The following is a 71,668-nucleotide window of genomic DNA, read 5'->3' on the forward strand; positions in this document are numbered from 1 at the left end:
TCTTTTTTGGTGGAAGTTTATAGCTCAAATGAGTTTTTCACTTAAAAATTTTATACACAAATTGTTTTGTGACATTAGTTACCATCCAAGGTTATTTTTTAAAGGAGATTCTTATATGTTGTTCTATATCATGTTGCAAGAGCCCAACAATTACAGCTAAATTATCTACCACATCTTTCAGGATACAGAGAATGATAAGATATAAAAAACAATGTAACATGCTTTATGCCATTCTGACTTCTTAACTCTTATTCTGTCTAATTTTCTTCCAATTAACAGACAATTATGAATCTCCTACCATGTGTTTAGCACTAGATGTGGCTCTGGAGAAAACACACATAGTTCCTGCCCTCAAGCGGTCAGGGTTTGAAGGAAGAGACAAACTGGTAAGACATGCAATTTCACTTCAGTTAGTACAGTGACAGAAGCATTTCAAGAAACTAAGGAAGATCAAAAACATAGAGTTTTTGACATTTATTGGATAGTTTAAAATAATCATACCACCTTTTCATGTACAAAACCCACGTTGGAAGCTCAGAGGTTTTGTTTTTGTTGTTGTTGGTTAGTTTTTTGTTCAGATATGTAAAAAGAAGCAAATAAGCAAAATTGTATCCACCTAAGTTATAATTTCTTCTCTGTCTTCCTATCTCTTTTTTCCCTCATATATAACATCTATTTATGGTTCAGAATTCTGCTCCGTTATCCCTGCTCTCTGAATTCCTTCGTATCTGAGGGTGGATTCTCTAGAGAAGCAAAACCAGTAAAGCATATAAAAATTATTATAGAGACTGAAACATTTCTATCAAGGAAATGGCTCACACAATTGTAGAGGCTGTATCGTCTCAATTCTGTGGGTCAGGAAAGAGTATTCTCCTGATTCACGAAGCCTCAGGTGCTGGAGAGCCCAAGATCAGCAGGCCAGAAGCAGATTTGTTGCTGACAGACTGTGAAGATCAATGAATCCCAAGATCAGCATGCAAGACAGCAGGTAAGCTGCTAACTCAAGCCCCAAGAACTGAAGGTCAAATGAACAGCAGCCAGCTGCATGATCCACAAGGAGAAAAAGCCCCCCAGCCTTGCCAGAATGTCCACCCGCACTCAGTGTAGCTGACATGCCCAAGGAAGCTCCCCTTAAACTGACTGGTTACTCACAGCAGATCCCATCATGGGGGTGATCATCCATTAAATCTCAACAAGGAAGTGATCGCAACATTATACGACTACAAAAACATGAGACTCATGGCCCAGCCAAATTGACAAACAATCTTAACCATCACAGTCTGCCACTTGTCACCTTGGCACCTGTACACATCTTCTTAAACCATACATAATTTCTGAATAAAGACAATTATCAACTCATACTTGGGCCTAAAATGATGGAATGAACATACATACAACTGAAAATGCAATAACCCTCTTTATATCTTATAGTCTGCACCTGGTCATGTGGCTGTAACTGGTATTTACAGCTACATTCTTCCATCATCCATTCCCTATTCCCTTTTCCTTCAGCAAGCACCTCAGCTGACTGTGGTTCTTTGTCCGATGGGGTGACCTAAACCTTCATTCTTGAAGGGTCGGGGCCATTATTAGTCATGTTGGAATTGGGTTGCTGTAATTTTCCATTGACTTTAATCACAAGGCATGGTAGTACTAAGAGATGCCCCCAAGGGACCTCCTGCATTCCAGACAAACTCTTCTTTACCTCCATAATGTAATATCAATTCGACTTCCTCTTGGTAATCAGAATCAGTCACACCACCCAATATGCCTGTTGATCTAGAGGCATAAGGAATCCAAAGTGGCCAGGTGGCATTCTTAGCTTCCAGTTCAGTGGAATCAGTCAGGTGTCTCCTGGTGGGAGTATTTCTCCCTTTGGAACTAAGACTTCTAGACCTACAGAGCGTAAAGTCACGGGCACAGGAAACAAAAATCTTGTGAGTAGTTCACTAGGGGTAATAGTGAGTGGTGCCACTCCCATTTACACCCCTGGATTCCTGGAACCATGAATCCTGGCTATGAGAAATATACCACAATATATTGGACCCTGGTTTAGAGCATACACAGCCTCCTGGGGAACATTGCCCCAACCCTGCAAAGTATTGCCACCTAGTTGGCACCATAATTGTGTCTTTAGGAGCCCGTTACATCATTCTATCAAGACAGCTGTTCAGGATGATGAGGAACATGGTAAGACCAGTGAATTTCATGAGCATAGTCCCGTTGATACAATCCATTTGCTGTGAAGTGAGTCCCTTGATCCGAACTAATGCTGAGTGTGATGCCATGACGGTAGATAACGCATTCTGTAGGTACACATATGGTAGTTTTGACAGAAAGATTTCACACAGGGAAGGCAAATCAATATCCAGAGTAAGAACAAAATGTTGCACTTTCCATGATGGAAGTGGTCCAATGTAATCAACTTGCCACCAGGTTGCTAGGTAATCACTTTGAGGGATGTTGCCGTATCGAGGATTCAATGTGGTCTCTGCTGCTGGCAGATTAGGCATTCAGCAGTGCTTATAGCCAAGTCGGCTTTGGTGAGTGGAAGTCCACATTGCTGGACCCATGTATACCCTCCATCTCTGCCACAATGGCCACTTTGTTTACGAGCCCAACGAACAATGATTGAAGTCCCTGGGGAAAGAGGATGAGTAGTTTCCACAGAACGCATCATCCTGTTCACTTGGTTAAAATCCTTCTCTGCAAAGGCCACTGTTTGGTAAGAATTCACATAAGACACAAATATCTTCACTTCTTTGGCCCACTCAGACAGGTCTGTCAACATACTTCTTCCCCAGAAATCCTTGTCTCCAATTTTCCAATCATGTTCCTTCCAAATTCCTGACCATCGAGCCAAAACATTGGCCACAGCCCATGAATCAGTACACAATTGCACATTGGGCCATTTCTCCTTCCAAGCAAAGTGAACAACCAGGTGCACTGTTCCAAGTTCTGCCCGTTGGGAGGATTTTCCTTCACTACTGCCCTTCAGGGAGGTCCCAGAAAAGGGCTATAGTGCTGCCACTGTCCACTTCCGAGTGGTGCATGCATATCACCCAGAACCATCTATAAACCAGGCAGGAGTTTTCTCTTCCTGAGTCAACTGATCATAAGGAACTCCCCATGAGGCCATGGGTACAGATGGGGGTATGGAAGATAAGGTGATAGAAGTGGAGACCACGGACACTTGGGCCACTTCCTCATGCAGGTTACTTGTCCATTCAGGTCCTACTCAGACCAAATCTCGTATATACCACTTCCATTTAATGATGGACTGCTACTGTGCACATCCCAATTTATGATTCTGTGGGTCAGACAACACCCAGTTCATGAGGGGCAGCTCAGGCCGCATGGCGATTTGGTGTCCCATGGTTAAGTATTCAGTCTCTACTAAGGCACAGTAATAACCTAAAAGCTGTTTCTCAAAAGGAAAGTAGTTATCTGCACAGGATGGCAGGACTTTGCTCCAAAGTTCTAGGGGTCTGCACTGTGGTTCATCAATAGGGGCCTGCCAAAGACTCCAAACGGCATCTCTATCTGCCACGGACACCTAAACCATCATTGGATCAGCTGAATCATATGGCCCAAGTGGCAGAGTGGCTTGCACAGCAGGCTGAACCTGTTTCAGAGCCTTCTCTTGTTCTGGGTCTGTCATGGATTGAATTATGTCCCCCCAAAAATATGTGTAATAGTTGGTCTGGGCCATGCTTCCCAGTATTGTGTGATTTTCCTATATGTTGTAAATCCTGCCTCTATGATGTTAATGACAGAGGATGAGCAGCTGTTTTGTTAGTGAAGCAGGACTCAACCTACAGGATTGGATTATATCTTGAGGTAATCTCTTTTGATATAAAAGGTAGAAGCAAGCAGAGAGAGAGGGGACTTCATACCACCAAGAAGGCAGTTCCAGGAGCAGAGTGTGTCCTTTGGATCTGGGGTTCCTACGCAAAGAAGCTCCTAGTCCAGGGGAAGATTGATGAGAAAGTTGACAGAGAGAGAAAGCCTTCCCCTGGGGTTCCTATGCAAAGAAGCTCCTAGTCCAGGGGAAGATTGATGAGAAGGTTGACAGAGAGAGAAAGCCTTCCCCTGGAGCTGATACCCTGAATTTGGACTTTTACTCTACTTTACCGTGAAGAAATAAATTTCTCTTTATTAAAGCCATCCACTTGCGGTATTTCTGTAATACCAGGACTAGATAACTAAGACAGGGTTCCACTCAAAACTAGCAGCTTTATGAGTCACCTAATAAATAGGCCACAGTAGCACACTCAGATGCTGCCGCCAAAATGCAAAGAGGCCAACTAGGCATTGTGCCTTCTTTTTAATTCTGGGAGGAGCCAGGCACAATAATTTTTCCTTCACATTAGGGGCAATATCTTCACATTCACCACACCACTGGACCCCTAGAAATTTCACTGAGGCGGAAGGTTCCTGAATTTTTGTGGGATTGATTTCCCCACACTCCAGCACACAAATGATTTAACAACAAGTCCAGAGTCATTGACTTTTCTTCCTTACTAGGTCCAACTGGCATAATGTCATCAAGGTAGTAGACCAGCGTGATGTCTTGTTGAAGGGAAATGTGGTCAAGGTCCCTGTGGACTAAATTATGACATAGGGCTGGAGAGTTGACGTAGCCCTGTAAAACTGAAGGTGTATTGCTGGCCTTTCCAGCTAAAGGCAAACTGCTTCTGACCATCCTTCAAAACAAGAATGGAGAAAAAGTCATTAGCCAGATCAATAGTTGCATACTAGGTACCAGGAGATGTATTAATTTCTTCAAGCAGTGGGACTACATCTGGAAAAGCAGTTGCAATTGGAGTCATTACGTGGTTAAGTTTTTGAAAATCCACTGTTACCCTCCAAGTCCATCTGTTTTTATTACAGGCCAAATAGGCGAGTTGAATGGGGAGGTTGTGGGAATCACCACCCCTGCATCCTTCAAATCAGTGGTGATGGCAGCAATCTCTGCAATCCCACCAGAATTGTGGTATTGATTTTCGTTTACCATTTTCTTAGGTAGGGGCAGTTCTAATGGCTTCCACTTGGCTTTTCTTACCATATAGATCTTACTCTATTTGTCAGAGACCCAATGTGGATGTTCTCCCTGTTGCTGAGTATACCTATTTGAATTATGCATTCTGGAACTGGGGAAATCACTACAGGATGGGTTCAGGGACCCACTGGACCTACTGTGAGACTGACATGAGTTACAACTCCATTAATAACCTGATCTCCATATGTCCCCACTCTGACAGGTGGGCCACAGTAACATTTTGCATCTCTTGGAATTAGTGTCAGTTCAGAGCCAGTATTCAGTAATCCCAGAAAAGCCTGATTATTTCCTTTTCCCCAATGAACAGTCACTCTCTTAAAAGGCCATAGATGCCTTGGGGAAAGGCTGGTAGAAAGACTAACTATATAAGTTTTGGGCAGTGTATTGGAGTCCTTCCTCAAGGGGACACAGACTCCCCACCTTTATTCAAGGAGTGGTGGATCTGTAAGCTAGCTCAAGTCTGGGTGTTGATTTAGGGGCCGTGACTCTCTATTCTTGTGATTTGAGTTAGACTGCTGTTTATTTGACTGAGAATTCATCTGCTTGTACAGATCAAGTAAATATTTAGTAGATTTCCTATCTATTTCACTTCTAGGGACACCATGACTAGCTAGCCAATGCCATAAATCCATTGTACTCAGACTATACTGATTACTTCTTTGACTCTGCTGTCCATTACGGTAACCATGCCCACTTTGTCTTTGTCGATTGAGTGCTGCCACTTGGCCCCATCACCATGGTCTCCAGGTGTCTTCATTGTAGTTAGGTGTCTTAACTGAGTTAGGGCAATACCACTGTCAAATCTGACTCATACAAAATAACAATCACAGATTCAAGGATGCTGGAACTCCCTTCACAAATTTCTTCCTCACAGTTGTAGTAAAAGGAACATCTTCTGGGCACTCCATGTGTGGGTCTGTGGGTCTAACCTGATAAATGTACTCTAGAATGCCAACTTCTGTAAGCCTTAGGATACCTTCTTCTACAGTATATCAAGGGAGGTCTGGCACTTCAACTTCATTTAGTGTAGGCCACTGTGTAATCCATGCTTCAGCAACCCAACCAAATAAACTATTAGATCCTTTCCTAACTTCTCGAGCTGAAACATTGAATGAAGAACCTGTGCTTAGTAAGCCCATGTCAATAAACTCAGGCAGATCCATTCTTACATTCCTTGCACCATTATCTCACACTCTTAATAGCCATTCCCACACATATTCCCCAGGTTTCTACTTGTGCATATTAGAAAAGTCAAGCAATTCTTTCAGAGTGTAGCATACATCCTCCTGGGTTACATTTTCTATTTCATCTTTTGGGGCTCGCTGAGACTGAAGTCTACTTATAGGTCTAGAAGCCAAAATCTACACGGAGATTTTTTGAGTACATTCAGCATTGTCTTGTAAAGCATCTGCCTCAGGCAATGTCGCAGGCAAAGACTCAGACAAAGGCACTTAAGATGCAGTTAGGTTAACCTCATTAGATGGAAGTGGAGAGGCTAATAGTTCTACTGGTAGCAGTGATTCAATGGGATTTAGGGGCTCAGTGTCTCCAGCTTCCTGATTGTCTACCCACATGTTCCCATCTCAGGATTCAGGATCCCAATTCTTCTTAATAAATGCCCTCACTTTAACTTCAGATACCTCTTGAGGTTGGCAGTTGAGTTGGAGTTATTAATTCAGTGCTCTTATAATAAGAGTCTAGGCTGGGATTTTGGCAATATTAGCTCTGTTACTACCAGAAATAAGGCTTTCTCACACCTACGTTTATTGCAGCACTGTTTACAATAGCAAAAAGATGGAAGCAACCAAGGTGCCCATCAACGGATGAATGGATAAATAAATTATGGTATATGCACACAATGGAATACTACACATCGACAAAGAACAGTGAGGAATCTGTGAAACTTTTCCTAACATGGAGGAACCTGGAAGGCATTACGATGAGTGAAATTAGTCAGTTGCAAAAAGACAAATGTTGCATAAGACCACTATTATAAGAACTTGAGAAATAGTTTAAACTGAGGAGAAAACATTCTTTTGTGGTTACGAGGGGGGGAGGGAGGGGTGGTGGGAGAGGGACATTCACTAATTAGATAGTAAATAAGAACTACTTTAGGTGAAGGACAAGACAGCACACAATACAGGGGAGGTCAGCACTATTGGACTAAACCAAAAGCAAAGAAGTTTCCTGAATAAACTGAATGCTTCGAAGGCCAGCATAGCAGGGGCAGGGGTCTGGGGACCATGGTTTCAGGGGACATTTAAGTCAATTGGCATAATAAAATCTATTAGGAAAACATTCTGCGTCCCACTTTGAAGAGTGGCGTCTGGGGTCTTAGACGCTGACGGGCAGCCATCTGGAATGCATCCGTTGGTCTCAGCCCACCTGAATGGGGGGGTGCAGAGCACCGAGGACACTGGGCGATTATGGGCCTGGGAGACAGAGGGGGCGGCTTGAACCAGGGACTACATCATCCTGGGACTGGTGGAACTGGACGGTGCCTGGCAGCAGCTGATGGCTGCCCTGACAGGGAACCCAGCAGGGAACCCCTGAGGGAGTGGGAGGGCAGTGGGATGCAGATCCCAAATTCTCATAAGACCAGACGTGGTGGCCTGACCGAGACTGGAGGGATCCTGGTGGTCAAGGCCCCCGGGCTTTCTGTTGCCCCAGGACAGGAGCCATTCCCGAAGCCAACTCTTCGGACATGGATTGTACTGGACAATGGGTTGGAGAGGGATGCTGGTGAGGAGTGAGCCTCTTGGATCAGGTGGACGCTTGAGACTACGTTGGCATCTCCTGCCTGGAGGGGAGATGGGAGGGTGGAGGGTGTTAGAGGCTGGTGAAATGGAAAGGAAAAGAGAGAGTGGAGGGAGAGAGTGGGCTGTCTCATTGGGGGGAGAGTAATTGGGAGTAGCAAGGTGTGTGTGGGTTTTTGTGTGAGAGACTGACTTGACTTGTGAACGTTCACTTGGAGCACAATAAAAATTATATATAAAAAAGAAATGTCTTTCTTTCAAGGCACAAATGGAAAATTTGAGGTCATTTATGCAGTGCTCAAGCTTTGACTCTGAAGCCCTGAGTGCATCTCTTTCTTTCTCTACCTTGTCTAGAGAAAGGACCATCCAGTTTCCTTATACTTCTCATTATAAAAAATTGTTGAAAGGTATACACGAAATCACCCAGAACCTCATCTTTCACTAGTACCTGATCTATTGGTGGTGATATTTTTTGTCTTTGTATTGGCACCTCACGCCATGAATTAACAGTGGCCTGTTTACTACTTGAAGCAGAGTCATCAACATCTTTGAGACTAATCAGACTTGAGAACCAATTTAGAAAATTCATCCTTGCAATTCTGTTTGTCTAGAACCACTCAGTATCAAATGCCTTAGGCTAGGTTCTCTAGAGAAGCAAAGCCAGCAAAGCATATAAATATACATATAAAGAGAGAAATTTATATCAAGGAAAGGGCTCACACGGTTGTAGAGACTGTAACTTCCCTAGTCTGTGGGTCAGAAAAAAGGCTTCTCCTGATTCACGTAGCCACAGGGGCTGGTGAACCCAAGATCTGCAGGCCAGAGACCAGGGCTGCTGCTCAAGTGTTGTGAAGACAAATCCCAAGATTGACAAGCAAGATCACAGTTAAGCTGCTAACTCAAGTCCCAAGAACCAGAGGTCAGAAAAACAAGAGCCAGCTGATGGATTTAGAATGAGCAAAAGCCCCATCATTGCCAGAATATTTGCCCACACTTGATGCAGGTGATTTGCCCAAGGGAACTCCCCTTCAACTGATTGGCTACTCATAGCAGATGCCATCATGGGGGTGATCACTTACCAAATCTCAACGGTGAAGTGATCAAAACATTATATGACTGCCAATACCCTGAGAATCATGGCCCAGCCAAGTTGACACACAATCTTAACCATCACACTCCCTAAGTCCCACACTCTGTACACCTGACACTAACACTGTCCATCAGAGGCAATCACTTTTAAATCTCTTCTAAATCTGGGTCAAATATGTGCTTGTCCTTTTATATTTCATAGTTTACCTTAATTATGAGTTGGTACTGCTGCTCCTTCCACTGGACTCCTATTTCTTCCAGGGCAGAAGCTCCTATGTATGTTTGCTCTTTCTATAGAGCTGGCAGAACATATGCTCAGTAATTTTTAAAAATAGTTTCTATATTTTCCTCTTTTTAAATAAAACCATGTCATTATGAAACATTTGAAAAATACAAGTCAGCAAAAAAGAAACAAATTAAATTAGTGTCTAATCCCATGCCCAGAGATAATCACTGTTAGTATTGTAGTGTTGGCATTAGCTAGTTAGACTTATGAATCATATGGCTGTAAATCTAACTGGTGATATACTACCAGTAAATAGTTGCCGAATGCATCTTTTGTCCACTTCCAATGTCTTAAACATCTTTCTGTATCATGAGTTATTTTTCTTGGATATGATTTCAATGGCTGCTATAACTTTACTCTGTGATAAATGATACATTTCTTTAACCTGTACTCCCCTCTTAGTGTTTTGTTTTGGTTGGCCATTAAAAGACGTGTGTCTGAATCATGCAGCAAAGGACATAGAACTTCCCTTACAGAAGAAATGGCATGGGCAAAGGCCCTGTGGTGAGAAGGAGCATAATGCATTGAGGAACTGAAAGAAGGCCCCTGTGATATGGAGTTAGTAATCACAGTTAATTGTCCTCTTTTGTGTTAAGCAAGAGAAGTTCAAGATAAGATGTGCACTTACAAACCAGCATAATCAGGAAACTGCTTTAACAGAGCAAGAGGAGATTTGGAGAGAGGAGTTAGGAGGTTCTGTCAAAATCCCTGGCAAGGAATAATTGGTGGAAGAAAGAGGTCATTGTGTTAATGAAAAGAAGTGGACAGATGACATATAACATATTAGGAGGTAAAACTTCACATAACTGGCTGCTCAGATTGGGAAGTAAAGAAGAGAAAGTGTAGCCCAGGACAGCTCCAGGGTCTTGGCTCATGGGGTCTGGGGATGAAACTGTGGGCCGGATGAGAAGAACGCAGGAAATGCTGGAGGCCTGTCAGAAAAGAAAGAGTCCGGAAGCAAAGAGAGCCAAGGAAGAGCCTGAGGATCGGCCAGTACTTAGGTGGATGGGAGGGTCCTGAGTAGCTAAGGAACGCGAGAAGTGATAAGAAAGGAGGGAACTAGGAGACTATGTAGTCCCTCGTGTCAAAGAGGAAACTTCAATATCCTTTTAAAGTAAGGCGTCAAAAGATGGACGACCTATGTGGGGATTCTGTCTCCCATCTTAGAATCCCAAAAGCAAGCCAAAGGCAGAAGAGGAGATACAGTCGCATCTCACTGAAGCTCTAAAAAGGGAGATCATCTGTTCTCTTTGTGTGGATTCAGTCTCAGGCAGCCCTAACAGGTGTCACACCGGGGATCAACTTCAGGCAACTATGCCTCGAAGGAAAGTAGACTGTCAAATGGATTTTTGTTCTCTTTTTTTTTTTCTCCAAAACGTAGTCACAGGGACCCCGGCGTGATTTGAACACGCAACCTTCTGATCTGGAGTTAGACGCGCTACCATTGCGCCACGAGGTCACGGGCAAGGTCTCTCCGCCTTCCTTCCACAGAATACTGAATCATTCCCGTCCCCTACCTCCAGATCCAAAATATTATCGTTAATTTTGATTATTTTTCTCTCCACCTTTCATAGTTTTGCTAATGGTTCCTCGACAAAAAATAAGGGATTGACCATATTAAGCATTAATCCCAAATGCTCCATGGCGGTGGGGGGGGGGGGGGAGGAACAGGAAAAAACTTTCAAACTTTCCACTGGTCGAAATTTCTCTATTTTGAGAATAATCGTGCACGTGTTCGATTTAGACCCTCAGTGAAACAGGAATAAAAACGGCTACCAAGTTTCCGTTATTGCTTTCCCTATAAATTCCCTAGACACCGCCCTCTTCCGTTACAAACTTCCAGCCTTGCGGAGGCCCGGCTTCGCATCTTCTACCTTGCTCCTCCCTATCCGCGCACCAGCCCCATCTTCCACCTGGAGAAAAGCTGCTTCTCCTCAAGGCATAGCTCCTGTGGTATCTGTTCCCAAAATTCTCATTTCCTCAGTAAGAATCCGTGGGCTATGAGGTCTCTATTGTATGCACTTGACATTCACTTTTCAGAGTGAACCCCAGACAAACCGCTGAGCGCTTGCACCGAATACTATTCCTGTGTTAACAAGCTTTTTAATTCGTATTATCTTACGTATGTGGTAGAAAACGATTCCATTTTCTGCCTGGATGGTGACGATATGAAAGCCAGGCCTTTGACAATAGTAACTTGTTAGATATACACATTCTCGGCCACACCCCAGACATACTGAATTTGACACTCTGGGCTTGAGGCCCAGAAATCTGTGTTTTCACAAACTTTCCAGGTGATCTTGCTGCACGGATAAGTTTGAGAATCTCTGACCCAACCTAGAGACCCTATACTTTATGCTCTCGAGAAAGTAAACTTCCAGTCTTCTTCCAGAACTGAGGAAGCTTCCAGAACTGAGGAAATTCCTGAGACAATGAGGTTATTTCATGGGGGCCGGAAATGGGGGTTCTGTGGTGAAAATCTGGTTGCCTCTTTGCTTTTCCCACTATTTGCTTAGGATTCAGCTTTCAAAGGTCTGACAATTCAGCTATCACTTCTCAATAGCCTTTCCAGATTACAAAACTTTGTTGCTGTTATCTCCTCTCTGGAGATTTTTGTCCTATGTGAATGTGTATTTTAGAATTATTTGAGTGTGATTTCTGGGTAGGAAAAAGTAAATTTTTGTGTTTAACCCACAATGTTTACCTGGAAGGCAAGGGAGTGGAGGTTCCCGGGATCTGTAGAGCAACTCGGTTCTGTCTTGGCTTAGTTTAACCCTCTATTCCTTCAGCTCTCAGCTCAAGAATTTCCTTCCTGGCGCGGCCTTTCTCCCTAATTCCCATACAAAGATAAAGCACACTATCAATTAAAGCATTTTTTAAATCTCTTAATAGCACCATATTTCGATTATTTTAGCATTTTATATTTCTTTCCTTCGCGGTTATCCAGTTGGGACTTTACAATATTTTTGATCATTAGGTTAAATTTTTTCCCTAATACATACATTACATTTATCGCACAGATGAAGAGGAGATTATTTTTCTTTTAAAACATGTGTCAGCATTGTTTATCAGGGGACCACGTGGCCTAATGGATAAGGCGTCTGACTTCGGATCAGAAGATTGAGGGTTCGAATCCCTTCGTGGTTGTTCCGTAGCTTTTGTATTAATCCCAAAACGTTTTGTTCGTAGTGGCATTTCTGCTCACTTTTAATACTTTTCTTTTCTTGCTTAAAGCCAGAAATAAAAAATGTACTCATTTTTTCACCGTAACAGTTAATTCTCCATGTATTTCCCCTCCACATCCTTTGCCTTTCTTTTTGTTTCTTTTTCTCCCTCCATGTGTCTTTTGTTTATATCTCATTACCACTATACAGCCTGTCCATTCTCTCAGTCGGAGCTACTCAAAATTTCCTCTTTGAACCCTCAGCAGCCCCTGGGAGCTGCTTAAAAATGCAAATTTTAGTTGTACAATCCGCAGCTCCGCGCCACCCTTGATTTACTGCATTAGCATTTCTGGAGGTGGGGCCCAGGAATCCGGGTTTTAACAAGTTATCCAAGTGATTCCTGTAGGCACTCAAGCTTGGGAACCACTGGAGACTTTACAATCTGCATAATGTCGCGTCTTTCCCGTCCGCTTGACCAGAAAGTGCAAACCTTCTGAGCCTTTTAGCGCCAATCAACCTGAGTTGGGAGGCGCGGGGGGAGGGAGAGCGAGGCAAGAAAAAGGGCAACAACCTTAACAAGAATGACTCTCACAGATGTAGAAAGAATGGTTGAATTAAAACAATCACTATCTCTAACTCCCAGAGAAATAGTAGACCTAGGCAAACCGCATTAGCCATCTTAAACCATTAGGCAAAGGCTAAACTTACCACCTCACCAGTTACTTGCCAATTGGAAAGGGAAAACTTAGAGAACCCTAAGAACATTATTTTCATTATCATTGTGATATCCTGACAAGTGCCTCTTGACGTGAAGTAAGTACTGTATAAAGTACACAGTATCAGGCCAAAATTGTTTAACATGAATCTAGTCAGTTAAACAAAAGGATAGAATCGATCCTTTAGACTTCCACTGTACAGAAAATGTTGTTGTTAGGTGCAGTGGAGTCGGTTTCCACTCACAGCGACCCTATGCACAACAGAAGGAAACACTGCCCAGTCCTGCACCATCCTTACAATCCTTGCTGTGCTTGAGCTCATTGTTGCAGCCACTGTGTCAATCCACCTCGTTGAAGGTCTTCCTCTTTTCCGCTGACGGTGTACTTTGCCAAGCATGATCTCCATCTCCAGAGACTGAACCCTCCAGACAACATGTCCAAAGTATGTAAGACACAGTCTCCCCATCCTTGCTTCTAAGAGGTGTTCTGTTTGTATTTCTTCTAAGACATATTTGTTCTTTCTTTTAGCAGTCCATGGTATATTCAATATTCTTCGTCAACACCACAATTCAAAGGCGTCAATTCTTCTCTGGTCTTCCTTATTCATTATCCAGCTTTCACATGCATATGATGCAATTGAAAATACCATGGCTTGGGTCGGGCGCACCTTAGTCTTCAAGGTGACATCTTGTTCTTCAACACTTTAAAGAGGTCCTTTGCAGCAGATTTGCCGAATGCAATGTGTCTTTTGATTTCTTGACTGCTACTTGCATGGGTGTTGATTGTGGATCCAAGTAAAATGAAATCCTCCACAACTTCAATCTTTTCTCCGTTTATCATGATGTTTGTTGCTCATTGGTCCAGTTGTGAGGATTTTTGTTTTCTTTATGTTTATGTTTTTTTTTCTTGTATGAGATTTATTTATTTTATAATTTTTATTGTGTTTTCAGTGAAAGTTTACACATCAAGTCAGTCTCTCACACAAAAACCCATATACACCCCCAATTACTCTCCCCCTAATAAGTCAGCCTGCTTTCTTCCTCCACTCTCTTTTTGTGTCCATTTCCCCAGCTCCTAACCCCCTCCACCCTCTCATCTCCACTCCAGGCAGGAGATGCCAACATAGTCTCAAGTGTTCACCTGATCCAGGAAGCTCACTCCTCACCAGCATGCCTCTCCAACCCATTTTCCAGTCCAATCCATGTCTGAAGAGTTGGCTTCGGGAATGGTTCCTCTCCTGGGCCAACAGAAGGTCTGGGGGCCATGACCACCAGGGTCCTTCTAGTCTCAGTCAGACCATTAAGTCTGGTCTTATGAGAATTTGGGGTCTGCATCCCACTGCTCTCCTGCTCCCTCAGGGGTTCTCCATTGTGTTCCCTGTCAGGGCAGTCATCGGTTGTAGCCGGGCACCATCTAGTTCTTCTGGTTTCAGGATGTTTATGTTTCTTTATGTTTATGGTTTTCTTTATGTTTATGTACAGGAAATAGAGGAATAAATTAAAAGATTGTGTGAGGAAACAATGAGACAAATCCACAAAAAAATTGGCTAGGACTTTTTTTAAAAAGTCAATTAAAAAACGACAAAAAATGATACAATGCTGGTCTAGACTAAAAGAGATTGAGGAAACAACCAAATAAATGAATGACCTTTGATTGCATCCTGTTCAGTAAAAACAGTTCTGAAACATGTATTGTTGTTGTTATTAGTTACTGTCCATTATCATTAAATCCTTATTAAAATAAAAAATAGCATGGAATAGATGATCTATGGTAACACAGAGTACATTGTAAAGAACTTATGGGCATCTGTAGTTGTGGTTGAGTGGTTAAGGTGATGGACTAGAAGTCCATGAGGTCACCTGTTGGAACTAGAAACATTGACTTTTATGCCTTCATCTCCATCTCTACCTGCTAATTACCATATTGTATTGCAAGCTACTTTTAAAGGTATTCAACTTTCTCTTGGATCTTTTACAAGTTACGTAACAATGGATTTCTCATTGCTCTGGAAGGAATTATTTTGGATGACTAAACTAAGTCAAAGGAATCAATAGAACCTTGTTTTGTTTCAGTTCTGAGGTTTCTTGGATTCAAATTCCCATTGACTGAAGAAAACCAAGCTAAAAGGGCTTCACATAGTCACATTTAGAACGACACAGTAATCCCACTACTTCCTTTTCTGCAGCCATAACGGATGCAGCACTTGATTTAGGATGTAACGTCACCTAAATGAAGATGCTTGAAAGACAGCTACCTATTCAACTGACTGGAAGAGCTCCATATTTGTATCCATTCCAAAGAGAGGTGATCCAAAAGATTGCAGAAATTATCAAACAATATCATCAATATCACACAAAAGTAAAATTTTGCTAAAAATCATTCAAAAGTGTTTGCAGCAGTACATCAACAGGAAACTGCCAGAAATTCAAGCCAGATTCAGAAGAGGTGTGGACCAAGGGATATCATAGCTGATATCAGATGGGTCATCGCTGAAAGCAGAGAATATCAGAAAGCTGTTTGCATGTGTTTTATTTTTATTTATTTATTTACTTTTTGCAAATGGATTTTTATCTTTATTTAATTTTGATCAAGCACTTGGGATAATATTTAAAGGATTAGCCTGATGAATCATAATGCTATGTTAGAAGAAACAGATTTGATGGTGCCTTCTAAAACATATATTCACCTCACATTCTTAGCTTCCACCCAAATCCTTGCTGATGTTAATATTTTCTGGTCTGTCTCTAGAAACCAAAATTCCTGCATCTGGCGTAAATAGATAACTACTGAGCAGTAACTCAGATGGTGGAGAGAAGAGCACTAAAGGTTCTTGCTAATTTCAAGAAGTCAACACATAAATCAAAAGAAGTTCCGAGGTCCTAGTGCCACCTCACATAAAGAAAAAAAAACATAAAGAGGCGGTGCAGATTAAGGCAATGTTCCCAGGCCACATCAATGAGAGAGGATGAAAAAATTCTAGGGAGCTTGAGGGTAAATGAAGCCATGTGGTATAAGTATTACAAAGGATATGCCAGATTAGTCTAAACTTTTTAAGGGCACCAACAGTGCTTTTCCTAAGTTAAATCTGAGGTAAGTGCAAGAGTCATCCTATTAAAGTGAAGGATGGAATTTGTCTAAACTATTTTTGCAGTGGGTAACATTAACTAGACCTTGTGGGTGTGACTGACATTAATTATCATTCTGTAGCGGAGCTCCCCAGACTTCAGGATGAATGGGAAATGACAGAGGTGATCAGCACACTTGCGCTGGATGGTCAAGCTCAGTCCTCAGCCTGAGAAACCAGCAAATACTCTTTCCCAATCAAAGCCTGAGACTGATGTAAATGTTATTCAGTTGGGCATGTTTTCTTTTCAATAAACAATCCACCATTTGAGGAAGGATTGGGTCAGGGTATTATCAGTGTGTGTGTTTTTGGTATCCCCAAGGTTACCCTGTTTTTTTGACTATGCAAAGGTATTTGACTTTGTCAATCATAACAAATTATGAATAACATCGTGAATGGGAATTCCAAAACACTCCATTGTGCTCATGAGGAACCTGTACTTAGACCAAGGGACAGTCATTGGAGCAGAACAAGGGGGTACTGTGAGTTTTAAAGTCAGGAAAGGAGTGTTTCAGGGCTGTATCTTTTCTCCATGTTTATTCAATCCATATGCTGAGCAAATAATCCAGGTGGACCATGTGAAGAAGAATGCAGCATCAAGATTGCAGGAAGACTCACAAAAACCTGCATTATAAAGATAACACAACCTTGCCTGCTGAAAGTGAAGAGGACTTGAAGCACTTACAGATGCAGGTCAAAGAGTGCATCCTTCAGTAGATTACACCTCAATATAAAGAAAACAAAAATCCTTACATCTGGACGTATAAGGAACATCATGATGAATGGAGAAAAGCTTGAAGTTGTCAAGGATTTCATTTTACTTGGATCCACGATCAACACCCATGGAAGTATAAATATTATAAGTAGCAGTCAAGAAATCAAAGGACTCATTGCACTGGGCAATTCTGCTGCAAAAGACTGCTTAAAGTGTTAAAAAGCAAAGATGTCACTTTAAGGACTAAGGTGCTCCTGACCAAATGGTGTTTTCAATTACCTCACATGCATGTGAAAACTAGACAGTGAATAAGAAAGGCCAAAGAAGAAATGATACCTTTGCATTACAGTGTTGTTGAAGAATATTGAATGAACCATGAACTGCCAGAAGAACAAACAAATTTGTCTTGGACACAGCCACACTGCTCCTTGAAAGTGAGGGTAGCAAGACTTGTCTTACATACTTTGGACATGCTATCAGGAGGGACAAATCCCTGGAGAAGGACCTCATGCTTGGTACAGTAGAGGCTCAGAGAAAAAAAGGAAGGCGTTAAATGAGATGGATTGACACAGTGACTGTAATAATCGGCTCAAGCATAAGAGTGACTGTGAGGATGGCTCAGGCCCAGCAGTGTTTCCTTCTCTTGTACATAGGGTTGCTGTGAATCGAAATTGACTTGATGACACTTAACAACAATAAAAACTACAATAACCTTTGCAGGGATGGGCCAGTGGCGCAATGGATAACGCGTCTGACTACGGATCAGAAGACTCCAGGTTCGACTCCTGGCTGGCTCGTTATTGCCTACATCTTTTGGGTTCCACAAATTTAAAAGATTAGTGTAGAAATATTAGGTTCTGAGAAATGCCCTTTGCAGAGATTTTGTTCTCACACCAAGGAGTATTTGTTATGCATCTACTTAATACAAAGTACAGTGAGGAATGAAAGACGTTGGAGAGACTCGTGTCTGACTTCCTGTAATGATCTCATGAGTGCTGCTTTCTGTTCTCATTTCTCTCTCACTCCAACCAAATGCAAAAGAGCTCTTGCTGCCTCTGCAACTGTTCTGTAGGTGTTTTTATTTCATTTGTTTGGTTGATCGATTTAATTTTGAAGAAATAACACTGTCTTAGGTTGGGTTCTCTAGAGGAGCAAAATCAGTGAAGGGTGTGTGTGTGTATGTATGTGTGTACACACATACATACACATATATCCAGTTGCTGTGGAGTCGATTCTGACTCATAGGACAGAGCAGAACCGGCCCATAGGGTTTCCAGAAGTGACTGGTGGATTCTAACTGCCTTTGGTTAGCAGCCAAACGCTTAACCATTGCACCACCAAAAAAACAAACCCAGTGCCGTCGAGTCAAATCTGACTCATAGCGACCTTACAGGACAGAGTAGAACTGCCCCACAGTGCTTCCAAGGCGTGTCTGTTGGATTCCATGTACCAACCTTTTGCTTAGCAGCCCTAACTCATAACCACCACCCCATCAGGGTTTCCTATTGCACCATCAAAAACCAAACCAAACCTACTGCAGTCGAGTTGATTCCGACTTATAGCAACCCTATAGGAGAGAGCAGAACTGACCCATAGGACAGAGTAGAACTGACCCATAGAGTCTCCAAAGAGTGCCTTGCAGATTGCAACTGCCTACGTTTTGGCTAGCAGCCACAGCTCTAGGGTTTCTACTGCTCTATCAGGGCCCCCTAATTAAATAGTCCCTTTTAAAACTCTCTTTGAGTCATCCCAATTTGAACATGCCATTTGTCTCCTATTGAGACCCTGACTGATAGAAACCGTGATACAGATGATGAGGTCATTAGGAGTGGATGGTAACAGTTTGGGGGGGAGTGGTGGCTAATAGACAACATAAATGTTTTGAACATGGGGCAAAAACATGGAAATAAACATATACTAGTCTTGTAATAGTTATAAAAATACAGAAAGCTCACTGACTTTTAGCATGCTTTTTAAGAAGGAGATGAAGACCTAGTAGCAAGCAGTAATGGTATGTGATACTCAAATTCTCTCTCAAAAAAGATGATTCTGAAGGACCCAAGTCTCATGACTCTATTCATTCTGTTCCAGAAGAATTAGATATGGTTGTGCCTCTTTTTGACATTTGAGGAAAATAATTAGCTTTTTTATAACCTGAGAAAAATGCCGTTTACCTTTTCGTGTGCTTTCTCCTCACAAATCTTTAAGAATACATTGTTGTCATTGTTGTTGTGTGCCATTTAGTGGATTCCGATTTATAGCAACCCTATAGGACAGAGTAGAACTGCCCCACAGGTTTCCCTAACCTGTAATCTTTACTGGAGCAAATCTCCAGGTCTTTTCTCCTTCAGAGCTACGGGTGGAACAAGACTCCTTTCTTCAAGGAAGCTCAGAGTGCATCAGATTAAAAAAAAAAATGATGATACAAACAACAATTATAATTTAGTTTCTTTAGGTCTACAGCTGACTAAGTTAGTCAGCACTCTTAAAGCTGCAAGTGATTGAAACTAATTACCAGTTCTCAGAACGGGGAAACCCTGGTTGTAGTGTAGTGGTTAGGAGCTATGGCTACTAACCAAAAGGTCTGCAGTTTGAATCCACTAAACCCTATGGATCACTTCAAATCCACCAGTCGCTCCTTGCAAATCCTGTGGGTCCCCTACCTTTCACGGTCGCTATGAGGCGGAATCGACTCGAAAGCAACGGGTTAAAGGGTTTTATCAGAAAGTTCCACTTGTTAACTCGCTTAGATAGACACTAATCGTGCATTGGTAGTTTTTAGCAGGTTTCTTACAGCCGGATTTCCTGTATTTTCAACAACTGAGCTGCTTTGTTTCCATTTTTTCTGAGGAATTTTCATATTAGAATTTTCTATATTTGTTAGTAGAGAGTTCCTGTATCCTGAGAAGGTAAGCATAATAACGGGCTCAGATTCCTAGAGATTTGGCTTCAAGGAAACCCAAATAACCCGTTGACCTCCAGTCCAACTTATAGAGACTCATAGGACAGGATAGAACTACCCTGTAGGGTTCCTGAGGCTGTAATTTCTACATCTTTCTCCTGCAGGGGAGTGCCTGGACGGTTCGAACGGCTACGTTCCGATGCTTTACCACTTTGCCAGGAAGCCAATAAATAAATAAAGTACTGCCCCGTACAGTTTCCAAAGAGCGCCCGGTGGATTCGATGTGCCAATCTTCTAGTTAGCAGCTATAGCACTTAACCCCAACGCCACCAGGGTTTTGGATCACAACCTTCAAATCATCCATCCAAGGAGAAAAGTAATGACCTGAGGCTCCGGTGAGATTCGAACTCACGACCCCTGGTTTACGAGACCAGTGCTCTAACCCCTGAACTACGGAGCCTTCGCGAGGAAGGAATTATTCCCTTTTCCTTAAACTGGTGATTAACACAGTCTAATTTTTAGTTTTATTTGGTTTCTAGAAAATCTGACATTCCACCCTCATTTCCTCTCTGATTTTCTGGGTTGTTTTCGAACAAGTCCCACACTCTGCTAGTTTTAACTTCCCATCCATTGACTTTTGTCAAAAGAAGTGCCCCCCCCAACAAAACCAAGCCAATTGCCACAGAGTCAATTCCGACTTATAGCGACCCTATACCAGCACCCCAGTGCTGTCGCTAAAAAAAAAAAAAAAAAAAAATTTTTTTTTCTAGCGACCCTATAAAACCCTATAAAAAAAAAAAATATAAAACCCTATAGGACAGAGTAAAACTGCCCCATAGAGTTTCCAAGGAGCGCCTGGTGGATTCGAACTGCCGACATTTAGGTTAGCAGCCACAGCTGTTAACCACTACTCCACCAAAGTTTCCAAAAGAAGTATAGGGCTTTAATATGCCTCCTGAAAATTTTACTCAAATCCAGGATAGTCGAAGATTGGGGACTACAAGTCGACCAGAGATGGAAATAGCAGCCTGTCCGTTGTCAAGATAGGGAGTTTGGGGTGAGGTCTTCGGTGCCCTCTTGATTTTACTTACAGCCAGGCCCTCCGCTCTGCAGTACTTTTCTCAGGGTTTGCGCCCAGGTATTCCGAACTTCAGTTCTTAGAGCCTTGGGGGAAAGCAGACGAACTCTGTCTCATTTTCTCCGATACCAGAAATAAAAAGAGATAGTCTGAAGGGGAGCGTATTTTTTTTTTTTTTTGTCAAAAAAAAAAAAAAAATCTGTTACGCAGCCTAAAAGGGGGGAGATGAGACTAGCTCCTGGGAATAGCGACCTAATCGAGAGAGTCCTCCTGCTGTACTTTGGTCTTTGAAGCTGAAAAAATTGTTTCCGAGAGTCGATTCAGGTCTCAAATCCCGTGGCCGTGTTTCTTATTCTCCATCCAGCAGCGCTGAAATTCAAGTAGAAGAGTCCTGTCCAAGCGCGTTGTGGCAAAGAAACTAGAAAATTGTTACAAGATAGATTCCACTGTTACTGGAGCTTTGAGGGGGGCATCAGAAAAGCTATTTTGGGACTCGGCGGAGAAAACCAACAACCATAATGTAAGCCCCAGTGCCCAAAATGTAATGTAATGTAAGCAGAGAGGGGCAAAAAGGTAACTCAACCGCGGGTCCTAGGTCTCCTGTTCCAAGCCAGGGGTCCTGCACGTCCGCTCTACAGGGCATCCGAAAAGAAGCAGGAATTGTTATCCTCTCTACTTTTATACTTTAGCTCACCATAAACAGTAGCCCGTAATAATAATAAAACAAAATCCTCTACTACTGATGAGTACAAGTAACTTATTAAAACAACCCAGAAAAATAGGAGTCGCTAGTTAGGAGGTGAGGAATCCCAGCTCTGTATGTTTGTTCCATCTCGGAGATACAGCTCTCTCAACTTCCAGAAAAGAGACTGCAAAATGTATGGTTTAAGGGCAGAGGGAAGGAGTGGAGTTGCCAGAATCTGGCAAGAGCTCTCCCGTGAGAGAGGAGCCACCTACCAAGGGCTGTGCCCTTGGGAGAAACGCAGCCTAGCAGGGAAGGAATGGGAGGAACATTTGCATCACCTCTCTCTCTTCCTACCACCTGATCTCTTGCTAGTGCTTCCAATTGGAATTCTGAATCCAGCAAGAAAGACCTAGCGAAGCAGTCTTCAAAGGTGCAGAGCAGAGTAGGAAATGGTCCTGGAAGGGCAAATGGAGAACACACCAGAGCACTGGTGTTGTAATTTGTGTGGTCCCTTCCTACATTTGCTTGGGGCATGAATTTCTATCCTATATAATCTTTGGAAAATAAGATTGGAGCTTTAGCAGCTGATAAGAAATACTTACCTCTAGACATTTTTAATTAGGGACATAACAACGGCAAGAAGGAACACAAATATGTTTGCCATAAACTTTCATGAAGTGAGGATGCAGGCATGAAATATGGATTCTTTCCATCAGATGCATCCCAGTGAGACTGGTATATGGAAGGCACATCTTCTTTCAAGTAAGGCTGAGGAGTCAAGTCAATTGCAGCTCATGGTAACCCCAGGTGTTGCAGAGTAGAACTGAGCTCCATAGAGTTTTCATATTTGTGACCTTTCAGAAGCAGCTTACCTTTTCTAAGGTGCCTCTGGGTGTGTTTGAACCTCCAACTTTTCAGTTAGCAGCCAAGCATTTAACCATTTGCACCACCAGGCACTCATTTCTCAATATTGGTGGTGAGCAAAGTTGTCCATTAGGGAACATCAGTTACTGGTTCACAAAAGAAGTGAACTTGCAGCAGAATATAATTAAATGCACTGCTGCTTTCATTGAGTAACTCTTTCTACACATGAAGAATAAATAAATAAATAAATAATACATTGATCAATAGCGTGGTGATATAGCTGATTTACATTACGGCACAAGCTCTGTATCTGGAAATGGAGCTGTATGGTAGCAAACACATGGATTAGCACTCGTCTGCAGACCACATTTTCAGTGACTGCGCTCTACACCATATTCTGTGGAGACATCATCGTAGTCATTTGCTTCAAAATAGCGAGTATCCACATTGGTATGACCCTGAGTCTACAGGTACCTAGCTGGTTCTGTTGGACTAAGCGATGGTACACAAAGCAAAGAGAGGTCCCAATTTTGTAATACAGTAACTGTTTTTGGAGGCAGGTATATGGCAAACAGGACTAAACTAGAATTCATAACATCTCTCCTTAAACCTAAAGAAAGCCTAACGTAGTTGTAATTGTTATATACCTTTCAAATCCATAATAGGTAAGATTTAGTGGAACAAGTACTTTTGCCTCCTCATTTGTAGGATGAGAAGGAGGCATCAGCAGAAGCTGAGAAGGTCTAGCCAGGCATAAATAACTTTAGCTAGGTTCAAAGAGGCTGGAAGGAACTCCCAAGAATGCCAAAGATTCCATAAACCAGCCATTCTATTTCACTTCCGAGATGAGTCAGAACACAAGGGCTTATTGGTCTTGTGGACAGTCTGGAGATAGTCTATCACCTTCAGAGGTAAAGAAACGTATCAAAGTGTACCACAGTGCAGAAAGAAGGCTAATGGAGCTTCCAGTGCAGCACAATCCAGTGAGTAGTGTGCCTAGTTCTCTGCTTTCCACAGAGCTCTAAGCCTTAGATTCATACCCCACATCACTCTAAGTCCTGGTTCTTTGTAAGTTGAAGCTTGTCCAGAATAGAGAGAAATTGTTAGTCTAAGAAGCCTGGAGGTGGTTCCAAAATAAGTCAGTCTGTGTCCTTCCCCTTTCCCTTCCCCTAATGTCAATGTGAATAAATATAAGCTCTCAGTCTTGTTTGCAATTAAAGCTTCTGTATTTGAATTTATTTTCCTTCTCCTTTATAGTGTTCCTTTGTCATATTATATTTTTTGTCATGACTATTGTTCCAGTTCTATGGCTGCATAACAAATTACCAAAAAACTAGAGACGTAGGATCACTGAGTCAGAATCGACACAAGGGCAATGGATTTGGTTTGGTGTGATGTTTATGACAATGAAGCCCTTATGGCACAACGTTTACAAGCTCAGGCTGCTAACCACCAGCTGCTCCGTGGGAACCCCAATGGGGCATTTCCACCCTGTCCTGTGAGTTCAAATCAACTCGATGCCAACATTTTTTTGTTTGTTTTACAATGCCTTGGGTCTGATGTTTTCCCAGAAGCCTTTTCATAATTGTAGCATTGTTTGTCATCTGGAGAGGCTGTAAATGAGAAAATTTTATTTTTTAATATTCGCCAAGTCATTTTCTTTTATAATTAATGATTCTTTCTTTAGTTTATTTCACACACACACAACCCTTTCTATCATAGACAGCTAGAAAAACCCAGGGGTCACCTTCAACACATTGCCTGGAAATATCCTTAGCTAGATCCCCCAGTTCATTAGGTATATCTTTTACTTTCCACATTACCACAGTGACAGTGTTGCTAAACTTTGCCACTAGATAACAAGGCCCCCTTTCCTTCTGCTTCTATTAACATTTTCCTCATTCTTCTGACTAGGCAGCAGATAGAAACTGTCTTCCTGTCATGGGTACTTGCACTAACATTCTCCTGAAGGTCTTACCAGTTTCCACCTGCCGCCTGCTCCCAAAGCCATACCTTAGGGTGCGTTACAGCAGTATCTTGTTTTCAGGTAAAAGTATTATATATATATATGGAAATCCTGATGGTTAAGAGCTACAGCTGCTAACCAAAAGCTTGTGAGTTCAAATTTACCAGGCCCTCCTTGAAAACCCTATGGGACAGTTCTGTAGGATCGATATGAGTTGGAATCTACTGGACAGCAATGGATTTTTATACGTAAATCTGTATGAGTTTGTGCCCCTTACGGATTTATTGTTTCTCAGCTCCAAATCATCTTTTTACCTGCTTTGTGAAAATAAATCTGGGTCTTTAAACTATTTTTCCTTTGCTGCCTAGCACTGACAATTTGCCTGGGGAGAATGCTGGAGAGACATTGCAGGCAGAAGAGGGTTTTGCTTCCTGGTGTCCAGGTGTTGCTTGGCCTGCGGCTTCCCCAGTGCTCTTGCCCCACACATGGCTCTCTCCTGCATCAGGCCCCTGCAGCACAGAGCCAGCGGCACCCAAAAACCAGTGGCTACCCCCAGCATCCTTTTGAGTATTTTGGTGCGGAATGCCGCAGTGAAAGACCTCTACATGAACTGCTTTCCGAGAATCCTAGAAAATGTATTTCCAGCAAGTTCCAAGCCGCAGAATTCAAGCAAGTTGGGCACCACAGTGATTTCTGTTAGTGCCTTCCGCATCAGAGGGACTGGAGGCCCACTTCAAAGGGAGGCAGAGAGGAAGCAGAGGGTGGGGCCCGTGCTGGGCCTAGGACTGGGCCAGGGATACCGGAGCAGGGGGAGAAGAGAGGAATGAGCGGCCCCCAACAACCTGGCTCCCTCTTCTCCAGGGCTGTAAGAATCATTCAGCTCCTGTCTACCATCGGACTCTCCTGCTTTTCGGTTTGGTAGTCAGTGAGTTTAGAGCTCGCACTTAGTATAACAAATACCAGACTTTCTTTTCTCTGTTGAGTTCTAGGTAGGAGCTGGTACATCAATCTACAGAGTGATATTATGTGATACTATGTGTGTCACGTGTCAGGATGGCTGAGCGGTCTAAGGCGCCAGGTTTAAATTTCTGCTTCCCACTCTCGGGGTTTCTGGTCTCTAAATAGAGACGTGGGTTCGAATTCCGCTTCTGAGGCAGTTTTGTACCTGTCCTGTGCAATCGAAAGTATCACCTTTGATCCAGCAACACTTGAGGTTTCTAAGGTTTCTTCTCTTTGTTAAACGTCCCCATGCCAACTCTCCTCCTACTCTTGCAATCCCTGCCATTCGTCCTGCCCCTGTCGCGCCAACTTGGGCTCCCCCCTCACTAGGGCATCACCTTTCAATATTCCACTTTCCTCCCACTTCCCAAGTGTAACATTTGCTTTTCCAATGATACCTACCACCGACGGCCCACCCCCACCCATTGACCTAGTGTACCTGAAACACACTGCAGCAAAGAAAGGTATCTCTCCTGCCTCAAACAAAACACTTGACAACTGAAAATTCCAATTAGTGATTCTGGAATATTTTCAGAGCTAACAAGACACATTTTAAAATTCTCTCGTCGCTGGGCACTCCTTCTGCCAGAGAGAAGAGTGGATTTCCACCAAAAGGTCAAGCCTTTTGACCATTACAACACCACAGAATTTGGCCTTAAAAACAAAACAAAACCGAAGATACATACGAACTCACCACAAGAAGATCTCCAGCCAGATGGCAGTGAAAACAAAAGAAACCCCGTTGCTGTGGAGTCAATTCAGACTCCCAGCAACCCTATAGGATAGAGTAAAGCTGCCCCACAGGGTTTCTCCAAAGAGCGGATTCCAACTGCCAACCTTTTGGTTAGCAACCAAAGGCTTAACTGCTGGCCACCAGGGCCACAGATCGTCGTGGACAGGAGGAAAATGCTACATTGTCTGCCTCCTGGCTCGGCAATCATACCTCTCCTACTTGAACACCAAGGAAACTCCTCACCACATGAACAAGAAAAACCTAGACTTTCTTTAGTGGTAGTTCGGGTGACCAAGCTCCCACACATATGTCCCGTGTTTTTCCAGTTGAGGAATTAACTGGAAAATTTACTGCTTTTCCCCACAGGGAGGAATTGAGAAAAATAAAATCGTCAAAAATGAAATGGAACTCATAAACATGGATATCCTAGGCATTAGTGAGCCGAAATGGACTGGTATTGACCATTTTGAATTGGACAATCATATAGTCTACTATGCTGGGAATGACAACTTGAAGAGGAATGGTGTTGCATTCATCATCAAAAGGAACATTTCAAGATCTATCCTGAAGTACAACGCTGTCAGTGATAGGATAACATCCATATGCCTACAAGGAAGGCCAGTTAATATGACTGTTATTCAAATTTAAGCACCAACCACTAAGGCCAAAGATGAAGAAATAGAAGATTTTTATGAGCTGCTGCAGTCTGAAATTGATTGAACATGCAATCCGGGTGCATTGATAATTACTAGTGATTGGAATGCAAAAGTTAGAAACGAAGAAGGATAAGTAGTTGGAAAATATGGCCTTGGTGATACAAAAAATGCTGGAGATAGAATGATAGAATTTTGCAAGACCAATGACTTCTTCAAATACCTTCTTTCACCAATATAAGCAGCGGCTATACACATGGACCTCACCGGATGGAATACACAGGAATCAAATCTATTACATCTGTGGAAAGAGATGACGGAAAAGCTCAATATCATCAGTCAGAACAAGGCTAGGGTCCGACTCTGGAACAGACCGTCAACTGCACATGTGCAAGTTAAGGCTGAAACTGAGGAAAATCAGAGCAAGTCCACAAGAGCCAAAATATGACCTTGAGTATACCCCACCTGAATTTAGAGACCATCTGAAGAATAGATTTGATGCATTGGACACTAATGCCAGAAGACCAGATGAGTTGTGGAGGAACCTCATACATGAAGAAAGCAAAAGGTCATCGAAAAGAGAGGAAAGAAAGAAAAGACCAAGATAGATGTCAGAGGAGACTCTGAAACTTGCTATCGTACATCAGGCAGCTAAAGCAAAAGGAAGAAATGATGAAGTAAAAGAACTGAACAGAAGATTTCAAAGAGCAGCTCCAGAAGACAAAGTGAAGTATTATAATGACATGTGCAAAGAGCTGGAGATAGAAAACCAAAAAGGAAGAACACACTCAGGGTTTCTCAAGCTGAAAGAACTGAAGAAAAAATTCAAGCCTCAAGTTGCAATAGTGAAGGATTCTATGGGAAAATATTAAACAACACAGGAAACATCAAAAGAAGATGGAAGGAATATACAGAGTCATTATACCAAAAAGAATTAGTTGACATTCAACCTCTTCAAGAGGTAGCATATGATCAGGAACCAAATGGTACTGAAAGAAGAAGTCCAAGCTGCACTGAAGGCATTGGTGAAAAGCAAGGCTCCAGGAATAGACGGAATATCAATTGAGATGTTTCAACACATGGACGTGGTGCTGGAAGTGCTCACTCATCTATGCCAAGAAATACGGAAAACAGCTTCCTGGCCAACCAACTGCAAGAGATCCATATTTATACCTATTCCCTAGAAAGGTGATCCAACTGAATGCAGAAATTATTGAACAATACCACTAATATCATATGCAAGCAAAATTTTGCTGAAGATGGTTCAAAAGTGGCTGCAGCAGTATATGAACAAGGAACTGCCAGGAATTCAGGCTGGATTCAGAAGAGGACAAGAGGACATGGAACCAGCGATATATCATGTCTCATGGACCCTGGCTGAAAGCAGAGGATACCAGAAAGATGTTTACCTATGTTTTATTGATTGTGCAAAGGCATTTGACTGTGTGGATCATAACAAATTTTGGATAACATTGTGAAGAATGGGAATTTTGAAACACTTAATCGTGCTCATGAGGAATCTGTACATAGATTAAGAGGCAGTTGTTTGGACTGAGTGGTTTAAAGTCAGGAAACGTGTGCATCAGGGTTGTATCCTTCACCATACTTATTCAATTTGTATGCTGAGCAAATAATCCAAGAAGTTGGGCTGCATGAAGAAGAATGGAGCATCAAGATTGGAGAGAAATTCATTAACAGCCTGCATTATGCAGATGAGACAACCTTGCTTGCTGAAAATGAAGAGGACTTGAAGCACTTACTAATGACCATCAAAGACCACAGCCTTCAGTATGGATTACACCTCAACATAAAGAAAACAAAAATTCTCACAACTGCACCAATAAGCAACATCATGATAAACTGCGAAAAGATTGAAGTTGTCAAGGTTTTCATTTTACTTGGATCCACAATCAACAGCCATGGAAACAACAGTCAAGAAATCAAAAGATGGATTGCATTGGGCAAATCTGCTGCAAAGGATGTTTTTAATGAGCTGAAAAGCAAAGATGTCACACTGAAGACTAAAACGCACTTGATCCAAGCCATGGTATTTTCAATCGCACCATATGTGTGTGAAAGCTAGACAATGAATGAGGAAGACTGAAGAAGGATTGATACCTTTGCATTGTGGTGTTCGTGAAGAATATTGAACATACCAAGGACTGTCAAAAGAAGGAACAAATCTGTCTTGGAAGAAGTACAAATAGGATGCTTCTTAGGAGCAAGGATGGGGAGACTGTGTCTTACATACTTTGGACACGTTGTCAGGAGGGATCAGTCCCTGGAGAAAGACATCATGCTTGGTAAAATACAGGGTCAGCAGAAAAGAGGTAAACCCTCAAAGAAATGGATTGACACAGTGGCTGCAACAGTGGGCTTAAGCATAACCACGATTGTGAGGATGGAGCAGGACTGGGCAGTGTTTTGTTCTGTTGTGCATAGGGTTACTGAGTTGGAACCGACTTAACGACACCTAACAACAACAGCAAATCAATTTGCAGCCATTTTATTTTTGTGTTAGAAAGACATACTGTAGCAGTGAAAACATACATTTTTTTTTGCTTTTGCCTTTTGCATTTAAAAACAGCATCCAAATGCATAGCATTGCTATCTCTTCCAAGTTAAAAAATGACACATTGCAGAAGATGGCATATACTCAGAACACGGCTTCATAAGTTTCTATCAAGCTCCACATGATTTCTTGGATAGAGGAGTCTTTGAAGCTCAGTACTCAACACCCTAAGCAGGGGGTGGGTCCTTAATAGACAGAAGCAAACATTGAAAAATGATATTTATTTTATTTTTTAGGTTTTCCCACCTAGTCCAAAGTATACTGTGAATATTTTCAAATGCAAAAGGTAAAGTCAGTAACAGAAAAATGAACAGTTCCAATTCAGAAGAAAGGTTGAAAAAGGTGAAAGCACCCTTTGGCCCCCAAAATTCATGTTCTTCCCACATGCAAAACATGTTCACCCCATCACATCATCTCAAAAGTCTTAAATCAACTGCAAGTCCAAAATCTCATCTTCTGAATCACATAAATCAGATACTGGTGAGAACTTAAGCTTATTCCATCCCGAGGCAAAATTCTTCTTCATCTGTGAACCTGTGAAATGTAGACTACAAGTTGCCTATTTCCAAATACAATGATGGAACGGGCATAAGGCAGACATTTCCATTACAAATGGGAGAAATTGGAGGGAAAGAAGGGATAGTAGGCACCAAACAAGTCAGCAGGACACATTACATTAGCTCTCAAGGCTTGAAAATAATCCTCAGTTCTCTGAGATCATCTGGGCAATTGCTCTGCTCTCCAGACTGTGGGTATTGGTCATGCCTTCTGGGTTCTGGTTGGAGATCCTTGGCCTTGGGCCTCAGCCCAGCCTCTAGGCCCACTAGGTTGGCAATTCTGCTCCCTCAGCTTTGGGCAGCCGCATTCTCCTAGTCCATCTGAGTGATGCTCCCACCCCTCAGGCTGGGCAGGCTCCATTCTCCTGTCCCTTGAGCATGGCAGCCCCGTCCCCTCAGATTTGGGAGGCAGCCCCATCCTCTTGGCCTTTGGGCCTGGCAGCCCCACACTCCAGAATGGAGTTGGTGGAGATCTGAATCCTTGAAACCTATGAGGTGGGGATTCCACCCTTTGGAACCACGGTAACCCTGCTTCCGTTGCTCCTTCCAACATTTCTGCTGATCTTTGAGCTGCTCCAGGGATGGTCCTTTTCTTTTCTTGGAGAACAACAGGTGTGTCCACATTTCTAGCAATATACAGTGGCTAGTGCCATATGTGTTCTCTAAGATGATAGAGACTATCTTTATGGCTCTCCTCACTTCCTTCTGAGCCCTCACCAGAATTGCCTTTGACGTCCATAATTGTACCAACAGTCTATTCAAGGAAATCTAGGATTTTACTATTAGACATCTTAAAACTCTTCCAGCCTCTACCCATTACCCAATTCGAAAACCTATTCCGTATTTTAGGTAACTGTTAGAGCAGCACCCTACTCCTGGTACCAAACTCTGTCTTAGTTGTCTCTGCTACTATAACAGAAATATCACAAACTAAAATTTATTTTCTCACAGTTTGGGAGGCTAGAAGTGTGAATTCAGGGTTCCAACTCTAGGGTAAGGCTTTCTGTCTCTGTCTGCTCTGGAGGGAGGTCTTAGCATCTCTCTTCCTCCATCTCTACTTCTCTCACTTGCTTATTTAATCTCTTTTATATCTCAAAAGAGATTGATTTAAAATGTGCTTTACACTAAGCCTGTCTCATTAACACAACAAAGAAAACCCATTCCCAAATGGGATTATAACCACGGATATAGGGGGTTAGGATTTACAACACATACTTTTGGGGAACACAATTCAATCCATAACACAGAGAATGGAAAAAATTGAAAATTTGGAAGATATGTAAGGGGGAATGTAAAACAGAAAAGAGTGTTAGATGCTTATGAATCTGTAGGGATGAGAAGGAGAATGTAAAAGCAGAATTTAATGCTTGGAGTGGGGTGTTGTGCAGGGCCCAGAGAGGTAAATTAATCACACTTGACTCTCTGTGGCTCATTTTTGTCATTGGTCCATGAAAGGTCACTCTTAGTTTTACTTTGTTTCTTTGTTTTTCCCTGTCTTGGCCTGTGTCCAACCCTTTCCTCTCCCCGGTCATTTAGACACCCTCTCTAATGTGCTTAATATATTATTTAGAAAAGAAATTATTTTAGAAATATGTGTTGTTGAATTGTGTGTTTTTAATCATCATAATCCTGATATATTTATATTTACTTTACTCAATGCAGCTTGAAAAATCCATCAGTCTTGCTATACTTACATTTGCTTCATTGCTTGTGGCTGTTGCATAGTATGAAAATCATAGGCAGCCACTGAAGTACATTCATGGACTTCTAGGTTGCCTCTAACAATCTGTTACCTCAAAATGCTGCAAAGACTATCCTAGGGAAGGCCAGCCAGAGAGCTGAGCTGGAATTTATTCACTAAGGTCCACTGTCAGGAAAGGAAATGGTGGGTGGTAGTTTTTAGTTTAAAACTATACAGGGGAAAAAAAAACTCATTTAATGACAATGCTGCAAAAATCTAAGACCAAGTCCCACGTAGAAGTTCATATGTATGAAATTTTTATCTTTAAAGAGACAAAAGAAATGACATCCTTTTAGGTATAACTGTATAACAGATTCTTGTCCGTGTGCAGAAAGCCCTGAAGATTTCAGTAATCCTTTCCACAGGAAAAGTCCAGGACCAGACGCATGGATAACACTCCAGTTAAAAGACTAAGGAGAGAACTCTTACTTTACTGTAAACACAACGGTGGGTTTTTTGGCTTGCTATTATTTTTTTTTTTTTTTTATTCTTGAGGCCAAGTTTCAATCCCCCACCTGAAGACAAGTAATATGTATTACCCAAATCTGCATAAAGGGTTGTTCCTGAAAGAGAGGACTTTTTCTCTTTTGTTTTTATGTTTTTTAAAGGAATGTTCCCCATTTTTGACTTCTCAGTTGGCTCATGGAGCATGTGATGACCAACTAATGGAAATCCATTGCCTACTTTCTTCTGAAAGGAGAGGACCTGAGGCGGCGCCGGAAGTTTAAATTTTGTCGGAATGGCTCTGGAAACATTCCAGAATTCTCTAGTTCAGGACTTTTCTTTTGTGGACTGTTAGGTTTGAGTTGCGATGGATGCCTCTTTTCTGTCCTTTTCTGTGGGATTGGTGCAGAGGCGCTGGGCCGTTGGCAAGAGTATTCGGGGCTGAGCATCTTTGAGGCAGAAAGGGTTGCACTATGGACTGTGGGAACAGAGAGAAGGCCAAGAAACGAAGAGTGATGGCCTCGTACTTGGAGGGGCCCAAGATGAGGCGACGCGGACAGGGCGAGCAGGTGTGATTGCAAGAGCGGGAGAGTTAAGCCGACAAGAGCTAGAAGAAACCTCAGGTGTTGCTGGCTCAAAGGTGATACTTTTGATTGGGCATGACAGAAACAAAACAGAGCGTTGTCAGAAGTGGGATTCGAACCCACGCCTCCGTTCGGAGACCAGAACCCCCTAGCGCGGGAAGCTGAAGCTTGAGTCTGGCGCCTTAGACCACTCGGCCATCCTGACACTGCACGTAACGCCTCTGCAGGATGACAACTGTACACAATGACTGAAGACTGTTTCGTCCAAGAAAAAGGAAAACATTTCTAAAACCAAAAAAGAACACATTTTACAGCGAACCTGGAAGTTGCAGGGGACAAGAGAATTAACGCAATCCTTTTTTTTTTTTTACGACCGGAGCACATACCACCCACCCCACGTCCCCTTTTCCCAATGATCCCTCCCCGCCCCACCCAAGCCTGCCCCTAAAGACTAGGAGTTACAGGATCGGCTTTAAGGAGTAGAGGATTTGGGATCCAGATTTTATCCGCGCTGAGTTGAAACAGTATTTCAGCAGCTTTCCGCGGTGGTAACAGTATCTGTCGCCCATATTTTATTTTAAGAAGTTATATTAGTGGGGATTGGGCCCAGGAGCGGGTCTTAAATACTACCTGTACCATTCTATTTTCAGCATTTTTACTTTTCTGCAAGGGTAGCGGAGAGCTTGACCATTTTCCACACTCCTTCAGCTTCCTTCCCTAGGCACGCCCCGCCTAACCCAACCTCTTTTTCCTTTTCTTGTCTTTCTTCATTGCCCTTTTCTTTCTCTCTCTCTCTCTCTCTCATACGATACCCCCTTCTAGTTTTTCTGCCAGCTGTGGGAGAAGGAATGTGAAGTGAAAGTCAGGACTTGGTTATAGGATACATAAGAGAAATATGAGACCATGGAGAACAACAACAAAAACATCTTTGTCCTGGTGTAAAATCTCTACATAGATACATAGATAGATGGGGGGAGGGGGGAACAGAGAGAGAGAGAGAGGTAGGGATAGATAGATACATCCCTACAAGTTTGATTCAGGTGAGAGGCATTCATTCACTGCTCACTTTCCATCCGGTCTCACAGCAATGTTTTATTACTTAGTCCCCCAAATCCATAGCTTTCAGAGACTTCATTTCCTGTGGAAGACAATCCAAATATTGTATGCAGGGACTGGCAAACAACTGTTGTAAGATCCTAATTTGTGTGCCCAATGATCAGGGATAAGTTGTTTTGTTTGTTTCAACATTCTCCCCTTCCCAGCCCTCAAATGAAGAACCAAAATATTGTTTTGAAGACAATGTAAAGTAGTAGAAAATGTGAGGATCTTGAATTAGATAAAAGTGTGCTTGAATTCATGCTTCATTACTTTAAAAAGTGTGATGTGTGAAGGTTAATGTTACCTTGATCCTGTGGAAACTGTTTCTTCATCTTTTAAATAAAGTAACCAAGTAGGAAAGAATAGAAGAAAGTTTCAGAACAAAAGAGAATTAATACATTTTTTAAAATAAACCTAACCATGTCAATAAGTGAGGAGTGGGTGTATTCTATAGGGCAAGAAAACTTAATGTTTGAGGTTATCTTTTCTACTGAGCAAAATTGTACCTCAACTGAGCAAAATTCTTTGCACTGATGTGGACAAGTATCATTATATTATTATCACATTCCCATAATTTAATTTCTACCATCACAGAAGTCTTGAATAGTCTACTGAATCAATCTTAGTCATTCAAAGACATATTTCCTCTATAATATCAGATAATTCTTGGAGCATGTGCCAGACAATGCCCAACATTTCACTGAAAGGCAGGACCCAGTAATTTCTGTGGTCCATTTTTAAGTTTTGACAAATTTTCCTGACACACATAACACCATATATATGTTATTTAGAAGTTAGTAAGGTGTTAGCAAAAACAGAGGTGACATGTTTGATTAGATCACTTAGTTCTAACTCTGGTCCTTAGTTTATCCATTTGTAAAACTAAAACCAACCCAGTGCCATCGAAACAAGGGGCTCATATATTTAATTTCAGCACTGTGGTTAAGTGGAATATTTTTAAATATTTTATAGTTTCCTTAGATATACACTCTTTCTAATGGACTCATGTTTCTGAGATGAATAAAAACAAAAGTTTTGGTTTTGTTCTGAATCTTTCTTCAATTCCATCCTGCTTGGTTATCTTTATTTAAAAATATCAGATCTATGTAGTGTGAAGGTATTTCAAAATCAACAGGCTTCGCATGCCCAAGGCAACATACAAGTCTACTGAGAACAATGTGGCAATCTAGAGATATAGCAAGGTCATTAAAGACTCCACAATTTAATTGATTGAAGTTTTCATTTGTAAGGATGTCTTTTGGAATGGAGAGCAGTAAAAATGCATTTTCCATGAATTATATCCGTGCTCTTGAAGAAGTCATAGACTTCTTAGTAGACTCCTTAGACAGTAGTTTGTGACCACAGCTGTTTGCACAAAAGTCACATAATTGTCTGATAAGCTGCGAGGTAAGTGGAATGTAAACCATTCTGCAAGTCATTTCCGTTTACCTCAGAGCCATTACAAATTGATTTGGAAAGAGAACAGGTTCTGAAATAATAATGTGGAGTTAGTCTAAGTTATTTTCCTGAACTTGGAGCAGGAGGCTTTCCTTTCTTACATTCTAGACCAGGGCTTTTTAGCATCCTAATGAGCTTACAAAACACCTAGAAATCTGGCGAAAATGTATATTTTTATTTAGTATATGTAGTATGTATAAGAATCACCTACTTTAAGAATCACCTACAGGTATTGTTAAAACACAAATTTCAGGACCCAACCCCCAGAAACACAGATTTAGTAGGTCTGGAGTGAGGTCCAAGAATTTGCACTTTTAATTGGCTCCTGGGGGCTGCTGGTGGCAGCTGACCACCCCTTGAGTAACACTGCCTTAAACCAAAACTTCTCACACTCTAAATGTGCATAGGAGTTGCCTCAATATTTTGCTAAAATTCAGATTATCTTTCGGTAAATCTGGGTGTGGTGGAGATTCTGTACTTCTAACCAGCTCCCTGGTGCTGCAGATGTTGCTGGTACAGAGACCAGACTTGGGATAGAAACCTCTCAATATTCCCAAATAGTACTGTATATTGGAATCAGCAGCAGAGCTTTTAAAAACTCTGATGCCTGAGTGGCATCCCATACCAATTAAATCAGAAAGTCTGGGGGTGGGAGCCAGCAAACTGATATTTTATAAAGATCCTGAGATGATTCTAATGTGCAAAGTTTGGGAACAAGTGCTTTAGGCCATTTCTTTGTCATTGGTTATTCTGATTATCCTACTTGCATGCTTACAGTTTTTATTGTATATAATAAAATCAAATCTGTTTTTACATGCAAAACTCTCATCCATAGTCAGATCGTATTTAACACTATCCATCATGTAACAACGGAAATTCTGGTGGCATAGTGATTAAGAGATCCTCTTGTCCATTAGTCCGGATCTCCCGTCACTCCCTGCCTTCTCGACATTGCTCTTGGGCAGGTGTTGCCCATTAGGTCTTCTATATTTGATTGAACTAAGAAGCACGTTCCTCACGTGTGTTATTGTTTGTTTTATAGGCCTGTCCAATCTCTGGCTGAAGATGGACTTCAGGATTGGCTTCTGTTCTGAGTTAGCAGGGAGTCGGGAGGCTGTACTCTGGGTGGTGGAGTGGGGGTGGTCATGAAACTTCTGTCGATTAAAAAACAATTACCATTAAAAAAATAATAATGTCGGTGTGGAGAACGCCCTGCCCGGCTGGAGCCGGGTGAAGTTAGGCAGCTGGAGGCGGCGACAGACGGCAGGAAGGCACCCCTTTGGCTGACCCCAGCAATAATGACGGTGTTTCACGACCAGATGGTGATCGAGGACTTCCAATATGACGAGGCCTCGGAGTCGTATTTCTACCCCTGCCCGTCTGGTGATAACTTCTGTATCACCAAAGAGGATTTGGAGAATGGGGAAGACGTGGCAACATGTCCTAGCTGCTTTCTCATTATAAAAGTGATTTATGACAAAGATCAGTTTATGTGTGGAGAAACGGTCCCAGCCCCTTCCACCAACAAAGAATTAGTTAAATGCTGAAGACGGCCTTAGGAATCGAAATCTTGAGCAACTGGAAATGAGGCAAGCTGGAAAAATCAAATGAAAAGTTACCAACCTGTTCACGGGACGACCATTTTGTTGCTTGCAGTTCCATTAGGGTGTGGATTCTTTCCTCGGACAGCCACATTCATCTCCAGTTAAAGAAGCTAGCCACGACGTGACATGCCTGATTTCCACACTTACGACTTTGAATTGCAAATGTTCCTAATTTTCCACCTGTTTTAAAGGAAGATGATCTCAGACCAGTGTTTTCTTTCCCTCAGTTTCATCAGATCTTAAACCCAATTACTTCAGTATCTGATAACAGCATCATCTACCTCAAAGCCATTGGTATTCCTTTACAAAAAAGGGATTGTACTTTTAGCTTGGTCATTAAGATTATTAAAATTCACCCTTCCTTTGAAATTTGACATCACCTTTCCTGTTTTAAATTTAAAAATATTAACTTCCTTGTTAGGACTGCACTTCCAGTTCCTGCACCAAGTTAGCCTCCTCAGCCTTGTCATTATTAAAACGTTCAGGTTCTGTTAAGCATGGCTTATCTGTTACACTTGATGTGTAGAGGGCTGGACGCGCTATTACAAAGAAAATATACTGGGCTCCTGATTTCTCCAGAGCTCAAAGTTAGTTGAATAAGAAAGAAAGAAAGATCAAAAAGTGAAATGATCAAAGAATATTTTGTTTTCTTGTTGATATTCAGTATGTTCCTTTAAAATCAGGACAAGGTAAAAAGACAAAACAGGCAAAAGAAGAATGAGGAGCAAAACGTGCCTCCTTAGCAAGTGAAATGCTTAAGCGATTCTGCCAGATCAGGGCAAGTCATATTTTATGGATGGATTTTTGTTTGCTTGTTTTTAAAAAAGGCTAATGAAACCACATTCCAGCTGGGGGTTAATGTCAAGTATTTATGGCTGGCGGCAATGCTTTCAGCATTCTCACTGTATCAGGTTGCTCCTGAAAGGTGAAGGATCTATAATAACTCTTAAATTTGCTGAAGATGAGCTTGAAAACAGGAGGCTGTTTTTAAGTAAATACGCCCATGGAGGGTACAGCTAGTGAACCTATAACCTGCAATGAAACCAAACACACTCTTACAGAGAAATACTGCCCTGGAGAAAAACAAATACATAGAGATAAGTCACCAGCCTTCCTTTGCTGCAGTGCTGAGAGTAGCAAAAGTTAGAGCCACATAAGGAAATTTGAAAATTCCATTTATATATACAACTTTCTTGTATGCATAAAAAAAAAAAAAGCATTGTTTGGCAGGATGTTTGGGGAATGGCTCCTGTGACTAAAGAGAAAAATAGCTTGCCAGAACGTGAACATTCTGTAACTGACTGATAAATGTGCTGCACACACTGGGGGTTTAAATTAAAACAAATGAGTGCCCTTTTTTGTCTGCCAGCAGCATGTTTAACCGTTAGACAGTGAATCACCAGAAGTTGTATGCTGGGATGCTTGGGACGACCAGAAACATCATATGGCGTATTCTTGATATGATGAGAAATCTCATTGCTAGGTGAGACACTGACACCCAGAAGTAATCCACAACTGCTCTGCAGAAGCTGTTGGAACCAGCAAGTGCTCAAATGAACAGCAGAATACTAAGCATTGACTGACTGGAATGAGCCATAAGGAGAAATGAAATCAAATGTTGATGGCTTTGTAGCTATCAATGACGTGTTAGTTCCTTCTGCTGATGTTAAATTTCAAACAAGAAGAGATGCCCTTAATGTAGATCTATTCTGAGTATAGAACAGAAAGAAAAGTTGCCCAAATCCAAACATCCCAGGAGAAAAGAAGCATAAACAACACTAGCAGTCAGTGTTCCGTGATAAGCTGCAACAATGGGAATGATTTTGTTTCCAAAGCAACCAAGTCACTAAATCTGTGAACTACAGAAGAACACATCAGGATTCAATCCTTTGTTAGGCAGAAAGTGAAACCAGGATCTTTTCAGATATGAACTAGAATTTTGTGTGATATTTGTGCCTTATTTAACCCAACATGTTTCTGGAGCACCTCAACTGATTTGTAGTCCAGGCTCTGTCTCTTACTGGCTTTGTAATCTTTGGCAAGGCTAGTGGATCCCTGTTTTGTACAATTAGGAGCCTGGATTAACTCTAAGCTGTTAGTTCTATATCATCAGGCTTGGCAGCTTTCAGGAACTGAAATGGCAATTGAAACCTTTATAAACTCAAACTGTTTAGATCATGATTTACTGTGAAGACACTCCATTCTTCAATAACTTGTTGTTGCTGCACTTCGGAGTTTAAAGTCAGCTGGTTCTACATACACTTTGGTGTACACACCCAGAAACATTTCTCTTGGAAAGTGTCTGACATTTTTTGAGAACTATAAATATTAATTTATTACCAAGATGAATGTATTGGCATGCTATGTAAAGATAATTTAAATCCAAATAATAATAATAATGTCCCAGTGACAATATTTGCTTTATGAGAGCTTCTAACATCTAATTTCGAGATTAACTTTTTTTTTTTCTCTTTTTAAGAGAAGTAGTTTTATATTTTTATACTTTAACTTGGACAGAATTGTTTCGGATTATTGGAAAACCAAACGCATGCTAGTTGGAATAACTTATAAAATTGAAATTGCAAAAGTGTTAGCTTTGGCCTTTTTCCACAATCCCTGGGGTAAGAGAACCACGTTAAGTGTAAAATAATTTTTGTGGTTTTGGTTTTCAGGGACAGTGTTCTTTTCCCAGCAAGGAAAAGAAACCTGGAGCGCTGCATTGGCCGGGAATCGAACCCGGGCCTCCCGCGTGGCAGGCGAGAATTCTACCACTGAACCACCAATGCCAAATGACAACCCTGTTCTTTTTAAGTTTTATATAGCTATCCTAACTCCATTCCTAAATTGTTACTAAAATAAGAATGCATGTTTTTTCCCCAGGAATTTCGTTAAGTCCAATTAATGAAAAGATTATATCTAAAAGATGTTCTAAGAAAACCCATAAACTGGCAGGAGGCTGAACCTACACTGATATGTGACCCTTGATGAAAAATACCTACAAATACCCAACATATAAAAATGTTTTTCTCCATCCCACCATCAATTTAAATCTCTAATGAGAACAAATTCTGAAAATCCCTCTTTTAGCATGCAAGCCAATTTTATTAATGTAGTAGATCAAAGCAATCAATTCAACTCTGAAACACCAAGTTACAACATCTCCAGGAGAAAACAAAAACTTCTATTGACGTTCTGTTTAGGAGACCCAAGATTGGAAAGGAAGGTATTGTCACTGAAAGTGGGAATGATAACGTAGAATTCTGAAAGTATTCTTCTAATCTCCTCCATATGGGCATCCCCATTACTTGCCCCCTGGAGAGGGTGACCACCAGTTACTGAGATTGCTGTGGCACTTTGCAACGAAAAGTCAAAAAGAGGTCTCAAAACAAATGAAGATATGACCCTTGTTTCTGAGGATTTTGGAGACGAAGCCAACACATAGAAAACCAAACAATAAAAAGTAAATTGGCAGACCTTCAGTTGACACAGGACAGGAACCATCCCCGAAGACAACTCATCAGAAATGAAAGGGACTGGTCAGCGGGTGGGAGAGAGACGCTGATGAACAGTGAGCTAATTATATCAGGTGGACACTTGAGATTGTGTTGGCAACTCTTGTCTGGAGCGGGGATGGGAGGATAGAGAGAGAGGGAAGCTGGCAAAATTGTCAAGAAAGGAGAGACTGAAAGGGCTGACTCAAGAGGGGGAGAGCAAGTGGGAGTAGGGAGTGAGATGTATGTAAACTTATATGTGACAGACTGATTGGATTTGTAAACGTTCACTTGAAGCTTAATAAAAGTTATTAAAAAAAAAAAAAGTAAATTGGGAGAAAAAAGCTTAGTTAATTGGATAAGAAAGAACGCAACCTCCAGAGTCTTAATTATGTCTTACAGGTTGTAAGGGCAAAGTTGAACTATTTATTGAGATTTTGAAATCTATATGGTGGTCTTTCAAAGTGAGGACGAGGTTAAGATTGGGTAAGGATCATGACATTATAGTTTAGAATTGGTAGACACAGCCAGGAAAGGATTTTGAGGTTGCAAACATTATCTATTGCTGTGTAACAAGTTGTCCTAAAAAGTAGTGGGTTACGGCAACAAGCATTTATTATCTCATAGTTTCTGTAGGTCAAGAACTCAGGGGGCTTAGCTGATGGGGCTTCTTATGAGGTTGCAAACAAGATGCTGACAGGGGCTACAATTATCTGAAGGCTTACCTGGGGCTGGAGAACACTCTTCCAAACTCACTCACTTGGCTGTTGAATGGAACCTTAGTTTTTGTTTTGTTTTATTTTTACCAGATGGGCCTCTCCATGCCATGTCCTTCTGATGTGGCAGTGGGATTCCACCAGATCAAGTGACCTGAGAAAGCCAAGAGGAAGCTGTAGCATCTTGTATGACTTAGTATGGCACTATCACTTTCACATTATTCTATTCACTAGAAGCAAGTCACTAAATTCAACTCACACTCAAGGGGAAGGAAATTGAAGGACAGGGTATTTAAGACTGTGTGGACATATATTAAAAACACCACAGGTACTTAAAAGGTGTGGCTGTGTAATCTGTCTTTCCATATCTTCTAATGAGAAGTTGATGGGCCTTTCAAGAAATTCCTGCAATGAACAATAAAGTTCCTGGAATAAGCAAAAAGTTATTTGCAACTTTTATCTTCCTAGGCAAGAGTCTCAGGGGATAGAAGTGTTATATATGAAAATACTGGAATACAAAAGTCATGGGAATGTAGACAGTAAGCTGTGGGGTTGGTTTCAATTCTCACATTCAATACAGAAATCAAACCCGTTTTTGTGGGGTTGATTCCGACTCGTAGCACTGCCCCACAGAGTTCCTAAGGATCGCCTGGTGAATTATGAACTGTGGACGTTTTGGTTAGCAGCCTTAGCTCTTAACCACTAGGCTAAGGTTCCCATAAATTACACAGATATACTTTCTTACAGATAAACTTAAAAAGCAATATTTAAAAAAATAAACTCTGGAAGGAAATTACCTAGAAATTACTAGCTGTCTTACAATAAAGTTTAAAATATTCGTTGTTTTAATATGCTTCTTGTTGGAAATTAGAGTCTACTTCCTAATATTCAGGATTTTTTAAAAGAAGCTTTGGTTTGGTATTTTATGGAAATGATATATTAGCTTGACTTCTACATTGAGACAGAGGCGGAATGTAGCATTCCCTTACCAGATGTCAGAGTCAATAAAAGTGGTTGTATCAATACACTGGACGTTGTGACTAGAGGATGCCCTGGGGATGGCAGTGAGAAACGAAACTGAATGCTCAGCTAAAAGACGAATCTAGTGAAAACGGGAGAGTGTGCACATATCAAACCTAAAATTGGGAAATCCATGTATGAGACAGAATAAAAATGTCATTTTGTTCACCTAAAACACAATAAAATATTCTTTTTAAAAATGTCATATTTGAAGGTAAGTCAACTCCCTAACAAGACTACTGCTTCCTTTTTGTCTCTTGTTCTAGGGTCTGGGCCTCAGTTTTATTGGTAAACTCAGTGAAATTATCACCTGAGGGTAGTTAGGTTCAGGGACTGATTCACACTAATAGGACTCACAGAAGCCTGATGTTATAAATCCAAACACAATTTATTAACTGGGAGGGGAGTTTAATTTTTCAAGGCAGATATTCATAGCCACACTTCAGTTCACCTTGATCCTGACCATGAGGTTCTCTACAGGGTGATTCAGTAATGATAAAGGGGTCTGGTGGCATAGCATCGGAGCAAAGAAAAGCGGGTCTTGAGGGATATTTCCTTCAGCTTACGATAAAGCCTGATGAAGTGCCCAAAGTTATTTTTTAAAGGAGATTCCTACATGTTATTCTATATCGTGTGGCAAGAGCCCCACAGTTACAGCTGAACTACCCACTGCATCTTTCATGACACAAAGAAATCGTAAGCTATAAGAAACAATGTAACATGCTTCACATCATTCTGCCTTCTCAGCTCGTGATCTGTTTAATTCACTTCCAATTAACAGACATTTATGGATCTCCTACTATGTACCTAGCATTAGGTAATAAAAAAAAAAAAAAAGGTTGCAGTAGACTCCGTTCGGACTCGTCGATCCACCCCATTGGGTTTCCAAGGAGCGCCTGGTTGAGCCTAGATGCCCACCTTTTGGTTAGCAGCCGTAGTTCTCCACCACTACGCCACCAGGCTTTCTTAGCGTTACGTATGGCTCTCAATGAAGTAGACATAATTCCTGATGCCATAGAGGAGAGTTAAATATCTTTTTAAGTAAGGCGGCAAAAGGTGCAGGGCGCATCTGAGGATTTTGTGCCCCCATCATAGAATCCCAACAGCAAGTCAAAGGCAAAAGAAAAGAAAACTCTGAAAAGGTAGAATCATCTAATCTCTGCGGCCTTAACAGATTTCAAACTGGAGATCTTCACAGTTAATTACGTCTCGACGAAAGGTAGAATCATCTAATCTCTGCGGCCTTAACAGATTTCAAACTGGAGATCTTCACAGTTAATTACGTCTCGACGAAGGAAAGTAGACTGTCAAATTCATTTATTTTTTCTCTCTCCAAAAGACGACCACCCTGACCCCGGCGTGATTTGAACACACAACCTTCTGATCTGGAGTCAGACGCGCTACCGTTGCGCCACGAGGTCACAGCGCCCCAATTTATCCTTTCTAAAATCGGATCCTGATTCATCCCACCCCCCCCCGATCCAAAATACTTATATCTCTGTCATTAGCTCTGACCATTTTTCTCCACCTTTCACAGTTTTGCTAAAGCTTCCTTGAGAAAGAAATGAAGGATTGACCAGAGTGAATATTAATCCCAAATGTTCCATATATGAAAATTCACTAGACGCCTCTCTCTTCTGTATCCCACTTTCAGCCTTGTGGTGCCAGGCCTCGCGGTCTTCTCCCTTCCTCCTCCCTATCCGAATGCCCACCGGCCTCATCCTCAACCTGGTAAAAAGCTTCTTGTCCTCAAAGCCTAGAGCGGGTGGCATCTCTTGACAAAACCCTCACTTCCTCAGTCAGGATCCGTGGGCCCTGCGGCCTCTATTGCGTGCAAGTGACATTCAGTTTACAAAAGGAACCCCGGATAAACGGTTAATATTTACTGAGTGCTTATCACTTACTATTTTTTTTTTTTTACCCCTTACTATTAGTCCTGTGTTAAAGGGATTTTTAATTCATATTACCTTATATATGTGGTAGAAAACTATTCCACCTTTGCCTGGATGGTGAAGGTCTGGATGCCAGGGCTTTGGGAACAGGTAAATTGTTAGAAATGTAAAATCTCCGCTACACTCCAGACGTGCTGAATGGGACACTCTGGGCTTGAAGCCCCAGGGATCTGTGTTTTAACAAACTCTCCAGGTGGTCGTGAAGCACAGAAAAGTTTGAGAATCCCTGCTCCAGCCTAGTAACCCTATATTTTACTTTCTCAAGAAAATAAACTTCCCGTCTTCTTCCAGGATAGAGGAAGGGCAGTTTCCAGGTGAAGCTGGTGCTGACAATTCCTGAGACAATGAGGCCATATCATGGGTGATAGAGATGGGGTTCTGCGGTGCAAATCTGGTTGCCTCTCTGCTTTTCCCACTATTGGTTTAGTTCTGACAAATCAGCTATCACTCTTCAACAGCCTTTCCAGCTTATAACACCTTGTTGCTGTTTTCTCCACTCTTGAACTTTATAACCTATGTGAATTTGTATTTTAGAATTATTTCAGTGTGATGTCTGGAGTACACACAAGTAAAGTGTTGTGTTTAATTCAGAAACTTTACCTGGAAGGCACGGGAGTGGAGGTTCCCTGGACCTGTAAAGCAGCTGGGTTCTGTCTTGGCCTAGTTAACCCATCTCCTCCTTCAGCTCTCAGCCTCCTGCAGCCTTTCTCCCTGATTTCCATACAAAGATAAAGCACTCTATCAAGTAAAGCCTTCTAACTAATAACAGCACCATATTCAATTATTGTAACATTGTATTTCTCTCCTTTGCAGCTATCTAGTTGTAACTCTGAAGTATTTTTGATCATTAAATTAACTTTGCTTCCTCATTTAGACTGCAGCATTTCTGAGGCGCCGGAATCTCTCTGAAATACTATAATAATTTCCCTATATTATATATATGCATACAAAAAAAAAAAAACCCAAACCCGTTGTGTGGACTCATTCCAATTCATAGCGACCCTATATATATCCTGTATAAGGTATATGTACTATAAAGTATATATATATATACTTTATAAATTATATGTATATATTACCTTTATGGAAATGCTGGTGGTGTAGTGGTTAAGTGCAATGGCTGCTAACTAAAAGGTTGGTAGTTCAAATGCACCAGGAGCTCATTGGAAACCTTGTGGGGCAGTTCTACTCTGTTCTGTAGGTCGCTATGAGTCAGAATTGACTCCACGGCAATGGGTTTGGTTTTCTTGGTTTATTACATTTACAGCCCAAGTGAAGACCAGCGGATTATTTTTCCTTTCAAAAAGTTTTCAACACCCAATCTTGTGGGATTAGGTTGACTAATGGATAAGGCATCTGATTTTGGATCTAGAAAATGGAAGAGTTCGAATCCCTTAGTGGTTACAGAATAGTTTGTTTCCCTTGGAAGAATCCCAGAGCTTGTTGGTCGTTGTGCTCCGTTTTAAAACCTTTCTTTTCTTGGTTAAAGTCGGAAATAAGAAATTTACTCATTTTCACCTTAATAGATTATCTTCCATGTATTTCTTCTCCATGTTCTTTGCCTTTGTTTCTGTTTCTTTTTCTCTCTCCAAGTATCTCTTTTTTTAATATCACTCGTTGTTACCGACTCCTATGAGTCGGAACCGACTCGACAGCAAGTAACAACAGCAACCTATCATTATCACTATACCAGTCAGTCCATTCCGGGTGGGAGACACAAAAAATTTGTTCGGTGGACCGGCAGCAGCCCCTGGGAGCCGCTTAGAAATACAAACTTTCAGAGTACATCACTCACCCCCGCGCCGCCCTCGATTTACTGAATTAGAATCTCTGGAGGTGGGGCCCAGGAATTTGGATTTTAACAAGATATCCAAGTGATTCCTATATGCACTCGAGTTTGAGAACCTCGGAGACCTTACAATCTTCATAATGTCACGTTCTTCCCGTCCACTTGACATGAAAGTGCAAACTCCTCCGAGCCTTTTAGCGCCAATCAAGCTGAATTCCCAGGTTGCTACGCAAAGACTTGGAGGCACGTGGGGAGGTGGACCTGGGAAAAGGAAGCAGGAAGGAGGGCAGCGGTCTTGCCAAGAGTAACCTCTCACAAATGCAGAAAGAATGATAGAATTAGAACAATCACTATCCCTAACCCCCAGAGAAATAGTAGACCTAGGCAAAGAGCATTAGCAAACTTAAAACCGTTAGGCAAAGGGTTATTGGGAAAGAACAGATGTGCATGTTGCTGAAGTTACCAACCCACAGATTACGTCCCAAATGGAAAGGTAAAAAATAAAAAACCCTGGGAGTGCCACTTTATTTTCATTATCATTGGGATATCTTGAGAAGTGCCTCTTATGTGAAGTAAAACAAAAACCCAGACCTGTTGCTAACAGCTGCCAATGGATTAGAACTCCCCGTCTTTTGGTTAGCAGCTGAACGCTTAACCACTGAGCCCCCAGGGCTTCTTAAGAGCATACAGTGTCAGGCCAAAAATGCTTTACCTGAATCTAATCAATTCATCAAAAGGTATGATCAATTCTTTAGACTTCCAGTATACACGTAGTAGAGGAATAAATTAAAAGATGGCATGAAGAAACGATGAGACAATTTCAGAATGCAGGATGTTCCATAGAACAATTGGGTTGGACTTTTAAAGAATCAATGTCAAAACAAAGCAAAACAACAGAACATGACGGGAGGCTGATCTAGACTAAAAGGGATTAAGGAAATAACCAAAGGCAATGAATGACCTTTGACTGGATCCTGGTTAGAAAACACTGTTATGAAAGATGTATTGTTGTTGTTAGTTACCGTCGATTATTATTAAGTCCTTATTAAAATAAAAGTATCACGGAATAGAGGATATGTGGTAACAGAGTACAGTGTAAAGAACCTATGGGCATCTGCAGTTGTGGTCGAGTGGTTAAGGCAATGATCCAGAAGTCCACTGAGGTCACGCCGCGGACTATGAGCATTGACTTTTGTCTTCATTTCCGTCTCTGATCGCTAATTACAATATTGTATTGCAAGCTACTTTTAAAAATATTAAACATTCTCTCGGATCTTTTACCAGTTACCTAACAATGGATTTCTCATTGCCCCGGAAAGAATTATTTTGGATGACTAAACTAAGCCAAGGGAACCAATAGAATCCTATTTTGTTTCAGCTCTGAGGTTTCTTGGGTTTGAAATTCCGACAATCGAAGAAAGCAAGCTAAAAGAAGAGTTTCGTATAGTCACCTTTAGAATGACACAGTAATCCCTTTTTCTATGAGCTTAAGTAGAACAATACCTTTGCCAAAGGGCCAGTGGCGCAAAGGATAACGCGTCTGACTACGGATCAGAAGATTCCAGGTTCGACTCCTGGCTGGCTCGTTAGCACTTAACTTTTTGAGACTCCACAAATAGCACTTAACTTTTTGAGACTCCACAAATTAACAAAGTTCGTATGAAAGTATTAGGTTCTGAGAAATGAGCTCACCAGAAATTTTATTCTCTCACCAACAAGTGGTTCCTCTGCGTTTACTGATATAAAGTACACTGAGGAAGGATGTTGGAGAGACTCCGTGGTCTGACACCCTGTAATGATGTCCCGAGTGCTGCCTTCTGTTCTCATTTCTCCCTCGCTCCAAATACAAAAGAGTTCTTGCTGCCTCATACTATTCTGTAGGTGTTTTTGTTTTGTTTGAGTGATTGATTTAATAAGGAAGGAATACTGCTGTCTTAGGCTGAGTTCCCCAGAAGAGCAAAACCAGTAAAGTGCCCCATAGGGTTTCCAATGCGCGGCTGACGGATTCGAGCTGCCAACCTTTTAACTACTGCACCACTAGGGCTCCATAAGTACATGTAGAGTGATTTATTTCAAGGAAATGCCTCAAAAAATCTAGCCCCAGAAACCTCTGTGATATTAACTACTACTACTATACTAGTCGGAAAGCCTGGTGGTGTAGTAGTTAAAGAGCTATGGCTGCTAACCAAAAGGTCTAGCAGTTCATATTCACCAGGCGCTCCTTGGCAACTCTTATCAGTCAGTTCTACTCTGTCTTACAGGGTCGCTATGAGTTGGAATCGACTCGAAGGCAGAGTGTTTCGGGTTTTGGTACTATACTAGTCATTCACTCAGTTCCAGGCACACTGGCCTTTTGCCATTCTTGGACCAAAGGGGCCTGTTCCTGCCACAGAATCTTTGCATTTTCTGTTCTCTCTGCCTGTAACCATCATCCCCCATATAGCAATGTGGTTCTCTCCCTCATCTCTTTGAAATAGTTGCTGAAATTCATCTTCTCCGTGAGACCTTCCCTGACCTTTCTATTTAAATTTGCAACACCTCCCCGCCATCAAGCAGCTAAAGCAAAACGAAGAATTGAAGTAAAAGAACTGAACAGAAGATTTCAAAGGGCCTCTTGAGAAGACAAAGTTTTATAATCACATGTGCAAAGAGCTGGAGATGGAAAACCAAACGGGAAGAACACGCTTGGGGTTTCTCAAGCTGAAAGAATTGAAGAAAAAATTCAAGCCTCGAGCTGCAATAGTGAAGGATTCCATGGGGAAAATATTAAATGATGCAGGAAGCATCAAAAGAAGATGGAAGGAATACACAGAGTTATTATACCAAAAAGAATTAGTCGATAGTCAACCATTTCAAGAGGTGGCATATGGTCAGGGACTGATGGTACTGAAGGAAGAAGTCCAAGCTGCTCTGAAGGCATTGGTGAAAAACAAGGCTCCAGGAATTGATGGAATATCAATGGAGATGTTTCAACAAACAGATGCAGCGCTGGAGGTGCTCACTCGTCTATGCCAAGAAATATGGAAGACAGCTTCCTGGCCAACTGATCGGAAGAGATCCATATTTATGCCTATTCCCAAGAAAAGCAATCCAACCGAATGTGGAAATTATAGAACAATATCATTAATATCACACACAATCAAAATTTTGCTGAAGATCATTCAAAAACAGCAGTGTATCGACAGGGAACTGCCAGAAATTCAGGCTGGTTTCAGAAGGAGATGTGGAATGGGGAGTCAGGACTGGAGGAAGACTCATTAACAGCCTGCGTTATGCACATGATACAACCTTGCTTGCTGAAACTGAAGAGGACTTGAAGCACTTACTAATGAAGATCAAAGACCACAGCCTTCAGTATGGATTACACCTCAACATTAAACAAAAATCCTCACAACTGGACCAATGAGCAACATTATGATAAATGGATAAAAGAATGAAGTTGTCAAGGATTTTATTTTACTTGGATCCACAAACAACAGCGATGGAAGCAGCAGTCAAGAAATAAAAAGACGCATTGCATTGGGCAAATCTGTTGCAAAGGACCTCTTCAAAGTGTGGAAGAGCAAAGATGTCACCCTGAAGACTAAGGTGTGCCTGACCCAAGCCATGGTATTTCAATCACATTATATGCATGTGAAAGCTGGACAATGAATAAGGAAGACCGAAGAAGAGTTGACGCCTTTGAATTGTGGTGTTTGCGAAGAATATTGCATATACCATGGGCTGCCAAAAGAACGAACAAATCTGTCTTGGAAGAAGTACAACCAGAATGCTCCTTACAGGCAAGGATGGCGAGACTGCGTCTATACATACTTTGGACATGTTGTCAGGAGGGATCCCTCTCTGGAGAAGGGCATCATGCTTGGCAGAGTACAGGGTCGGCGGAAAAGAGGAAGACCCTCAACGAGATGGATTGACACAGTGGCTGCAACAATGAGCTCAAGCATAACAACGATTGTGAGGATGGCGCAGGACCAGGCAGTGTTTCTTTGTGTTGTGCATAGGGTCGCTATGAGTCGGAACTGACTCGACCGCACCTAACAACAACCCCGCCGCCCAACACAAGCACTCTTTATTCTCCTTCCCTGCGTTATCTTATCGTTCTCCACAGTTTATTTTTTCTTTCCTCCATTAGAATGGAAGCTTCGTAAGAGCAGGGTTTTGCTTTCTTTTTCATTGATCGACTGCTGTATCCTAGCACTACGGGGTGACTGGCAATCAAATATTTCCTGTTCGAATAAATGAATAAATAACTAGAAAAACAGAATTTGGGAATTAGTAAAGGAATAAATGAATGCAGCAGAGCTTTTGCTCTGCACAACTTTGAACATGTTATTTAAACTCTAAAAACTTCAGTATTCTCATTTGTAAAGTGAGAATAATAGTAGTACTTTGTAGAATTGTGAAGATTAAATGATTTGGAACTGGGACTAGTGAATGGCACATAAATGCTCAAGCAGTCAATAAAAGCCATTATTGTTACTTTTATTGTTCTCATTATTTTTGAGAGTTGATTTTTGCATAGTGATGTATGGCAGACAGAGAAGCAGAAGTCTGAGAGAACTGCACATCAAAAAGGTTCTTCTCAGGCCCCATGGCAACTGTAGAAGGTTCCCCCTCGTATTACAAATTAGTGCCCTTTTTCTCTTATCTAAAGCAGATGCTGGGAGTAGGTCCGACTCATGGCGACACTTCTCTGTGGTAGATAGCCCTTTCTTCAAGGGGCCTTTGAATGGACTCCAACCTTTTGGTTAGCTGACAAGAGCCGTTTCCACCACCTTGGAATTTGGGGCGAAAAAGATATCAAGGTAGCAGAGGATGGTTTCGATCCATCGACCTCTGGGTTATGGGCCCAGCACGCTTCCGCTGCGCCACTCTGCTCCGTGGTTGCTAGCTTTTTCTTTGTACAATCCAGTGCAGATTTCAGATTGTTTTCTGTTTGCAGTGTGTAAGGTATAAGCTATAAGACGGGCAGCCCTAGGTGGCGTAGTGGTTAGGTGCTACGGCTGCTAACCAAATGGTCCGTAGTTCAAACCCGCCGAGGCGCTCTTCGCAAACTCTATGGGCCAGTTCTACTCAGTGGGCTTGTTTTGTTTTGTTTTAAGGTATAAGGTATTTCCTTTCCTCTTTAACTGGTAAACCCTGCTGGCTTAGTGGTTAAGTGCTATGACTGGTAACCGTAAAGGTTGGCATTGTGAATCCGCCAGGCGCTTCTTGGAAACTGTACGGGGCAGTTATACGCTGTCCTAAAAAGCCACTAGGAGTCGTAATAGACTCGACTGCAAAGGTTTTTCTGGTGGTTTTGGTCTTTCCACCTACCTCCTCTATTTTTCGTCTTTCATCTTGGGCCTGCTCCACATTCCCTTTTCAAAATCGTTGCCTAAAAGCAGTTTCTAAGATGTCTGCACCTTTGCAGCTTACTGAAGAAAACCGAAGCTCTGAAACTCTGTCTTAGGAACTTGGCACTCAACTCGTTAGAGTCTCAAATACTGATTTCTAGGAATGAATTTTGAACTCAGGTTTTTCCGGCGCCTCCCACGGTGCACGTACTGACTCTGCAGCTGGAACCAACTCCTGGGTTCTTCGCGTCCTTGGGAAGGCAGAGGAGAGGAAGGGGCGCTGACCAGTCCTGTGGCCCTTTTCCTGGCCATGCTGGAGCGACCAAGTCAAAACTGAAGAGGGAGCAGAAAAGAAAAGCAAATCATTCTGTGAGTCGTCTTTCGCGAAGGATGCGGGAGACGTGGAGAGCACACGCTGTGACTATACACAAGGTTCAGCGCTCCTTTTCCCTTACACGGTGAAACTTCACAAAGATTGTAGGGGCGATTTCTCTCTATTTACAAGACTGAATAAGAGAGTGTGTGTATTGACAACTTGTTCTATGCACGTTGGATTAGAAAACAAAGGCTAAAATCGCTTTTTAGTTATGACTGCCATCGGTTTTTGTCAGCGAGTCTTGGTTCTTCCAGAGAAAGAATCGGGCAAAATCATTTTAAAGCTTTTCCATTGCGTCATTTCTTAGGCAACGCCCTTTCCCTCAGTTTTCCTTCTTGTTCCTCGCACCGACTATCTCTTCTTTCCACCATCTGCCAGGGACACTCCCAGAAGCATCTTTGAAAACTGCAGAGAACCTGAATGGATCCACCCTGTTCTGAGCCCAACTTTCCTCGTCATTCTCCCTGCAGTAAACACTGAGCAATAATCGTGTAACAAATAAACAGCTTGGCGGTTAAACAGAACGCTCAATATAATAAGGCTCGGTTGCAGTCCTGAGGCCTGGGAAATGTGATTAACAGCCTTAAAAAATCCGAGTAATTCCTGAAATCACGATCATTACTACCACTTCTTGGAGATCTCAGTCATTTTATATAGTGAATTAAAGTAAACACATCAGGCCTGCGGTCTGAATTGCTCAGTTGATAGAGTATCAGACTTTCAATATGAGAGTTTAGGGTTCACCTTCCTATTGAGGTGTTGTATGCTGATTTTATTTCACTTAGGGATAGGTAACAGAGCTAGTTTAGGAACATTTCTGGAGTTGGCGTACATGACAGCCCAAACCAACAAATGCACTGCCCTGAAAGGACTTATGTTCTAGGCTGTCTTCATATGTTATCCTTTCCCAGGGTTAACTGAACCAATCCCCCCCCCCGCAACTTTCCAAGGAAAATAGAAAAAGCTTCATGTAAAAATAATAAACCAGCGACATAATTACTAGGAAGTCAACCCTTTAAAAATTCCCTTGGGATGGTTCATTAATCTGGAGGTGGGAAGAGCAGTTCAGGGAAGCCCCAGTAGAAGGTAAAATCTTTGAAAGCAGTGACTTTTGCATCTTCTGTCTCCACAGCAGATCTATAAAGACTTAGGGACATGGAATGTGGCCATTGTTCTTGCAAGTTGCCCTGCCACTTGGACCATATGACCCAGCAGACTTTTTAATATTAGAAATATCTGTGAAGGGAAAAAATGTCTTGTGGAATTTTTTTTTTTTTTTTGCAAGTCCTGGTAGCAGAATCTGGAACAAGACCAGTATCAATGTATTAATGTGGGGTGGACACTATATATTTAAGGTCTTTCTTCAGATCTATGATAGCTCTCCTGTTCTATGCTATAATAAGTCCAAAGGATTCTGGAACAAAGCCATGCCACCATTTGAAAAGCAGTTCTGGGTGTGCTACTGGGTCCTGGTAAAGATGGATCATATGACCATAAGAAATTAAATGGTCTTGTAGCCAGGATGCCCATCATCAGCTGGGTTTGGTTAGGCACAATAAGTTATAAGATAAGGAACCTGTTGTACAATCAAAGAGATTCGTCCAGGAGAAGAGACAAGCAGGGCCAAGAGATGCAAGTAATCTGCATGAGCATGTGTTCCAGACCACCGAGTCAGTCACCACTTGGGCCCCAATTCCTCTCCCTCAATTCAAAACCATTGCTTCAGATGAATCCTTATGATGAGTAGATGAAGCAAGAAAGTCTGAGTTTAATTCACAGATGTGTCAGCTTGGCATATGAGTGCAAGCCAAAAGTGATTTTCTAGAGCACTACAGCTCCACATTACAGCTCTGAATAACAATGGAGAGGAAATCCCCCAAACTGATAGGGCTTGTCTTAATTTCCTAGGGCTGCCAAAACAAAAATACCACAAAGTGTGTGGATTTAAAGAACAGGAATTTATTTCCATCAGCAGAGCTATTCTCTCTTTGTCAACTCTAGGGAAGAGTCTTCCTTGTCTCTTTCAGTTTCTGGCAGTCTCAGGCATTCACTGGCATTCTTTGCCTTTAGACAGATCTTCACATGCTGTTTTCCCCCTATGTGCGAGTCTCATTTTATTAGACACTACTGGGGAGGGAAGGGAGTCACTGGGTGGAGCAAATGGTAAAGTACATGGCTACTAACCAAAAGGTTAGTAGCTCAAACCCACTCAGAGGCACCTTGGAAGAAAGGCCTGACAATCTGCTTTCAAAAGGTCACAGCCTTGCAAACCCTCTGGAGTGCAGTTCTACTCTGCACACATGGGGTTGCCATGAGTCAGAATTGACTCTATCGTAATTGATTTAGTTTTCTGGTTTCAATTGAGAGGGGATTACGACCCACCCTACTCTGGCAGGATGTTGTTAACTAATAACATCTACAAAGAAAAACCCTATTTTCCCAAACAAGGTCCCAATCACAGGTACAGGGGTTAGGACTTCAACTTATCTTTTGGGAGGCTTGTTATGGATTGTTATTGAATGTATTGAAGTCCTGGCACCTCTACCTGTAGTTGTGATCCCAATTGAAAATAGGATTTGTCTTTTGTTATATCAATGAGGTCATACCAGAATAAGATGGGTCCTAAACCTAGTCACGTATGAGTTATTAAAAAAAAAAAAAAAAAAAAACCAGAATAGACAGAGACACACAGGCCGAAGACAGATGCTGAGAATGGAGGCATCCCCAGAAATTCCAAGGATTCCAGCTACTAGGAACTGAAATGGATAAAGAAGGATCTCTCCCTAGAGCCATGCCCTGAATTTGGACTGCTAGCCTTCTCAACTGTGAGAAAATAAATTCCTATTCTTTAAAGTTGCCCACTTGTGGTATTTTTTGTAGATCTCACTTATCTATTTGTGCTCAGATTTATTTATCATCCATGCTCTTTTAAGCTCTATACAACCAAGATGGTGGACTGTATAAACTGCATTTCCCATGCTTCCTTATCAGCTGGCTTCTGGCTGGGTTTAGCCAACATTAGGCGCTAGATAGAGATTAGAGGCAGGAAAGAGAATTGAAATCAAGGCATTACCCACCCCTGCCTGGCCTTGATTACATCTCTCAATGACTCAAATGACTGATGGTCAAGGGGTTCATGTTCTTCCAGCTGGCCCAGGCTTTTGGCCTTCAGTGGATTTAAGGGATTACTGTTGTTGATTGCTGTCCCATTTATCATATCAGCTCTTCTATCACCAGTGTAGTCAATTTACTGTTTTAAATTTTCTCTTTTTTATTATGTAGAATAATGTATGCAGGGTTCTTATTGATTCACACACATACTAATAAGAGTTAAAAGTGTCATTTTTGACATTTATATCCTTGATCCTTCTGGTGTTAATTTTTAATCAACTTCACATTTTCCCCATGAGAATATATTTTTTCCTAGATCCATTTATTAAACAGCTATAACTCTCCTCTAATCTGACATGCTGCCTCTGTCAATATACCAAATTGTATATATACATGAATCTGTTTCTGAACTCTCTATTTTATTTGTCAATTTGAGATTCTGTATCAGTGCCTGTATTGTAATGTTTTAATAAATAGTGTCTCATAAGTTCTGCAAGTTTCTGGCAATTATCTCCCTATTTTTAGTCAAAAGTGTCTGTGCTTTCATAGGTTCTATGAACCTCCGCATAATTATAGAACCAATATATCACTGTCGAAATTTATATTGGAATTACTTTGAACCAATAGGTCAATTTAGGATGAAATTATACACTTAAGATTAAGTTTTCCTATCTATAAACATGATATATTTATCTGTTTATTTAGGTCTTTAACGTCTATCCTGAAATTAGGCTATTTGTCATTCTACCTCTTCTAATATCTTTAGAAGGTTTGTATTTTTCATCCATTAGTTATCTTCATCATTGTATTGTTGTATAAGAGCATCACTCCCTCTTTCTTTAGACAATCTCTTTTATTTGCTTAGTTTGAGTAGCAATAACATAAGATTGTGTACTCTTCCTCCCTACCTCCTTTTCCTCTCCACAACCAAAGTTAGTTATTTTGGGCTGTTAACGTTTACATTGGTGCAGTAAGTTAAGCTTACCTGTGCAACACTTTCCCTCTTATTTGTTAGTGCTTTTTTTTTTTTTTTTTTCTTCAGTATGTACTTAATCATTTTGGTAATGGGCATCCAGGTTGCCTCCAACTCTCTGCTACCTCAAACTGCTACAAATGAGTAACCTCGCTGAAGCCACCTTGGATGGGGCTCAGCTGGAATTTTACTGAGGAACTTTCAATGGAGTGGGATTTCACTTAATGCCAACACTGTTCTAAGACCTAGATTTTAAGACTGGATCTTAAATTTACACATATGCAATATTTACCATCACAATCCGAAACATAGGAGAACATCTAACTCACACTGGTCTGAGAAAATGTCCCAGGGGAAGGTGGGCCTCGAGATAAATCTAAAATATTGAGTAAACTTAAGAGAGAAATCGTTTCGAGCGGACGAAGAGTTTTAACTTTAACGCATTCTTTGTTCTTAATAACATTTATTTGCTAATAATGACGTAAAAGTGCTTACAGCTTTGTCTTCTAGGAGGCTGTCGTTTTTGGAGTTTAAGTAACATGGCCAAAAAAAAAAAAAATCAAACCCAGGGCTGTCGAGTCGATTCCTACTCATAGCGACCTTATAGGACAGAGTAGAACTGCCCCGTACAGTTTCCAAGGAGAGCCTGGCGGATTCGAACTGCCAATTCTTTGGTAGGCAGCCGTGGCACTTAAGCACTACACCACCAGGGTATCCATGGAGAAACCCGTTTTATAGACTCTTACTGTAAATTCTTCATGTGAAGATCAGTGAATTCCCCAGTGGTTTCCTGCCCAGAAAAATTTAGACCCAACGTGTCCATGTTTCCTCAATAGACATTCGTATTATAAATATGCAATACCTTCCTCGTTAGTATAGTGGTGAGTATCCCCGCCTGTCACGCGGGAGACCGGGGTTCGATTCCCCGACGGGGAGGCCAATATGATCCGTTTTGCAGTAATTTAACATGTGTTCAATTGGCTCGAAAATATTCCAAGATTTCTGCTGTCAGGTCCTCATTTGCCCACTGTTTGGTGTGAGGTGCGAAAAACGTCTCTTACTTTACTGCAACGCATTCCAGCCCTCTCGTTGGCGAGTGTCAGTCGCGGCCAAGCTGCGGAGACATGAGGGGGAAGGAGATGTTTCGGGGGGAAAGCTGGCTGAACTGTGAGAGGGGACGGAAGGTGAAATAACAGAGGGTGGGGCTCTATTGCGCAGGGGAGCCTAACTTGGGGCGAGGCTGGTAGGGCGAATGGGTGTGATTGGAAGAGCCGAGGAAAATTGGAGGAGGAAGAGCGGGAGGAAACCTCAGGTGTTAGGGACTGAGAGAGACTCTGAAATGGCCGAATAGCAAAATTATGCCTTTGTCAGGCAAAGGGTTCGAACTTAGGGTTCCACCGGGGCCAGACTCTTGGCCAAACGCAGCAAGTGTCTACTTGAAACCATTCAACCACCGCCTCTCCGAATGCCACAGCTCCTGTGATAGTCCAACACTGCAGGCAACAGTCAAGGTTGCATCTAGGCGGGATTTTATAAATGACTTCTGGACGAAGCAGCAGTTCTGAGCTGAGTGTGAGGTGGGATGGCGGGAAAGGATGAGTTTCGGTGGATCTGAAATTCGTCTCTGGACTCAGAGACCCTGCGGCCCTGCAAACCGGGAGAAAGTGCCGGCCGCCCACTTCCTCCTGCCGGTGTCCTCGCCACTCCCGCCAACTTCTACCAGCGAGGGTTCAGCGATCTCAGGAAAGAATGGAGTTGGCGTCCGGACAGCGTGGGCGTAGAGCTGCCCGCACGGCCCACGCCATCTCTCCTGAGCTCGAATTTTAATTTAAGAAATAACGTTGGTGTAGAGGGTGACCATGGGCGGGGCTTAAACACTCCTTGTAAAAATCTAATTTGGGAATTCGAACTGTCTCCTCTGACTCAACGGCGGAGGGTTTGGTTTGGTTACTGTGAGGTGGTGGCTGGAGTACCGAAATTTGTTTCACTTCCTCTTGAGTCCCCTGTCCCCCACCCCGCCCCTCTCCAGTCACCGCTTCTCCTTCATTTATTTTCCTCCCCTGGCTGCCCTCTTCCGGCTCCCAGTTATCCTTTCTCCACTTCCCTCTGCTGGACGCAGGAGTGGGAATGTGGGTTGAGGAGGCGAGGTGTGACTTAGTTTATGACAAATAATAAGAGAAATGTGAGAGTAAGAAGGACTAGAAGGAAGATCTGTGCTTGGTTTATAACCACTATTTTTTTTTATTACTTTAAAAACGGGAAAAAAAAAAAAAAACAGCCTGTCCTTTACTGTGGTTAGGTAGAGAGGTGTTCATCGACTGTTCACTCTTTCCTCTGTGCCATAGTATCATTTTATCAAAGTCCCTATCAGAGGCTTTCATTTTCTACAGAAGAGAATGTGAAAATTATAGGAACATATTGGCAATCAACTGCAGCTGCATATTTTGTGTGGGCAGTTGCTTTGTTTAGTTTTTTTTTTTTCAGGTTTTCATGTAGAAGACCTGAAATATTTTTACAGCAATGTACAGTACTGGAAAACATGGGGCTCTTGGATTAGGTATATGAACGGTTAAATTTAGGTTCTACCACTTATAAGTTTGGTGATTTTTAGGTTATTTTGCCCCCTGGGTCTTCTCCCTTCATGCAAGATTCTAGGATAATAATTCCCACTTTAAGATCCTCGTATCTATATTTCTTCCTCCAGCAAGTCCCGTATCAATATCCTCAGAGTTAGCGACCTCTGTCATGGCAGTTGTTGCCTTATCAGCTTTAGGAACCCTGACCTTAAGTTGGGCTTGAATTAATCCCTTGGCATTTTGATAAGCCAATGCATTCAGCTGAACCCAGAATCTTTATCAGTGTCTTTCACAGTTATCCAACAGGATGATGGTGTCCTCCCATCCTTTAAGAGGTGTGTGGAAGGGTGAGTAAATCATTCAGAGCCATTTTTATGGTCTGCGGCCCCAGGGGTGCCATGAATATTTTTCTTATAACCTCAGAATCAGGATCTTTTTGGTGACACATTCAAAGGCAGCAGCAACAGTAGCAGCATAGGGTCATAGTGAGCCATCTGCTTTAGGAGTATTGACCTCAGCATATCACATGGTGACTGCTCTTCCTCAAATGTGTAACCACCTGATGGGCCCATATATTCTACAAGTTATCGGTCTTTCCTTTGAGCACTCTATGGAATGGGGGCCAATGCCCAGTTGAGACACACAAATAATAGTCACAGAGTAAAAGTGGTCCCCCTGAGCCTAGTGTCAGTCACAGCTTATGCTGGACTCAAGATCCACAATTCAATCTGAGTAACAGAGATCCAGGGATGGCTTAACCAGTAAACAAGGTATGTACAGGCTTACTTGTGTGTATTTACTAACTTTTTTTCAGTGAACTGTTTTACCTGAAATCCATGTGAAATTGTTCACTATAGTTATCGTGGTTAGACCGTTTGAGGACAAAATTCTTTAGGAAACGGTTGATCCATTTACAGATGAACACATTCTCTTTCTGTCCTCATCCTAGGCTGAGAAGAGAAAACACACTCAAATTGGTGAGTCCTGTCATCTCCTTAACACTTGTAAATCACAATATCAGTTCCAGAATGCTAGAGGGAGTGATCTAGAACTATAGGAAAATCATTCAAATAATATATAAGAGTAAAATAAAATCTGGGAAACTACAGCATTATTATTACTATTTCTAATGCTATTATTATTATTGCTGAGAGTAGACTATAGACATTTAACCTTACCTTAGACTTTAGGGAATACTAGAGCTGATGGAAAGCTATTTACGTGGAGAGCCAGATAGAAACGAATACAGGGTGAGGGAGCCGTAGTGGTCTTAAAAAGAAGACATTTTTCTTGAACAGCTCAGAGTGAATCAGAGATTGCAAGAAGTCCCTTTCACCCAAATACTGGTGCCTTCCCCAATAATGTAATTTGGTATAACATAAATAAAAATTCCTGAGAATGTATACCCATGATTTCAGAACTCAATTATTAATAGATAATGTCTTTAAACAGTCAAACGTCATATTACAGGGTGCATGACATTGGATCTCTTTGCTGGTAAAGTGATTTCGGCAATATCCACTTCAAAATGTCAATTGCCTATCTGAGTAGAAAAAAAGCCTGAGAATGTTAAATCTAGGAAGGGGAGAAAAACTTGAATTTAACTTTCTCAGGCTATGGAAAACTCATGAATACTTAAAATTAACTTGGGTTCCAGCTCCCTTTCTGTAGCTTTCACCCTTGCAATGGTCACATCTATGCCCACACTCACCCTCACATCCATCCCATTCTTTGGCCAGAGCTTGTTGGTAGACTATATTCAGAGAGGAAAGAAATTCAGGAGTATGAAGGCAGGGGCTAGAGGAAATGAATGAAAATGTCAGGAAAATAAATCAAGAAAGATGAAAAAACAAAACAAAAACTGGGTGCCTGTGTTGTTCAACTCATTTGTTGCATCAAGATCATTATTTATCCATTAATTTGTCGTAAGGCAGAGTGGCTCAACGGAAGCCACTGGGCCCATAACCCAGAGGTCCCTAAATGGAAACCATCCTCTGCTATAAACTTTTTCTCATCATGACGCTTGCCTAGGGACACAAATCTTGTTCGCTCTTGGCCCAACGCTGAGATTCCCTGGCACAGGGAAGAAGGAAGCTGCCCCACTGCCAAAAACAAGCATCGTCACACAAGTTTTCATTTCTTTTCTTGTCCAGCACCTTACCTCACTCTCAAAGTTTTAAAAACTACCGTTATTATGGGAAACATTAGGCCTCTTTAGTCGTCTGTGTTTGGTTTCTCCTTCACTGCTCCCTTCGCTCTTCAGACAAGGTGCTCAAAAATATCTCAGGAAGGACTGAAGACATAATGTCACCGTGGTCAAGAACACTACTTCCTCAAAGACAAGATCATTCCTATGTTTGAACAGAATGGAACTCAAGATGAAATGCGGTGATACACATTAGAGGAGGATCTGGATTAATGTGGAATCTCCAAGTGTTAGCAGGCGGTGGATTATCCAGTGGTTCCACTTTGCCATCCTGGATGAGAAAGGATGGGTTTAAATGGCAAATGAGGGATAATAGGGAACCGAGTGGAGAAAAGAGCAGAAGAGGGCATAGGAGAGGCGACTGGAGAGAGGTGTGCGGAAAAGTGAGAAGTGCAAGAGAGGTGGGTTCTGAGGGAGGTGGTCTTTTCCCACTGAAGAAACACTTCGAAGTGGGCATCACCCCCCCTCAAAGAACCTGGAAATCCCAATTATGAAAGTGCAGAAAAAACTCTGAAGGGGGGCAACAGAATTAACCCCTCTGCCTTGTGTTGTAAATTGTAAGCTTCCTTTTCTCCCTCAGTCTCTTAATTCTCTTGCAGCTTGTTCTAAACTGAACACATCCTAAAGCCAAAACCCCAAACCTGTTGCAGTGGAGTCAATCCCGACTCATGGAGACACTATATATGGGTCAGAGTAGAGCTGACCCATAGGATTTCCAAGAAGCGTCTCGTCAGCAACCAAGCTCTTAACTACTATGCCACCAGGACTCCTAGACACAGCCTCTTCTTAAAATCATTAAAGGACTTGCTCATCCTGCTCTTCTCCCCTGTCTGTTAAGTATAGGCCATCTCCCAGGGCCCCTCTGTTCTGCCCAACTACCCTCTTTCTGCAATCATTGATTGACCCCAGTGAAAATGCTCCTGAATGGATTTAACTCTTTTCTGAGCTGGACTTTCATTTCCCCTGCGGTTGAGCGCCTTAATTGACTGTTTAACAAAGCACAGCTAGAGAATAAATTATTTTCTCAAAGATAAAAAGTTCCGGTACCAGTTCCAGGCCCTGGATGATTCAGACACACTTCGGGGAGACCCCAAAAGTCCCTGAAACCATGGACTTCTCTAGCTCTTCTTGGACATCTCATGCTTTCACAAACCGAATTAGAACTCTAGAGAGGACTGGGTGGTTCAATCCGGAGAACAGCAGACTTGATCTTTTATTCCATGTTCCTGTTGAACGACTACTTCATGTTTTTATGTCAGGCACTTCTAGATACAGAAGACTCCTGCTGCTCTACTGCTGGAGGGTTCCTGAGGCCCAGTTTAAGGTGGGGTTAGGGGCGGAGGGGAAAGACCTCACAACTTTTTAAATATGTGTTTATTTGATAGGAATCCTTTCACTCCTTACCTAGGGAAACATGACATCCTGGAAATGAGAGAAACAATTACGAAGTAATGCAATCTTTCTCTGCACACACAGCATTCACTGGGTGAGAATCCTGACTTTTTGTCCAATAACCATTTAAAGTCTTACAGAAGTCGATGTTGTTGTTAGCTGCTGTCTAGTCGCCTCCGACTTGTAGCTACCCTGTGCACGACAGAACCAAACACTGCCCTGTCCTGCTCCATCCTTATAATGGTTGTTAGGCTTGAGCCGATTGTTGCAGCCCCTGTTGTCAATCCACCTTGTTGAGGGTCTTCCTCTTTTCCACTGACCCTGTACTTTACCAAGCATGATTTCCTTCTCCTGGGACTGATCCCTCCTGACAACATGTCCAAAGTATATAATATGCAATCTTACCATCCTTGCTTTTAAGGAGCATTCTGGTTATACTTCTTCCAAGACAGATTTGTTCATTCTTTTGGAGGTCCATAGTATATTCAATATTCTTCGCCAACACCACAATTTAAAGGTATCAATTCTTCTTCAGTCTTCCTTATTCTTTGCCCAGGTTTCACATGCATATGATGGAATTGGAAATAGCATGGCTTGGGTCAGGCCCACCTTAGTCTTCAAGGTGACATCTTTGCTTTTGAACACTTTAAAGAGGTTCTTTGCAGCAGATTTGCCCAAAACAATGCATCTTTTGATTTTCTGACTGCTGCTTCCATGGGTGTTGATTGTGCACCCAAGTAAAATGAAATCCTTGACAACTTCAATCTTTTCTCCGTTTATCATGATGTTGCTTGTTGGTCCAGTTGTGAGGATTTTTGTTTTCTTATATTGAGGTGTAATCCATACTGAAGGCTGTGGTCTTTGATGGTCCTTAGTAAGTGCTTCAAGTCCTCTTCACTTTCAGCAAGCAAGGCTGTGTCATCTGCATAATGAGTCTTCCTCATTACTATTAATGAGTCTTCCTCCAATTCTGATGCCCTGTCCTTCTTCATATAGTCCAGCTTCTGGGTTTGTTGGCTCAGCATACAGATTGAATAGATATGGTGAAAGGATACAATCCTGATGCACACTTTTCCTGACTTTAAACCACTCAGTATCCTTTTGTTCTTGCCGAACAACTGCTTCTTGATCTATGTGCAGGTTTCTCATTAGCACAATTAAGGGTTCTGGAATTCCTGTTATTCTAAAAGTTATCCACAATTTATTATGATCCGCACAGTCAAATGCCTTAGCGTAGTCAATAAAACACAGGTAAACATCCTTCTGGTATTCTCTGCTTTCAGCCAGGATCCATCTGACATCAGCAATGATATCCCTGGTTCCATGTCCTTTTCTGAATCCAGCCCAAATTTCTGGCAGTTCCCTGCTGATATACCGCTGCAGCCAATAGTACTGCACAAATGAATAAAAGAATGCACAGAAGCCCATTTCCAAAATTTGTATAGATTATCTAAGCTCCAGGGAAAGGGGGCTGGTTTTATAATGAAAGGACAGGTGGACAACTAATAAATACAATTTCAAAATGTGTTTGGATTTTAGTTTATCAACTGTTTTTTGCAGGGTGGGGCAAAACTTCCATGTGTTAGGATCTGGTCTAAGGCTTGGGAAAACTCTAAGATCAAAAAGGCAATGTCACTGCTCTCAGAGTTTATGTTCTAGTAGGCCCCACCCAAACACCACCCCACCTACTAGAATAATGAGCAACTCCCACATTGGCCTCAGAATTTAAATATGGATTACTCACAATTAATTTTTGTGTTGTTGTTATACCATTTTTCCTATTGCCCAGGATGTTAAATTCCCTTTGAAAATCTAGGAGTGCTTCAGTTTGTCTTTCAAGGATCCTACTTGTGGCTGAAATAAAAAATATCACTCACGCCTGAACAGGGACTTGAACCCTGGACCCTCAGATTAAAAGTCTGATGCTCTACCGACTGAGCTATCCAGGCTCCCTGGGGTGCCTAATTTTAGATCGCCAAGAAAAGCCTGGGTAATCCTTGGCTACAAGCATGTCTTTGGTCTTTCAGGAGTATGGCTGAATCACCTAGGACTAAGTGTTCCTGAATCACTTATCACCAAGCAGATCCTTTAACATCCACGCTGTACATTCATTAAACAGTTGATTAAAGAGCACAATTGCAAGGAAAATGAAGATTATTCTTACAGCCAATTGTTGCTGAAGAGGTATCGTTGGTCTGGCCAGAGAGTTCCTCGGAGACGGAATTCACTCCTCAGATATGTTTGAAGAGAGGATGAGCAGGCTCCCTCACCAGCCTGTAGAAGAGCAGACAAGAGATGACCACTTCAGGAACAACCGGAGTAACTGGGTAATTACTAATTGAATAACAACTGGAGTAATCCTCTAGAGAATCAAGATGGGGAAAGAAAATGAAATGGTCACTTTGACACAAAGCAGGGGAATCAAGTTCGGTTGCATCCTTCGGTATTTTTCCCTGCACTTTCAGAGATGGGACTTCTGAGTTCTTTTTTTTTTTTTTTTAGGGCCAGGTAAAAACATCCAGGTCCTTCCAAAAATTTCTCCTCCACATTTAATCTTGAAGCACAACTCATTCAAAGACAGGAATGACCTGGAAGTTGAAGACATAGTGTTCATGGTTCATTTCAGTGTTCTTGAGAAATTTTTGAACACCTACAGAGGGAGACCATGAGACAAAATACAGACGCAAAGGTGGCAGAAGAAGGTAGGGAGAGCCTTGCGCCATGAGGACTGTACCAGCTTTGGACTGCGTAACATAGAGCTACTTATTTTTGAGTCAATAATACTTCTCTTGTATTACAATATTTATTGGTTTTTGCATACATGAAGATAAATACAACTTTAACCAAATACGAATAATTTATAAAAATTATGTTACCCATGGTGCCAACTATTATAAAACAGTATATTGTGTCATTTTATCATATAGATTACATTCAGAAGTTCAGGAATTAAAAATAATATGACAAATATATACTTCGGGGAAGGACATTTATGTATTACAAGATGTCCATCAGGGAGTTCCGGTGGTCCAATGGGTAAGACTTTGTGACACTTGACTCAGTGTGGTCGAGTGGCCTAAGGCGCCAGACTCGAGGTTCTGCTTCCTGCTATTGGGGCTTCTGGTCTCCAGGTGGAGACGTAGGTTCGAATCCCACACCTGACAGGGTGGTGATTTATTTCCGCCAAGTTTGATACAAGGATTTCATCTTTGAGTTCCTAACACCTGAGGTTTCTTCTCTTTTTCCCTCCGCAACTACTTATTGACCAAATCACAATCTCCCTGTTTGACTACATCACCAAATCTTGCCCTTCCCGCCTTCGCCAATTTCCTGTTTCCCTCACTAGAGCGTTGCCCGTCTGCCACCTTCCCATCTTCCACCGCCTGCTGGTAGTTCAACACTTTTCTGACTCTTTCATTCAATAAAAATCACATGTGTATCACTTTTTTATGTAATAATGGTAATATCTCAGTTTTAAAATCTATGTCTTAAAAAAGATGAAAAGAGAGCTGTAACTCATGGCCCCTTCCTCCTTCTTCAAAGTGTGTCACACCAGCCTTTGGTTCCATCGTCGCATTTCCTCTTCCTCTCTCTTTGATCTTCTTGCTTCCCTCTTATAAGGACCCTTGTGATTACATTGTGCCCACCTGTATAACCCAAAATAATCTCCCCATCTCAAAATCCTTAACTTAATCACACCTGCCCAGTCCCTTTTTTGCCATATAAGGTAGCATATTCACAGTGTCTTGGGATTACGATGCGGACATCTTTGGGGTACCCTTATTCAGCCTACCGTCAGAGATTTTTTTCTATCTTTCCTAACCTGGTGAAGGTAAGAGTTGTTCATACAGTGGTCACTCTTCTTAGCAGTATTTATTAGCTTCATTGGTTACTCCTCTAATTAATAGCTTTCAGAGGATTTCATTTCCTATGGAAGACAGTCCAACTATTATGATCAACAATTGTCTATCAATTATTTAAGGCTATCTATTTCTTGTATGGGTGATCATCTGGGAGTATTGTTTACTTATTGTGGCTTTCTTGATTTAATTTTGTTGTTGTTCTTCCTCAGAGCACTCAGGATATTATTTTAAGAACAGTGTATAGAAATCAAAACCGTGGGGACCTATATGATACAAGTTTGAATTCAGGTGCTGTCACTTAGTAGTTTCCTTTTGCTTCAGATTATTTACTTCTCTAATTGTTATTCTTTTCTTTGTAAAATGGGGATAACAATTTTTACCTGGAGGTACTTGGGGGAGAATAAAGGTCTTATGAATTTGATAAATTGCCTTCAAATCATGTGACACAAAGTATGTATGGACTAAATGATTTGCCTTCATATTTCCATTTGCTCTGACATTCAAGGCTCCCCATTTTTTGCTCCAAACCCACCTTCCAAGTTTATCTTCCTAGGTATTTCATGGGCACTGGAAAATCTGTCCTAGTCCCTCCTCACTAGCATAATATGTTTCTTGCCATTTCTGCTGCCCCCATCTTTTGAAGTTACTAAACCCAACTATTTTGTATGTTCCATCATCTTGATGTCCCAGTCAGAAATTATCTTTCCTTCTTTTGTCCCCCTAGAGCATGTTATTGTTTTCAATCTTATGATACCCCAAAAGTTGTAATAGATTGATTCAAACCAAATCAAGAGGCATGGTATTTCCAGACATTTAACTGATAGGGAAGATGGTGAGAACTTTGGTTAGGCCACATGGTTGCGTCTCTTGCCTTCAATTTACCCAACCCCAAACCAGTTGTAAAATGAAGGTATTATGTATTGTCATTGATGGCAGGTTTCTATTATTTTTCTCTTACCTTAATATATGGAAGGTGTATGAAAACAAATAAACTTTTAAGGTGTATTTTTCAAAAAAATAAAATCATGGATTTCATGAAAATATAAAATTAAAAAGGCCAAAATATTTTATCTAATATACTAATCAGTAAGAGAACAAATCTGATGTTAAAACCAGTACAAAGAGCATCTGAGAATCTAGACAATTATAGAGAATTTAAGAAGGAAGTGTTAGGATGAAATTCCTGTGTTAGATACAAATCTGGTTAACCATCTCTAGGGCCATAAACCATAACATTTGGGGTAATCTCTTCCATTAAACCGTGATATACAATGTACATATCTATCAGACAAAAAAACTACAAGTTAATCTTGCCCCTACAGAGTTGTAAAATAACCCAGGTAATAGAAAATCAAGCCTAGCACTGCAGCAAAAGGGCAACCAGTAATTTCTTTTGCCTATTTCTAAGTTTCAGATAATTTTTCTGACCATACATTTTATCTTTTGTTCCAAATTTTGCTTCCATCAATACTGCTTGTTTCCTTTTAATCTGAGGTGTCAGTTGTTTACAGACTGGGAAGCAATGTAGAAGCTTATGCTGTTGATTACATGGACACCCATTCTTTCCCTTATTTTTGGACTCCCCTGACTCTGTAATTCTATGAACTGACAATCTTCTATATAATATAGGTTTATGCAGTTATGGACACATTTTAGGTCTCTGGCTACCTATGACCCATCGCCAACTCTTGGGTTTGAGCCACAGTGTAGGTTCCTGCAGCTACTCTTAATGTCAGTATATAAATATATATAACATACTGAAAATTAAAGCCAAGAAGCTGTGAAGAGGAAAAATTGGGAAGAAGCAATATTTGAAAAGATAATGACTAGAAATTGATCTAAATATTCAAGAAGCCCTATTGCAATCAAGCTGAATAAAAACAACAACAACAAAAAACATACTTTGTCATATCTGGTAACCAGCCTCCAGGATGGCCCTCCAGTGAACCCTGCCCTCTGGTATTCAAGCCCTTGTGTAGTCCCATCCACATGGTATCAGGACAGAGGTGGTGGGTGTCTACCTAGTTTTCTCTCATTTTTGTCCATCTTCTGAGCAAAGGCATTATTAGTCATCTAGTGCTGCTATAATAGAAATACCACAAGTGAATGGCTTTAACAGAGAGAAGTTTATTCTCTCACTGTCCAATAGACTAGAAGTCTGAATTCAGGGCACCACCTCCAGGGGAAGGTTTTCTCTCTCTACCGGCTCTGGAGGAAGGTCCTTGTCATCAATCTCCCCTTAGTCTGGGAACATCTCAGCGCAGGAACCTCAGGTCCATGGGATGCGCTCTGCTCCCTACATTGCTTTCTTCGTGGTATGAGGTTCCCATGTCTCTCTGCTTGCTTCTTTCTTTTAAATCTCCAAAGAGATTGGCTTAAGACACTACCTAATCTTGTAGACCTCATCAGTATAATTGCCGTTAATACATCTTATTACATCGTAGTGACAGGATTTGCAACATATAGGGAAATCACATCAGAAGATAAAATAGTAGACAATCATACGATAATACAAGAGAATCATGACCTAGCCAAGTTGACAGATATTTTGGGGTGACATAATTCAATCCACAACAGGCATTAACAGTTTTTCTGCTCCATGTTGTCTTTTTATGGACATCTGTATAAAAAAAATATATATATATATTTTTTTTTAGTATAGCAAGAGGCCTTGGAAGATATAGGACCTCCTTATGGAGATTTGTTTACTATCCTAAATGATAAAGACAATGTCCTCCTCTGGGGCTAAATACTAGGCAGGTTTGTTAGCAAACACTTAAATAAGATTTGAGTTTCTTGATCTTGGAGTTCTTTGCTTATAATGTACTGGTTACATGTGCAGCCATCACCTGGCCTTCAATGCACCATCCTGTGGGAAATGGTGCTTGGGGAATCAGTGCAAATGATGTTACCCTGGTTACTACTATTGCAGTGAATAATAAAATATCCTTTGTCTCTCACCCAGGAGTCTCATATTTTCTGCTAGTATTCATGAACCTGTAGCAGTCTAACTTCTTAGCATACAATTAGAGTAAGATCTCAGATCCGTCACAGTTTTTGACAATGGCATGTGATTTCCAAGTCTAAGTCATAAAAGACAACGTGTCTTCTCCTTTGTTTTCTCTTTCTTGAATTGCTCACTCTAGAGAAAGTTAGCTATAATGTTATGAAGACACTCAAGCAACCCTGGAGAGAAATTAATGTAATGAGAAACTGAGGCCTCCAGCCAACAACCATGTGAGTGAGGCATCTTGGAGGCAGATCCTCCAGCCCTAGTTAAGTCATCAAATTACTGCAGAGCTAGTTGACATCTTTACTGGAACCTCAGCATGAGCGACCCTGATCCAGAACCAACCAGGTAAGACACTTCCAGATTCCTGAAACTCACAGACTATATTTGATAATAAATATTTGTTGTTTCAAGCCACTAAGTTTTGGAGTAATTTATTACACAGCAATAGACAGTTAATACAGCATAGTATAGTAAAAGTATCTACAGGAAAAAGTAAACCTAATAGGGTAAAGATATGGGGAATTTCAGGAGATAATATGGAAACTCTTAAAAATAATGAAATGGAGATTTTAAAACAAAATATATATGATATCTGAAATAAAACCAGATTGAATACAATAGAGGGAAAAAAAAGATTAATAAATTGGAAGGTCAGTAGAAATTACATGCATTAAATCAAAGAGGGATAAAAGATTGAAAATATTTAAAAAGTCTCCAGTATCAAGTAGTTTTACATATAAAAAATATGTAGTTGAAATTCCCAAAGGAAAAGAGAGAGAGAATAGAGCAGAGTAAACTTTTTGAAGAAATAGCAGATGAAAGTTTTCCAAAACTGATCAAAAACAAGAAATAATAAATTCAGAAAGAACTGCAAATCCACACCTAGGCAAGTAATAGTCAAACTGCTAAAACCAAATATAAGGAGAAATTTTTTTTTTTTTTTTGTCTTTTCTGGACCTTTTTTTTTTTTAATTATACTTTGGATAGAAGTTTTTAGGGCAAATTAGTTTCTCATTAAACAATTAATACACATATTGTTTTGTGACATTGGTTGCCAGCCCCATGACATGTCAACACTCTCCTCCTCTCCACCTTGAGTTCCCTGTTACCAGTTTTCCCATCTCCTCCTTCTCATTCTTACCCTTGAGCTAGTCTGCCCATTTAGTCTTGTTTTGTTTTATGGGCCTGTCTAATCTTTGGCTAAAGGGTGAACCTCAGTAGCGACTTTCAATACTGAGTTAGAAGAGTGTCCAAGGGCCATACTTTCAGGGTTTCTCCAGTCTCTCTCAGACCAGTAAGTCTGGTCTTCTTTTGTGAGTTAGAATTTTGTTCTACATTTTTCTCCAGCTCTGTCTGGACCTTCTATTGTGATCCTTGTCAGAGCAGCTGGTGGTGCTAACCAGGCAGCATCTAGTTGTGCTGGACTCAGTCTGGTAGAGGCTGTGATACTTGTGGTCCATTAGTCCTTTGGACTAATCTTTCCATTGTGTCTTTGGTTTTCTTCAGTCTCCCTTGCTGTAGACAGGGTGGGGCCAGTGGAGTATCTTAGATGGCGGCTCACAAGCTTTTAAGACCCCAGACACTACTCACCAAAGTAGGATGTAGAATATTTTCTTTATAAACTATGTTATGCCAATTGAGCTAGATGTCCCCCAAGAGCATGGTCCCCAGCCCTCAGCCCAGTAATTAGGTCCCTCAGGGAGTTTGAATGTATGCATTAAGCTTCCACGACCATCCTTGGTCAAGTTGTGCTGACTTCTCCAGAACTGTATACTGTCTTACCCTTCACCAAATTTACCACTTATCTATTGTCTAGTTAGTGTTCTTCCCTCCCCTCCTCTCCCTCCCCTCCTTTGTAACCATCAAAGGTTGTTTCTTTCTGTGTATAAACCTTTTCGTGAGTTTTTATAATAGTGGTCTCATATAGCATTTGTTCTTTTGTGATGAACTTATTATACTCAGCATAATGCCCTCCAGATTCTTCCATGTTGTGAGATGTTCCAAAGATTCATCATTGTTCTTTATTGTTGTGTGGTATTGCATTGTGTGTATGTATCCTCTTTTGTTTATCCATTCATCTGTTGATGGACACTTGGGTTGTTTCCATCTTTTTGCTATTGTGAATAATGCTGAAATGAACATGGGTGTGCATATGTCTATTCCTGTGATCGCTATTTCTCTAGGATATATTCCTAGGTGTGGTATTTCTATTTCTAGCTCTTTAAGGAAGTGCCATATTGCTTTCCAAAATGATTGTACCACTTTACATTCCCACCAGTAGTGCTAAGAGTTCCAAGCTCTCTATAGCTTCTCCAACATTTGTGATTTTCTCTCTCTCTCTTTTACTTTTTAATTTGTGCCAGTAATGTCGAGGTGAGATGATATCTCATTGTAGTTTTAATTTGTATTTCTCTAATGGTTAGTGATATCAAGCATTTCTTCATGTGTCTGTTAGCTGCCTGAATGTGTTCTTTGGTGAAATGTTTGTTCATATCCTGTGTCCATTTTTAAATTGGATTGTTTGTCTTTTTGTTGCAGAGGTGTTGGATTTTCCTATAGATTTTAGAGATTAGACCTTGTCAGATTTGTCATAGCCAGATTTTTTTTCCCAGTCTGTAGGTTCTCTTTTTACTCTTTTGGTGAAGCCTTTTGATGAGCATAAATGTTTAATTTTTAGAAGATCCCAGTTATCTAGCTTATCTTCTGGTGTTTGTGTATTGTTAGTTATGGTTTGTATGCTATTTATGCCATGTATGAAGGCCTCTAGTGTTGAATCTATTTTTTCTTCTATGATCTTTATAATTTTTGGTAAAGAGAATTCTTTAAAAGCACCAGAGACAAAAGACAAACTATATACAAGGTAGCAATAATAAGAATGATGGTTGACTTTTCATTAGAGCTAACACAAGGCTAGACCACAAAGGAATGGAATCTTTAAAGTTTTAAAGAAAAACAAACAGACAAAAAGACCCTATTGACCTAGAGGTCTATATCCAGTGAA

General features: G+C 41.4%; 1 protein-coding gene and 11 non-coding genes across 12 annotated transcripts; 5 read left to right on the forward strand and 7 right to left on the reverse strand.

The window, feature by feature from the left end:
- Nucleotides 1-10,580: 10,580 nt before the first annotated feature.
- On the reverse strand, nt 10,581-10,652 carry TRNAW-CCA (transfer RNA tryptophan (anticodon CCA)). The gene has a single exon. It is a non-coding gene; the product is annotated as a tRNA-Trp (tRNA).
- Nucleotides 10,653-12,267: 1,615 nt separating this feature from the next.
- On the forward strand, nt 12,268-12,340 carry TRNAR-UCG (transfer RNA arginine (anticodon UCG)). Its single transcript has one exon. It is a non-coding gene; the product is annotated as a tRNA-Arg (tRNA).
- Nucleotides 12,341-17,636: 5,296 nt separating this feature from the next.
- Nucleotides 17,637-17,709, forward strand: TRNAR-ACG (transfer RNA arginine (anticodon ACG)). Its single transcript has one exon. It is a non-coding gene; the product is annotated as a tRNA-Arg (tRNA).
- Nucleotides 17,710-20,201: 2,492 nt separating this feature from the next.
- Nucleotides 20,202-20,274, reverse strand: TRNAT-CGU (transfer RNA threonine (anticodon CGU)). The gene has a single exon. It is a non-coding gene; the product is annotated as a tRNA-Thr (tRNA).
- Nucleotides 20,275-32,788: 12,514 nt separating this feature from the next.
- TRNAL-CAA (transfer RNA leucine (anticodon CAA)) lies at nt 32,789-32,895 on the reverse strand. The gene is made up of 2 exons: nt 32,858-32,895; nt 32,789-32,834 (listed from the first exon to the last, which is right to left on the reverse strand). It is a non-coding gene; the product is annotated as a tRNA-Leu (tRNA).
- Nucleotides 32,896-36,285: 3,390 nt separating this feature from the next.
- On the forward strand, nt 36,286-36,829 carry LOC100663838 (diphthamide biosynthesis protein 3-like). The gene has a single exon (XM_003421111.4). The coding sequence runs from the start codon at nt 36,545-36,547 to the stop codon at nt 36,791-36,793; it is 249 nt and encodes an 82-aa protein (XP_003421159.2). The 5' UTR covers nt 36,286-36,544; the 3' UTR covers nt 36,794-36,829.
- A 2,736-nt stretch (nt 36,830-39,565) lies between these two features.
- On the reverse strand, nt 39,566-39,636 carry TRNAG-GCC (transfer RNA glycine (anticodon GCC)). Its single transcript has one exon. It is a non-coding gene; the product is annotated as a tRNA-Gly (tRNA).
- A 3,790-nt stretch (nt 39,637-43,426) lies between these two features.
- TRNAW-CCA (transfer RNA tryptophan (anticodon CCA)) lies at nt 43,427-43,498 on the reverse strand. Its single transcript has one exon. It is a non-coding gene; the product is annotated as a tRNA-Trp (tRNA).
- A 3,833-nt stretch (nt 43,499-47,331) lies between these two features.
- TRNAR-ACG (transfer RNA arginine (anticodon ACG)) lies at nt 47,332-47,404 on the forward strand. Its single transcript has one exon. It is a non-coding gene; the product is annotated as a tRNA-Arg (tRNA).
- A 3,223-nt stretch (nt 47,405-50,627) lies between these two features.
- Nucleotides 50,628-50,699, reverse strand: TRNAM-CAU (transfer RNA methionine (anticodon CAU)). The gene has a single exon. It is a non-coding gene; the product is annotated as a tRNA-Met (tRNA).
- A 5,782-nt stretch (nt 50,700-56,481) lies between these two features.
- Nucleotides 56,482-56,553, forward strand: TRNAD-GUC (transfer RNA aspartic acid (anticodon GUC)). Its single transcript has one exon. It is a non-coding gene; the product is annotated as a tRNA-Asp (tRNA).
- A 7,114-nt stretch (nt 56,554-63,667) lies between these two features.
- On the reverse strand, nt 63,668-63,740 carry TRNAK-UUU (transfer RNA lysine (anticodon UUU)). Its single transcript has one exon. It is a non-coding gene; the product is annotated as a tRNA-Lys (tRNA).
- Between the last annotated feature and the right edge of the window lie 7,928 nt (nt 63,741-71,668).

The sequence above is a fragment of the Loxodonta africana genome, chromosome 1 (genome assembly GCF_030014295.1).
Source record: "Loxodonta africana isolate mLoxAfr1 chromosome 1, mLoxAfr1.hap2, whole genome shotgun sequence".
Classification (NCBI taxonomy): domain Eukaryota; kingdom Metazoa; phylum Chordata; class Mammalia; order Proboscidea; family Elephantidae; genus Loxodonta; species Loxodonta africana.

What these genes read in the sequence shown, in the direction of transcription:
- LOC100663838 (XM_003421111.4), top strand. Translation starts at nt 36,545, where the DNA reads ATGACGGTGTTTCACGACCAGATGGTGATCGAGGACTTCCAATATGAC.